Source organism: Leucoraja erinacea, chromosome 21, assembly GCF_028641065.1.
Source record: "Leucoraja erinacea ecotype New England chromosome 21, Leri_hhj_1, whole genome shotgun sequence".
In the NCBI taxonomy this organism is placed as follows: domain Eukaryota; kingdom Metazoa; phylum Chordata; class Chondrichthyes; order Rajiformes; family Rajidae; genus Leucoraja; species Leucoraja erinaceus.
The window spans coordinates 31,366,756-31,438,844 of NC_073397.1; the positions used below are offsets into that span (position 1 = coordinate 31,366,756).

Below are 72,089 nucleotides of genomic sequence, written 5' to 3' on the forward strand. Positions count from 1 at the left end.
ATTGGGGTGACATGTATGAAGCATAGAAAATAGGTGCAGGTGTAGGCCATTCGGCCCTTCCAGCCAGCGCCGCCATTCAATGGCTGATCATCCAAAATCAGTACCCAGTTCCTGCTTTCTCCCCATATCCCTTGATTCCTTTTGCCCTAAGAGCTAAATCTAAAATTCTCTTGAAAACATCCAGTGAATTGGCCTCCACTGCCTTCTGTGGCAGAGAATCCCACACATTCACACAACTTTCTGGGTGAAAAAGTTTTTCTTCATCTCAGCCCTAAATGGCCCACCCCTTATCCTCAAACGGCGACCCCCTGGTTCTGGACTCCCCCAACATCGGGGACATTTTTCCTGCATCTACCTCCCTGTCGAATCCTCCAAGAATGTTATGTGTCCGTGGGGCTTGGGGTTTCAGAGCAGCGCTGCCTGTGGAGAATGGGCGAGGGTGTTTGACATTGACACCAGCCCTTTCAGTCCCTGATGATGCAACAGTGGGAACGGATTGCAGAGTGCAGAGACGGTTCACCAGACTTATTCCTGGGATGTCAGGACTGTCTTATGAAGAAAGACTGGATAGACTTGGTTTATACTCTCTAGAATTTAGGAGATTCAGAGGAGATTATAGAAACTTACAAAATTCTTAAGGGGTTGGACAGGCTAGATGCAGGAAGATTGTTCCCGATATTAGGGAAGTCCACGACAAGGGGTCACAGCTTAAGGATAAGGGGGAAATCCTTTAAAACCGAGATGAGAAGAACTTTTTTCACACAGAGAGTGGTAAATCTCTGGAACTCTCTGCCACAGAAGGTAGTTGAGGCCAGTTCATTGGCTATATTTAAGAGGGAGTTGGATGTGGCCCTTGTGGCTAAGGGGATCAGAGGGTATGGAGAGAAGGCAGGTACGGGATACTGAGTTGGATGATCAGCCATGATCATATTGAATGGCGGTGCAGGCTCGAAGGGCCGAATGGCCTACTCCTGCACCTAATTTCTGTGTTTCTATGTTTCTAACCAGGGCGACATTTCCTGCATCGTCCTTCAATCTCCAAGAGCTTTAACTCCCGGCTCCTTGTCGCTGGGGAGCGGCGTGTAAACCAATTCATTTGTCAATGTATTACTGGCTCGGCGTGAGTGAGTGAAGCTGTCGGGCTGAGTTCCAGCGTTGAGTGGGTAGGCGGGACTAAGGCGGGTCTACCGCTTATAAAATGGCCCTAGGTGCCCGAGTCCCGGCTCCACAACAATTGCGAGGACGTAGCTGGACCTTTGCGCCACTGAAGCTGTCAAACTCACTGGCGAAAACGCGCTAGCCTCAGCAATGGAACAGAGATCTACAAAAAACGTACAGAACTTCAACAAGCCCAAGGTAAAGCGGGAGGCTTTATTGATCTCGTTGCTTTGCACAACGAGGTGCTCGCGTTGCTTGTTTATTATTGTCACTAACTATTTCAGCTCAATTCCACATGTTGCGATTGCTCGGGTCCGTTTGAAACAAAAGATAATAGTTTTGAGAGGCCGCCCGTTTAGTTAAATACAAACAATACAGATTATTACTGCTGTAATCCTAACGGGGATTAATGTTCAAAATAGAAACAATTGCAATTCTAGGGATTATAGTCATTATGAAGTGTATGTTACAGAGTGCTGGAATAACACCAGCTGAAATAGTGCCATTGATTTTTGAAAACCCATTTGCAATTAACATAGAATTTGGACCAGTGCCCCTCTGCTGTAAATCCTATAAGAAATTAAAATTGTGTTCAGAATTGGGCAACTAAGACGGGGCATCCGAGATAGTTTAAAAAAAAAATTGCACCGTGCTGGAGTAACTCGGCTGGAGTTAAAAACACAAACTCAAAGTGCTGGATGGATAGTTGACACATCTGGTTCACACCCTTGAGACTGTTTGTGGTGAGAGGGAGATGGGAAACCACAGACTGTCAAGCCACCCTTTGTTGCAACATTAAATAAGTCTTAATGCAATTGTATTTGGGTCTTGGTGAGTCTGAACCAGGAGCACTGTGTACAGTTTTGTGTTTCTTCCAGAGGAAAAAACACACTTGTTGTAGATGAAGTATGGTGAAGATCTGCTAGATTGGTTGGAGGGATGGTGGGGCTGCAGTTTGATGAGAAATTGAGGGGACGGGAACATAAGTTCATAAATGATAGGAGCAGAATTAGGCCATTCGGCCCATCACGTCTACTCTGGCATTCACTCATGGTTGATCTATGTTTCCCATTCTCCTGCCATCTACGCATAAACCCTGACATCTCCACCATGAAAATATCCATTGATCTGACCTCCACAATCTTGTGTGGCAATGAATTCCACTGATTTGCCACACTCTGACTAAAGAAATTCCCCCTCATCTCCTTTATAAAAGTCCATCCTTTTATTCTGAGGCGATGGCCTCAGGTCCTGGACTGTCCCACTAAACCCTGTGGAAACATCCTCTCCACATTCACTGTATCCAGGCCATTCACTACTTGGTAAGTTTCATGGAGGTGCGGCCTCACCCTTCTAACATCCAGCGACTGCTCCAAAGCCGTCAAAAGCTCATCTCCTGAACATCAGCCAATTCCACTTACATGACCTAATTTCTGACTCAACCCTCAACATTTTGTGTTCTACACAATATACATGGGATTATCAAAAACGAGGAGTGAGTTGGCAATGATAGATTGGAGAGTCTTAATGATAACTAATGGTTATCATATTAGGAACAAATGCAGCAACATTTCACTTTGGCCCAATGGTGACTAACACAAATAGTCAAGAATAGTTTCTACATCAATTTCCCTCCAGGTATGAATCAAGTTTTATTGTATCGTGTCACGTAAAGTTGCTCAGAAAATTATATATTAAGACTGAAGATTGGGACTAGGTTTAAAATTTGGCAAACATTGGTAGACAGATTGATTAATAGTGTGAAACAGTGTGAGAATAAGCTTGCAAGAAAACCACAAAAGGTGCTATAAAGGCTTCCACAAATGCGTACAAAGAAAAAGTTGGTAGCAAAAAAAAAATTCAGAATGGAGAATAAATGGAGAATCAGTCGTGAAAAAAATAATATATAATGGAGAATAAAGATTTTTTAAAAAAAAATATTTTATTTATTAGAAGTAATGTACATTACAGTGATATAAGCCAAAAATAACATAATACATTTCCTGTACCACTTCTTGTTTTAAACTTTCAAAAGAAGGAAAGTAGAGAGAGTTAGATAGGATAATAAGTGCATGAAAGAGTGATCAAGAGAGACCCGTAGAAATTTAAAACACGAAAAAGAGTTACGAAGAAAGCCAAAGAAAAAGAAAGAGAAAAATAGAGAACAGAATATATAAGAGAGTAAAATAAGATAAAAGGGATATACCTACTTGTAACTTTACGCACCCCTCACTAGGTCCTGAAACCATTTATTTTCAAAGTTATGTTGCACCGGAGAATAAAGAATCTGCATAGCAATTGAATACTTCGGTTTGTTCTTCATGGGTGAGGACACGGATGAGTCAAGCTGAGTTTATTCAAATCTGCACAAGTACAATGAGGTGCAGGTACAATTGATAATCTTGCTTGCTGCAGCATCGCTGGCTCGACTTGCACACGAGAGGAAAGAAAAAGATTGTGCAAAACACATTTAGAAAAGGAGCCTTTGGTATTGCAATAGGTGGCTGGTAGAGTTCTGTGGGCGAAGTAGAATTACAGTTGAACAATGTAGGAAGGAACTGCAGATGCTAGGTTAAACCGAAGATATGCTGGAGTAACTCAGCAGGACGGGCAGCATCTCTGGAGAGAAGGAATGGGTGCCATTTCGGGTCGAGACCCTTCTTCATTGCTATTTCATGCACATTACTATTTCTACTATAATTTCTATAAATTTCTATGCATGCATAGTCTCCCAATGTCATACAGTGTAGATTAAATGGAGTTAGTGAGTTAACAATCTGAAAGTCTTGAGTTTGGATGTGCAGCTTGACTGTTGGCACACAAAGGCATGTTAGAATTATTTAGTTGGCCCGGACTTCCCAAGTATGTGTCCAGTACTCATGGAAATGTTCATAAATAATTAGACTTAAACTGCTGAAAGTCTACAGGTGTATCAATGGCTTCAAGGTCTGGAATAACCTGCCTGAAAATGTCCAATCCTTTTTATCAGATATTCATTAAAAATCTGCCTCTGATTAAATCTATGTCCGTCTTCGCTAATATATCCTTGCATGACTCAAGTTGGCAGTGAAACTCATGCTCAGAGGGAAGCGTGCAAGATCTCAGTCCAAGAAAGTATTTGGGTATTAACAACAAGCTGCAATGCCTTCTTTAATGCACCTCAAAGACACATAGAAACAGAGAAAGAAAAATAGGCGCAGGAGTGGACCATTCAGCCCTTCGAGCCAGCACCGCCATTCAATATGATCATGGCTGATCATCCAAAATCAGTCCCCCCGTTCCTGCTGTTCCCCCATGTCCGTAGATTCCTTTAGCCCGAAGAGATAAATCTAACTCTCTCTTGAAAACATCCAGTGAATTGGCCACCACTGCCTTCTGTGGCAGAGAATTCCACAGATTCACAACTCTCTGGGTGAAAAAATGTTCTCATCGCAGTCCTAAATGGGCTACCCCTTATTATTAAATTGTGACCCCTGGTTTTGGACTCCCCCAACATCGGGAACATTTTTTCTGCATCTAGCCTGTCCAATCCTTTAAGAATTTTATATGTTTCTATAAGATCCCCTCTAATTTGTCTAATTTTCAGTGAATATAAGCCCAGTTGATCCATTCTTTCATCATATGTCAGTCCCGCCATCCTGGGAATTAATCTGGTGAATCTACGCTGCACTCCCTCAATAGCAATAATGTCCTTCTCCAAATTAGGAGATCAAAACTGCACACAATACTCCAGGTGATGGATTATGTTGGTTTTTAGTTAAAAATTATGTTTTTCCTGACTAGCCCAGAGCTCATTGTTTAAGTCTAACAATGATCTTGTTTATTTTGCCAGGCTTAGTCCTTAGAGTAGTACAAACTCCCCATGCTGTATTTCTAATGGAGATCAGTTAATTCAAGGTTAATTTAAGAAGGCGTTGCACGGTTTGCTGTAAACACCCAAATAATTTCTTGGAATTAAGATCTTTCGGGCTTTCCGTGTGAGCTTGACTGTCAATTTGAATTATACTGCAGCATCAACATATTCTAACATGTATTTTCATACAAACGAGTATATCTTGCGCCATGCATTCAACAATGCCAAACTTTCTTTCAGAGGCTCTATAATTTTGTTTTTAGTTTAGGGATACAATGCCGAAACAGGCCCTTCAGCCCACTGAGTCCGTGCCAATCAACTATCCACGCACGCAGACGCCATTCTACATACACTGGGGACAATTTACAATTTTACCAAGCCAATTAGCCTACAAACCTGTACATCTTTGGAGTGTGGGAGGAAACTGGAGATCCCGGAGAAAACCCACGCAGATTAGGGGGAGAATGTACAAACTCCGTATAGACAGCACCCATAGTCTGTATTGAACCCGGGTCTCTGGCGCTGTCAGGCCGCAAATCTACCGCTGCGCCACCCTGCTGTTGGTAGCACCAAAGTTTGCTTCAGTTGGAGGGGGGGGGGAGGGGCAAAGCCTAAAATGATTTTTAACTGTTTGAGCCTTATTTACATGCAATACATTAATTGCTGATGCTATTAGTGACTTAGCTGCTTGTTCAAAGAGAAAAAGCCTCCTTGACACAATTTAAATGCAACCTGTGTTTGATGGGTGAAGTGCTATAAGATGGCTTGCCAAATGTGGTTGGACATGTTCCTGGGGGTTTACTTGTGTGACCTCCAGCCTCCAGCCACCCAGTCCAGTAGCATGACTTTTTATTCTGTCTCCAATACCTCCCTACCTAGTGTTAATGGGCATGGAAGCAAACCTTTTAAGTCTATCATTTGCACTGATCGCCAAACAAAGTGGGCGGCACAGTGTTGGCAGCAGTAGAGCTGCTGCCTCACGGAACCAGAGACCTGGGTTCGATCTTGACTACGGGTGGTCTCTGTGTGGAGTTTATGACAGCATGGGTTTTCTTCGGGTGCTCCGGTTTACCCCCATATTTCAAAAACGTGCCGGTGTTAATTGTAGGTTAATTGGATTCTGTAAATTGTCCCAAGTGTGTAGGATGCAAAAGGAGGATAAGGTAGAACTGGTTGGTGTGGGCCTAAGGGCCTGTATCCATGCTGTGTCTCTAAACTAAGCTAAGCACTGATGTACACAATTCCCCCATTTTCTTCCTTTCTCATTCACCTCCCACACCTGGGCCTCCATTCTCCTGCCAACCACTTGGGCCAATTTACTGAGGCTGATGAACTAATTATCCTGCAGGTCTCTGGGGTGTGGGAGGCAACTGGAGAACCCAGAGGAGGCCCGTGCAGGCACAGGGTGAACGTGGACATACCACATGGAGAACCCAAACATGGGTCGCTGTAATCCTATGGCAGCAGCACTAACTAGGGGTGGCACGGTGGCGCAGCGCTAGAGTTTCTGTCTTACAGTCCCAGAGACCTTGGTTCGGCCCTGACCATGGCTACTGCTTGTACGTTCTCCCCGTGACCGCGTGGCTTTTCTCCTGTTTCCTCCCGTTTCCTCCCAAAATCCAAAGACGTACAGGTTTGTGGGTTAACTGGCTTTGGTAAGAATTGTAAATTGTCCCTAGTGTGTGTAGGATAGTATTAGTGTATGGGCTGGTCGCTGGTCGGTGCTGGCATGGGGCCGAAGGGCCTGTTTCGGTGTTGTATCTAACCTACTGTTACTAAACTACTCCAATTCTGTTGTTTTTTTACTAACTGATATTAATGTCTTTCAATTTCCTAAATCTTCTGTGGTTTGCCCTTGAATTACATTTTGATATTTCCTTTGCCTGACAGTAAGGGACTCGAATTAATGCCTCAAACTGTTTCTTCATTGCAAGGCTGTGGAGTGGCCAATTTCCTTCAGCCGCATGAAGATGCCTTAATCCTGGTACATAATTTTCAAGATCCACACTTGCATTTGTGGACAACAGCACCCGTTCCTCTTACTCTAATCCTCCCTCCAACGACAACACTACTTTTCACTCTCACTAACTTGAATGGTCCCCTTCTGCCAATAACTTTTGGATGCACAACCATTACCCAGTTTCATGCTTAATAGAATTGTACGGGAATTGCATAACAAACAAATAATGTTCTCGTCTCTTCATTACAGATAGAACTCCATCTTCACCTTGACGGGGCTATAAAACCTGAAACCATTTTGTACTTTGCCAAGTAAGTTGATATGTTATTTGCCTTTGTATTTTACCTCTAATTCCCATTGTTTCTGTACACCATCTGGTTAGTAAATATTAAGTGAATGTTCGGAGTTAATGGCTTTACATCTGTTTTTTTGTTGGTGTTCAGACTCATCCACGGTTCATTTATCTTTCTTGCTTCCTTCTCTCAACTGCACATCAACAGTGTTACGGAGCAAGGGCTGTGCAGTTTACAATTTTTGACATTCATCACTGCAGTCTAGTTTCGAGATACAGCACGGAAACACGCCCTTTGGCCCCCAGAGTCCGCACCGAACATCATTCCCTGTACACTAGCACCATCGTACACACACTAGGGACAATTTACAATAGATGACGTTTTGGGTAGAGACTCTTCATCAGTCTGAAGAAAGGTCTCTACACAAAACATCACCTATTCCTTTTCTCCAGAGATGTTGCCTGACCCACTGAGTTACTCCAGCATTTTATGCCTATCTTTGGAGTAAACCAGCGTCTGTAGTTCCTTGGCGAGACCAAGCGCAGGCTCGGTGCTCGTTTCGCTGAACACCTCGTCTTAACTTACCTGATCTCCCAGTGGCTCAACACTTCAAATCCCCCTCCCATTCCCAATCTGACCTTTCTGTCCTGGGCCTCCTCCATTGTCAGAGTGAGGCCCACCGCAAATTGGAGGAACAGCACCTCGTGTCTCGCTTGGGTAACTTACACCCCAGCGGTATGAACATTGACTTATCTAACTTCAGATAGCCCGTGCTCTCTCTCTATCTCCTCCCCCTTCCCAGTTCTCCCATTAATCTTCTATCTTTGTCCCACCCTTGTGGCACTCTCCACATTGGGTTTATTATTGTTTGTCCGATTCATCTCTACCCCATTGTGGGATGGGACGTTATGGAACTGATGCACTACAACATTGAGAAATATATTCTGCTCTCTGTAGCTTCCTCTTTGCTCCATCTATTGTACTTGAGTTTGACCTGATTGCATTTACATATGGCAGATTTGATCTGTTTGGATCGCATGCAAAACAAAACTTTTCGCTGTACCTCGGTAATTATTCTGGTTTATTGTCATTGGCAACGAGGTACAGTGAAAAGCTTTTTTGTTTACTATTCAACCAAACTGTATTATACTCAAATACAATCGAGCCATTACAAATTAAATCAAATCAAATACAAAAAAAAGTCAAATAATATTATGCACAAATACAATCGTCAAACTCAATTTCAATAGATGGAGTGAGGGGAAGTTGCAGGGTGTGGAATATATAGTTCTCAGCATTGTTGCGCAACAGTTCCAGAGACAAATGCAAATGTTTGCAATGAAGTAGAGAAATCAGACAATACCGTTCTGATGTAGGGTCTCATCCTGAAATGTCCACCATTCCTCCCCTGGTCACTACAGACATTGGTCAACCCATTGAGTTCTTCAAGTGTTATTTCTCCGCTGCAAACCATCTGTTCATTTGAATTGAATATCATTTAAAATGTGTTTTTATATAAAATATAAAATGCATTAATTTTGAATTCCTGGGACAATGACTGAATTTAACACGATGGGGAAATAATCTAACGAATAGTCAATGACATTGAAAGAGCATGGCTGTGCACACATGCAGTTTAAAAATAGAATACCTGCACTGATTGTTACTGCAGGTGTGGTTAGAAATAACTCTGATGTTTTAAGCCCCTGTCCCACTTGGGCGACCTCTAGCGAGTTTGCCCGTGACGCATAGTTGCGGTAAGGTCGCCACGAGGTCGTAGGAGGTCTTCGTCACTCTCCTTCATGGTCGAGAGTGCTCTCCGTGTAGTCGAGGCTTCAGCCAGGTCACCGGCTATTTTTTTAAATGTTAAAAATTGACAGAATTAGGCCATTCAGCCCATCAAGCTGAATTCAATCATGGCTGATCTATCTTTCCCCCTCAACTCCATTCTTCTGCCTTCTCCCCATAACTCCCGACATCTGTACTATAACCTATACAACATATCAACCCCAAAGATACCAGCAAAAGGCATGAATCATTTTCACAGTTGGGTGTGGTTGAATATTTCACATTTTGCTGCCTGTGATATTTATGCGTTGATAAGCAGGTCACAGATCGTGTGCTGAGATTGGGGAAAAAAAACATTTTTGTAGAACAGATGGCTCCTGTACATCTTCTGATTAAAAATATTAGGGGCAGCAACCAATGAAATGGTTTGATGAATTTTGTCTGTTAGGCAACGCTGCATTGCCAATCTGTTCAAGCCTAACGCAACTAATTCCATCGTTCCCATTGACCTCACTTGTTTTGGGTCCACTTTTGCCCATCAAGCCATTACCAGTATGTCTACAGAGTGGAGATAGACATGAAGTGTAGATCAGTGCATGTTCCTTTAACCCTAGTGACCTCCCCATTACTAACCACTCCCCATTGTCTCCAGTATAATTGTAGTGTCCCCACCTCTAGCTCGCGCTCTAGCTCCAGTGATGACCACGGACAGCTACAGCATAGTGCAAAAGACTTAGTTTAATAAACAGTTACAGTAAAAGACTTGTGTGTGTGCAGTAAGTCATTTTACATGGTGTCAGAAGTGGGATTCGAACCCACGCCTCCAGCAGGCCGGACAGCATCTCGAGAGAAAAGGGGTTAGGTGACCTTCCGGGTCCGAGACTTCTTCAGGCTGAAAACTTTTTCACATTTCAACAAAAGCTTTACACTGTACCACTGTATGTGTGACAATAAACTAAACTCAAAATCACCTATCTGCTCTTGGTCCATAACCCTCTAAACCTTTCCTATCTATGTCCAAATGTCTTTTTGGTGTTGTTACATTTTTTTTCAAACATTGTTAACTCTCTGTAACATGTTTTGCATTATCATTATTAGACTTGTGTAATGTATAATAAAGAATATTATGGCACTCTCGCAACCATTTGGGGGTAATTGTCCCTATTGGCTCTTTAGAAAACGTGAGATTAAACTGCCAGCAGACACTGCAGAAGGACTTTCGAACTACATTGGATATGAAGAACCCCTTGATCTCACTCAGTTCCTTGCAAGATTCGACTATTACATGCCAACAATTGCGTAAGTGAAGCTTTAAATAATACGAGACCAAGTGGGACCCGTTGGGCCTTGTTCTCCCAATGCAATATTCCACCACTCACCCGTTCCCCAACTCAACCCATTTCCACCACTCACCCTATCCCTGTGTGCCCCCTCCCTCTGTGCCCCCTCCCTCACTTCCCCCTTGATCATCGTCTGCTATGATCTGTCATTTTCACACCTTACCCTTTCACATATCTCTAGTCTCCCTCTGACTCTCAGTCAGAAGAAGCTTGCAATGCTGAACGAATGTGATTTTTAAAATGTTAGACTTTGAACTACGGATGTTTGAATTGTTCTATTTGACTCTCTATCTTTGAGCCACCTGTTAAGTGAAGTTTATGGTTGAAATCCATATCCATGTTGACCAGGTTATTTCATGTTATCTGGACTCCTGATTCCACTTTAGAAATCAGAGGCACCACTTCTAATCAATCATCACTGAGTACACAAAGTTCATTCATATTCCCACATAATGAGTAAACTGGATCCTGCATAGAGGAGTGTATTTGCCTTGAAGTGCAATCTGTTCCATTATCACAACTTTAATTCTTCGCTCCACGGTGCACTCATGTCAATTCCCGTTGGTGCATTTTAGCTTGTTATCATGGTGTATTTAGTCAGAAGATAGTTAATCTGTAGAATTTGTTGCTGGATTTGTTGAGGGTTGTGGAGACCAAGTCAGTGGATATTTTGAAGGCAGTGACAGACAAAATTCAGGATTAGAACGGGTGTCAAGGGTTTGATCCCAACTACGTGTGCTATCTGTTTGGAGTTTATATTTTCTCCCCGTGACCGTGTGGGTTTTCGCCGAGATCTTCGCTTTCCTCCCACACTCCAAAGACGTACAGATTTGTAGCTTAATTTGCTAGGGTTTGTATACTTGGTATGTGTAAAATTGTCCCCAGTGTGTGTAGGATAGTGTTAATGTGCGGGGATCACTGGTCGGCACAGACTCGGTGGGCCGAAGGGTCTGTTTCCGCGTTGCATCTCTAAACTAAACTTGCACGAAATCCAGGTGCAGTTCTGGACAGAGAGTCCGAAGAAGGGTCTCATTTATCCATGTTCTCCAGAGATGCTGCCTGACCCGTTGTGCATTGACCAGCAACTGCAGTTTGTTTGTTTCTGCCACTTACACAATGATAATCCCTTACTCTGTTATAGGGACAATAGGCAGTAACAGACTCCCCCCCCCCCAATAGTTCATTGCAACAAGGGTTCACTGTATTGATGACTTGATATATGAATGATTACTGTATCATTCATAAGATAATAACACATAAGATGCTCATGCCCTGCATACGGCTCCAAGGTTTTGGATTCCGTCCACTCTCATTCTAACTGTAGTTTGCCATTAGAGGGCAAGAATCATCTTCAAGTTTTGCTGCCAAGTATTTTCTGTTGCTGCTCATGTTGCAAAATGTCACCTATTTTTATTGCCGAGTAATGGCACCAAGTTAAGGTCTCAAGGTGAAATGTTCCATCACAATTTTTGGCACTTTGATTAGGCATCTTCTTGGATTCTCCCCCCCCCCCCCCCCCCCCCCCCCCCCCCCCCCTTCGATCCACATGGCAATAACAATAAACCAAAACTGAAACTTCTCCCCTGGGAGTGACTGCTCTCAGTTCCTAACTACTGTACTACAATGGTGCCTTCACTGGAAGGACTGTAGCAACTTCAAAAGACAGATTACAACCATCTTTTCCAGTAAATTAGGGATGAACAATGACAGTGAGCCTTGCCAATAATATTCTCATCCAATTTGTCCTCAAAGTTTTTTATTTTTTAAGTTGCTCATCATATACTGAGAGTGCAGGAGATACTTTTGTCAGTTTAGAATTACAGCATGGAAGCAGGCCCTTCGGCCCACCGAGACCATGCCGACCATGGATCACTATCACTAATTCCCACGTTCACACCTACACGCTAGCACTACCCTACACACTAGGGACGATTTACATTTTTTACCGAGGCCAATTAACTGAAAAAACCCGTGCGTCTATGGGAAGTGGGAGAAAACCGGAGCACCTCGTGGAAAACCATGCAGTCATGGGGAAAACGTGCAAACTCGATGCAGATAGCACCCGAGGTCGGGATTGAACTTGGGTCTCTGGTGCTGTGAGGCAGCAGTTGTGCTGCTTTTGTTCAACTTTTTATCATAGTTTCCTGCAACAACAGATGTACATTACTATTTGTTGTCTATTGACCATTATTATTTTCAAAAATTACTTGAACAGCACCTCAACTATGTAAGTACTATTTGATTTACACGTCAGTCTTCAAGTGTGCAAGACTCTAGTAAGTAAGTAAGTTTTATTTATATAGCACGTTTTAAGTCAACTCGCATTGACACCAAAGTGCTTTACATAAGATAAATAATAAGTATCCATACAAACCATAGAAAAAGGTTAAAAAAATAAAAATATTGACACAACACATTATAGAGTTCAACACAAACGTCCCCCCACAGCAGAATCAAACATTTCCACGGTGGGGAAAGGCCATGAAAGTTAAGTCCTCTTCCTCTGTGAAACACCCGAGGTCGGGGCCCATTTGTGGCCGTGCAGCCAGTCCAATAATTTTCAGGGCCCTCTTGCCGTGAAGATGGAACTCCGGAGTCGGGTGAAACATTCCTCAGCGGCTTGGAAAGTCTGGTTGTTTTAACACTGAGAGTAACTGTTACTTTCCCCCCCTGTGTTCAGTGGAGACCGGGAAGCTGTGAAAAGAATAGCTTACGAGCTTGTGGAAATGAAAGCAAATGAAGGCATTATATATTTTGAAGCGAGATACTGTCCACATTACATGGCCAACTGCGATGTTGATCCTATTCCTTGGAACCAAAAACCGTAAGTAATCCGAGCAAAGTCTTTGAGAAAAAGCAGATTTTTTTTTTTTAAGGGATTATTTTTTTTGTAAGAATTATTACAGAAATACTGTATAGTTGGCAGGAAACGTAACTACTGTTATTATCTTTAAGCGATGCTTTCTCTGGTTCCCCACTGATGGCTAAATTGCACAGGAATTTTGTATAACAATAAATCACTGTCAAAAGTATAAAATATGTACCTTTGGGGATTTTACTTATCTCCCACAAACCATGTGGCTCTGCATCAAGATGGGACTAGAGTAACAACATCATTCCCATTACGGGGGAGGCAAAACCAAAAAGAAAGCAGCGATGAAAGGACATTGAATGAGAGCAGGATTGAAATGCATATTGAAGTGTTTACATTTTGAAATGCATTTGAAGATAGTTACACGTGTGTGATTTCTTTAATGTAGGAATCATATAAAGAATGTTGCACCATGGAATAGTTTTTTAAAAAGTTACACAAACAAATTAACAATTGCATAAGTTTCAGACAGTATTATTCCAGTATCCTCTTGCCTGACTTCATTTCTCATTACCAGTTGGAGTCATAGTATTGCAGCATAGAAGTTGGCTCAGTTTCTCTATGCCGACCAAGATGCCTCAACTACACTCGTCCAAACAGCCCATGTTTGGCCCATATCCCACTAAACCTTTAATATCCAAGTACCTTGTCCAAATGTCTTCAAAACCTTGTTATCATTCCTGCCTCAACTACTTTCTCCAGCAGCTCATTCCATATACCCACCATGTTAAAATGTGCCCCTCAGATTCCCATTAAATCTTCTCCTCTCACCTTAAACCTATGTCCTCTGGTCATTGATTCCCCTACTGTGGGTAATAGACTCTGTGCATCTACCCTCTCTATTCCCCTCGTGATCATGTACACGGAATAGCTCATTCATAATTCTGATGCAAGCATCAGAGAGGGGAGAAGGCAGGAGAATGGGGTTAGTGGGGAGAGACAGATCAGCCATGATTGAATGGCGGAGTAGACATGATGGGCTAAATGGCCTAATTCTGCTCCTATCGCTTATGATCTTATGAATCGCACTCTTTTCTCTTCTGACCTATACTCCCCCTTTTAAAAGTCTATTGTCTATTGATAGTTTTCCTCTGCCCTTTAGCCCAGATTTGATTATCATTCATCACTATGGAAGGACTGTTAATGTAACTGTTTCCATTGATGCTTCCCAACCTGCTGAGTATTTCTAGCATTTTCTATTTTTATTACTGATTTGCAGCATCTGCATTTTTTTTTTTTTAACTTTCCACTGACTACCCTCTTTTTCACACCAGGTTGAAACGGGGCGTGAATCAAATGTCAAATTAGATGCAGAAATAGAAATGACAAGTGTGGGGAAAAAAAGTTGGGAAGAAATGATTTGATCTTTCATTTTCTTTTAGATGTGGCCCTTGTGGCTAAAGGGATCATATGGAGAAAAGGCAGGTACAGGATATTGAGTGGATGATCAGCCATGATCATATTGAATGGCAGTGCAGAATGGCCTACTCCTGCACCTATTTTCTATGTTTCTATGTTTTGTTTTGTATGTTAGACTTTAGCGATACAGCGTTGACACGGGCCCTTCAGCCCACTGAGTCCATGCCGACCAACGATCACCCCGTACAGTAGCACTATCCGACACACTAGGGACAATTTTACAACTTGTCAAAGCCGATTAATCTACAAAGTTGCATTTCTTTGGACTGTGGGAGGAAACCAGAGCACCTAGAAAACCCCCACGCCGTCACAGGGAAAACGTACAAACTCTGTACAGACAGCACCCGTGGTCGGGATTGAATCTGAGTTTTGATTCTATTTATCGAGTGTGTTTGCATGCTATCCAGTCAGAGATATGATTTCATGTGAATATATTCATCCCATCCGCAGTGCATGGATATAGGGTACAGCATTCAATGCAAGATATAGCATTGAAGTCCAATCAATCTGCCTCTGGCTGCCTTCACATCCAGTAAACTTGTGTTTCCTTCTGTATGCAGAGGAGACTTAAGTCCTGATGAAGTGGTCCACCTTGTCAATATGGGCTTCAAGGAAGGAGAAAAGGATTTTAAAGTTAAAGTGAGATCCATTCTTTGCTGCATGCGTCACATGCCAGGTAATATGTTATAACTGAAACAAATAGAGTTTTGTACTTTTATCCACATTTTAAAAAAAACGTACATTTTACCTACTTTGGACATGTCTGAAATGTGTCAGTATTGATAACTGAAGTGTTTAAGAAGGAACTGCAGATGCTGGAAAATCGAAGGTACACAAAAATGCTGGAGAAACTCAGCGGGTGCAGCAGCATCTATGGAGCGAAGGAAATAGGCAACATTTTGGCCCGATACGTTGCCTATTTCCTTCGCTCCATAGACGCTGCTGCACCCGCTGAGTTTCTCCAGCATTTTTGTGTACCTTTGATAACTGAAGTATTTGAGGAAGTAGTAATTAATTTATTGTCACATACAATACAATACAATACAATTTATTTGTTGTCATTTGAACCCAGAGGTTCAAACAAAATTTGGTTTCTGCAGTCATACAAACAAGAAGAAGAACCAAGACACAACACAATTTACACAAACATCCATCACAGTGAATCTCCTCCTCGCTGTGATGGAAGGCAAAGTCTTATCTCTCCCCTGCACTCCTCGTTCTCCTCCCGATGTCAGAGTCAAAGCCCCCGGCGGGCGATGGTAAATAAGTCCCGCGGCAATTATAAAGCCGCGCCGGGTGATGCAAGGCCGCGCTCCGGGTCTTGGTGTTGGAGCCCCCGGCGTGCGCTAACAAGTCCCGTGGCCATTTAAAGCCGTGCCGAGCGATGTAAGGCCCCGCTCCAGGTCATCCTCAACCCCGCAACTCGGGCGGGAGAAGTCGCCGTTGCGGAAGCCCCGAAAAGCGGTCTCCCAGCAGGGACCCGCGGGCTCCCGGTGTCACCGTCCACCGGGCCAGCGGCTGGAGCCCCCGAATCTCCTGGGTCGGGTCGCAGCAGCGCGCCACCACAGCTCCTCCCGCTCCGCTCGGCCAGCTCCACGATGGTGGGTAAGTCCGCAGCTCCGCGACTGGAGCCCCAGGTCGTTCCGGTTGGAGGCCGCTCCACGGTGCTTGGCCCCAACGACAACGGAGACCCGACAGAGAAAAGGTCGGGTTCTCCGTGCAGGGGAAAGATTTTAAAAAGTTTCCCCACCCCCGCCCCCCACACACATACCCAGTTAAACAAAAAAACTACATACAAACAAGACAAAAAATAACAAAACGACAGACGGGCTGCAGAGGCCGCTGCGACGTGCGACATGTAACTAGATACATTATAATGCTTTGTTCCGCATCCAATCCAGTAAAATCATAAGTACAATCAAATGAATGCAACAATTGAGTAGCTTTCTTCTGTGTCACCAGAAACGTGGTGTACACAGAATCGCCACGTTTCCCGTGCCAACGTACCTTTCAGGTTTAGTTACGTTTTATTTTCTTAGTTTGGATATACAGCGCAGAAACAGGCCCTTCGGCCCACGAGTCCGCACCGACCGGCGATCCTCGCACACTAACACTGTCCGACATACACTAGGGACAATGCTTTACATTTATTCTAAGCCAATGAACCTACAAACCTGTACATCTGTGGAGTGTGGGAGGAAACCGACGATCTTGGAGAAAACCCACGCGGTCACGGGGAGAATGTACAAACTCCATACAGACAGCACCCGTAGTCAGGATCGAACCCGGGTCTCTGACGCTGTGAGGCAGCAACTCTACCGCTGCGCCACCGTGCCGCTCTCATCAAGTTCAAACTTGTTTGCCACTTCCTTGTTCCCCATAATAAATTCACCTATTCCTGTCTTCAAGGGACCCACATTTGTCTTAACTATTTTTTTCCTTCTCGCATTCCCAAAGAAGCATTTACTATCCTCCTTTATATGCTTGGCTAGTTTACCTTCGTAATTCATCTTTTCTCCCTGTATTGCCTTTTTAGTTCCCCTCTATTGTTCTTTAAGAGTTACCCAATCCTCTGGCTTCCTGTTCATCTTTGCTATGTAATACGTCTTCTCGTTTATTTTTATATACTGTCCTTGACTTCCTTTGTCAGCCACGGTCGCCTCTAACTCCCCTTAGAATCTTTCTTCCTCAAGACACGGTCTTGTCCTCTCCAAATCTGTCACATTGTGTTTTTACCACAGCATTCCCTTGTCAGTGTTGCCACTGTTGTTTCCAGATCCAGTTGCAGGGCCTTTGGGACTTTGTGCCACTTTAAATCTATTTTGGTGTTTATATTGGAGACCCCAAAATGACTGCAGATGCTGGGTTCGTGAGCAAAACCCAAAGTACTGTCTGAAGAAAGGTCTCGACCCGAAACGTCACCTACTCCTTCCCTCCATAGATGCTGCCTCACCCGCTAAGTTTCTCCAGCAGTTTTGTCTACCTACAAAGTACTGGAGTAACTTTGAAGAAGGATCCTGACCCGAAGCATCGTGTGCCCATTCCCTCCAGAGATGAGTTTGAAACTTTGTGTTCTGGTGTTTTCATTGTTTTATATATATATATATTAGACTTTAGAGAGCGAGTGTGGAAACAGGCCCCTCGTGACATTGATCCACGCCAACCAGCGATGCCCGTACACCAGCACTATCCTGCACACTAGGATCAATTTACAATTTACAATTTACAAAAGCCAAGTAACTTACAAACCTGTACGCCTTAGAGTGACAAACGTGTGTTTTTGTTTGCTTTTCAGAATGGTCTGCTGAAATTCTACGCTTGTGCAAGAAATACCGCAATGAAGGTGTTGTGGGCATCGATTTGGCAGGCGATGAGTTAATCGGCGCTGATGTCCACTCGGGCCACGGTGAAGCTTATACGGTGGGTGCTCCCGTTCACATGATGAGTTATCTTGAAGCTCTGCACTGGTTTGGAGTTAAAATTTCAATATTCTTTTGTAAAAGTCGGGGATGGTAACACAAATGTAATTCTTGAACTTCTCGAATCGGGTCACTCTCACCTCATTCACCAGCACTCAGTGAATGAGTCACTTTGTTTTAGTTTATTGTCATGTGTACAGTGAAAAGCTTTTGTTGCGTGCTAACCTGTCAGCGGAAAGACTATACAGTACGTGATTACAATCGAGGTGAGAAGGAATTCCTTTAGTCAGAGGGTGGTGAATCTGTGGAATTCATTGCCACAGAATGCTGTGGAGGCCAAGTCAATGAATATTTTTAAGGCAGAGATAGATTCTCGATTAGTACTGGTGTCGGGGGTTATGGGTAGAAGGCAGGAGAATGGGGGTTAGGAGGGAGAGATAGATCAGCCATGATTGAATGGCGGAGTAGACTTGATGGGCCGAATGGCCTAATTCTGCTCCCATCACTTATGACTGTGGGGGAGGAGGAAGAGGCGGCGGCAGTGGAGTAGCGGACAAAATGACGGGGAGAGGGCAGGGAACCCCACGGTGACCAACGTGCCCTGTCTGCAGGGGCGGCTTGAAGAACACATGAGGGCCGAGGGGATGAGAACAATCTGACTGTCTACCCTATTGACATGTAATTTTCTGTACTTCTATGAAATATCTCCTCGGCTTCCGACACTCAAGAGAAAGCAATCCAAATGTACCCAACCTCCTTACAGCTAATGCCCTCTAATCCAGGCAGCCTTCTGGTAAACCTCTTATGCACCCTCTTCCAAAGTCTCAACGTCTCGCCTGTGACGGGATGACCAGAACCACTCACAATCCAGAAAGAGAGAACATGCAAAATAGCACTGCATCTTCACGCCATGTCATTAAAACGGTGGCAACTCCCTTGACGAAAGATCTGAGATATTTGGCTAGTATTGGAATAAACCTTTGATATTGTTGATCTATAATGTCATTTCTAATCTCCCTTTTCAGTCAACACTAATCACTGTGTGGGGATACTCCTTTGTTGTGTAATCGTGTATCCATTGACCTGTTGTACACGGAAGGTTTGATTAAGGTCAAATGTTGATTAGCTATGTTCTACTCGGCAAAGTTTGCTGCAATAATGAATTGTGGATAAATAATTACAGAATCATTATAGGGTTACGGGGGTAGCTATGCCGTTGGCATATATTACTTGGCACTATAACTTTGATTGTACTATAAATGACCCACTGGACCTTTAAACCCAATACATGTAGTCATTGTTAGATTGGAAGCAAGTCTTGCTATTTTCCTGCCCATCCAAATTCTATCTCATTGGTAGATGTGGCCTTGGGGCGACTATTAATGACCTTGACAACACATTCCGTACTGCTCCTTTATACGTTGACTCGCCCAGTAGCGCAGAAAATATCCACCGTGTTTAAGCATACCCATTTGGTCAGATCAATGAAGTCTGAATTGTCTTCCTACCGTTTGCCTGTGTGAAGGCTGGGAGACATGGATATCAGCTTGCCTCAGCCATCCAACCTCCCATGGTAATGAAAGCCACATATGTTTATTTCTGGATCAGTGTCTATGTATACTTGCTGTGACCTTGCACTGGCCAAAAAGGAAACCATAGTATTTAAAATACATTCTGGCAGTACTCCCTGATGGAAATCTTTGTGATCCCACTCCAAATACGAATGTGTCTCGAGATAGAACAAGGGTCATGGATGGATATTCCTGATGGTGCAGGGCCTGACTTACTTACGATGTACTATTACTTCACATGGAGACCGTTTGACCTATTGGTTCTATGCCAGTTCCCAACAGAGCAATTTATAGAGTCATAGAGTGATACAGTGTGGAAACGAGCCCTTCAGCCCAACTTGCCCACACCGGCCAACAATGTCCCATCTAAACTAGTCCCACTTGCCTGCGCTTGGTCCATATCCCTCCAAACCTGTCCTATCCGTGTACCTGTCTAATGGTCTCTTAAACGATGGGATAGTCCCAGCCTCAACTATCTCCTCTGGCAGCTTGTTTCATACACCCACCACCCTTTGTGTGAAAAAGTTACCCCTCGGTTTCCTATTAAATCTTTTCCCCTTCACCTTGAACCTATGTCCTCTGGTCCTCGATTCCCCTACTCTGAGCAAGAGACTCTGTGCATCCACCCGATCTATTCCTCTCATGATTTAGTACACCTCTATATAATCCACCCTCATCCTTCTGCGTTCCATGGAATAGAGACCCAGCCTATTCAACCTCTCCCTGTAGCTTACACCCTCTTGTCCTGGTAACATCCTTGTAAATATTTTCTGAACCCTTTCAAGCTTGAAAATATCTTTCCTGTGACAAGGTGCCCAGAATTGAACACAATATTCTAAATGCGGTTTCACCAACGTCATATACAGATGCAACATGACCTCCCAACTTCGATACTCAATACTCTGATGAAGATTGATGAAGGCCATATCTTGCCAGATTGAAAAGTATACCCCATCTTTATTCTCTGTCCAATAACAAATTATTTACTAATGCCTGAACAGTACCCCAATCCCCTGTGCTCTATCCTTACTAATCAACTAATAGACATGGTGAAACCAGCAGATATATATTTGAATCTCCAAATGACCCATCATAAACCCCTGGAGGTTCATCCAATAATTCCTCCATCTCCTTTAGGAATTGCATCTTCAAAGTACTCAAATGCAGTTTTCTTTTCATTTAATCCATCTAAACTCTGCACAAACCTTTACATTGTGTCAGATGGCGGGAATGGATGGATAGGGACTACTTCAGACCCGAAATATCACCTATCCATGTTCTCCATAGATGCTGCTTGGCCTGCTGAGTTACTCCAGTGCTTTGTCTTGTTTGTGAATCGGCATCTGCAGTTCCTTGTGTCTACATTCTTTTCAAGGTGTGCAGTTATTACATACTTCATTATAGATTCCAACATCTACCCTGCCATGCAGTCACAGGGCGAAGGTACAAACTCCGTACAGACAGCATGCGCAGTCAGGTTCAAACCAGGGTCTCTGGTGCTGTAAGGCAGCAACTCTACCACTGCACCACTGTGCTGCCCTAAAGTCCTTGTGATTAATCGGCTTTCAAGCTCGCCTTCTTTATTCTCACCAGGTCCTTGATATTGTAATATATTCAACTGGTTTTGTGCTTTTTCTTTCATGTGGACAAATACTAATTGATTAATTTCCCTACAACTTCTTAATTTCCAGTTATAAATGTTTCTGTTTACATGAGTATTGTGTTTGGCACAGGCATTGTGGGCTGAAGGGCCTGTTCTATAACTAAATATATGTACTATAACTCTTTTGATTGAAAACAATATCTTTATGTTCTCCAGTAAAACACCAAGTGCTGGAGTAACCCTCAGCAGTTCAGGCAGCATCCATGGAGGGAATGGATAGATTCAGATTCAGATTCAATCTTTATTGCCATTGTGCAGTGTACAGTACAGAGACAATGAAATGCAGTTAGCATCTCACCCAGAAGAGCAAACATAGAATAATGAGCAATAAATATATATACGTACATACAGTAGTAGTAGTGTAATTTTTCTGGGGGAAGATGGGCAACATTTCAGCTTGGGACACTTCCTAAAAAGTGGTCAGACAAAGATGAATCACTTTTTTAGTTTGGGATTTTTGTTCTGTTTAGAATTCAAAAAAACTTGTGCATGATTTATTTAAATGCTAAACATTACTTGTGTGGCATCGTACCTTTTTAAATGTGTTCTTTCTGTGAATCAAAATCTACTCTTCTTGCATGTCCTGATTATTTCCATCGTCAGATTTTCACTTTTAACGCATCACTTTTAAACTAAATGTAAATTTCAACACACTATAGTCATACAGTGTGAAAACAGGCCCTTCGGCCCAACTTGCCCACTGACCAACATTTCCCAAACCACACTAAGTCCCACCGGACTGCCTTTGGCCCATATCCCTCTAAACCTGTCCTATTCATGTACCTGTCCAAATGTTTCTTGAATGTAGCGATAGCACCTGCCTCAACGACCTCCTTTGGCAGCTCGTTCCATACACCCGCCACCCTCTGTATGGGGAAAAAGTTACCCCTCCGGTTCCTATAAAATCTGGTTCTTGATTCACCTATTCAAGCCAAGAGACTCTGTGTGATGACACAATCTATTCCTCTCATGATTTTGTCCACCTTTATAAGATCACCCCTCATCTTCTGGCACTCCAAGGAATAGAATCCGAGCCTGCTGAACCTCTCCCTGTAGCTCGGGCCCTTGAATCTTGGCAATATCCTCGTAATCTTCCAGTTTGACACTTATTGCCCAGTCTTACTTTAACCTTGTTGTCAAACGGCTTTTATCAATCACATTTTTCTCAATGCTCAAAATGAGATCCATATGCTTGTATTACTCCTAGCTGGTTCTGCCTTTGAGAGAAATAAAGCATATGGAATACATTCTCTGAATTCATCATCCATCTTACTGCAGCAAGCTTGGATGGTCCAGTTGTCATGGGGGTTAAAGTCTCCAATGCCACTATTACACGCACCACTAATTTCTTGATTATGTCACACCCAATTTTATAGCTGCCATTTAGTACATTATAAATAAGTCAATATCTCCTATCCTTTGCTGGTTCTCTGCTCCACCTGTTGATTCACATTCTACATCATAATCTCTCATGCCTGAACACATCTCAGCAGTTCACTAATCTCCTGCATTATTAAGTGTTGCCACACCCCTTTATCTATTTGCTTGTCCTTTCATGAGGTAAAGTATCCTGGAATATTTAGTTCTCCGTCATGCTTCTGTTACAGACATTAAATAATATCCGCTGCTTGCATTATGCCATTAATTAATTTCTGATAGAGAATGATCAACTTGAAAGGTTATTCATTCTCCACGGATGCTGGTGAATATTTCCAGGATTTACCATTTTTTGAAATTTTAGACGCTAAATATTTGCAGTTTTTAGGTTTTGATCTCGATAACTCTGATCGGGAGCGGCACGGTGGCGCAGTGGTAGAGTTGCTGCCTTACAGCGTCAGAGACCCAGGTTCGATCCCGACTACAGGTGCTGTCTGTACGAAGTTTGTACGTTCTCCCTGTGACCTGCCGAAGTTTTCTACGGTATCTCCAGTTTCCTCCCACACTCCGAAGACGTACTGGTTTGTAGGGTAATTGGCTTGGTAAAATTGTCCCTGGTGGGTGTGCGGGGATTATCGGTCGGTGTGGACTGGGTGAGCCGACGGGCCTATTTCAGTGGCACATCTCTTTTTAAACAAACAATGTTTTTCACCATAACAAAATAATCCAGTTATGAACAGTCTATTAGTTATCAACTGAGCAGCACTCTGTGTGCAATTGCAACCTCCAAAATTCCCCTTTTTACTGGGTATCTAGCATCAGAAAAGATGGTGGGTTTTGCAAATACATCTTCTGCAAAACATACAATAAATCTCTGCAGATTTATTCTTGGAATGTGTATGTTAAATAGAAAATTGTTCTTGCCCATTTGAGCAATAAAATGATTAGTTTATAAGGCACCAACTAAATTAAAGGATGAAAGTCCATCATTGATACGTCATGAGGAATTAAATGTTAGTTTAGGAATAGTTCAGTTTAGAGATACAGTGTGGAGACATTCCCTTCGGCCCACCGAGTCCACCTCAACCAGCGATCCCCGCACATTAACACCATCCTACACACGCTAGGGACAGTTTACACATACACCAAGCCAATTAACCTACATACCTGGACGTCTTTGGAGTGTGGGAGGAAAACAAAGATCTCAGAGAAAACCCACGCGGTCACGGGGAGAATGTACAAACTGCGCCCATAGTCGGGATCGAACTCGTGTCTCCAGCGCTGTAAGGCAGCAATTCTACCGCTGCGCCACCTTGGCCGCCCCAAGCAGATCCTATGCTTAAGGTAATCTGAAAACATACAATGAAAAAAAAAGTCTGCTGATTTTCAATAGGGATTTTGGCCAAATAAAATCGTTAACATTTTGAACGCTACTCTATTAACAAATAGATTAGAGAAGATAGTACAGATTGGAGAAATAAAACAGTTTCTCAGAGCATCACAACTGGCATAAATAAAATGATTGGTATAAGAAAAATTAGTTGAATGAAAGATACAGCATGGAGACAGGCCCTTCGGCCCACCGAGTCCATGCTGACCATCAATCACCCATACAACATATCTAGTTCGATGTTACCCCACTTTTGTATCCACTCCCTACACAATGGGAGAAATTAATCTACTTACACAAACACCCGAAGGAAACCCATGAGGATACAGGGAGAACGTATAAAATCCACACAGACAGCACCCAAGGTCTCTGGTGCTGAGAGGCAGCAACTCTGCCAGTGAATGAATTATTCCATGAATTGCATTATGAGCCGGATGTTTACAGATTTGCATAATTCATTTCGGCCGATGCAAAATAGGTTTCCAAGTTGCTTCACAAAACACGAGACAACAAAAAGACAAAATAGTACTTGATTTGATGAATCCCCTCCCCCCCCCCCCCCCCCCCCCCCCCCCCCCCCCTTTCCCCTTTTGTCTATATCCCTTCCTCTGGCTTTATATTTTGCAATTCTCCCCCCTTACCACATTGCATTAGCTCTTTTTCCCATCTCTGACCTTTGTCCACCTATCTGCCCATCAACTCCCCCATGCCTGTATCCACCTATCATTTGCCAGGCTTTGTCCCTTTCAGCTTTCTCTTCCCTACTACAATTGATCTGAACAGGGGTCCCGACCTGAAACGTCACCTATCCATGTTCTCCAGGGATGCAGAGATGCTGCCTGAACCGTCGCGTCAGTCCAACACTTTGTGCCTTTTTTTCCCATTGTAAACCAGCACCTGCATTTCCTTTTGTCCACAGAAAATTGGTTATTCATGTTCTGATTGGAATACCAGTGACTACATCTAAAAGCAATTCAATGTAAAGTACACTGTATAGTTATAAGGTCTGACATCATGCAAGGCCATGATGCAGCTTTTTATTACTCGGGAGGGGACACTGCTATTGAGCTAATCATCCATTTTGCTGCTCACTAGTTTAGTATAGTTTATTTTAAGTTTAGTTTATCACCATTGTGTAACGCCCATAATAGCCGCCTCGCCAGCAGTCAGTCTTGTCCCTTCTCTGTTTTTATTATTTTATGTATGTCTTGAATGTCTGTTTTAATGTCTTTTGGTATGTTTTATGTGGGGGGGGGGGGGGGGGGTCGGGAAAAACCTTTTTCAGTCACTTACCTCGACAGAGATGCGATTTTGCTTCCCCTCCCCCTACCCTCCCGCGGCCGACAATGCGGAGTGGTGCGGCCTTTCCTGGAGACCAGCCTGGTGCTTCAAGCCATGAACTTACCATCCCGGAGCCTGGGGTCTTTTGCCGAGGATCGCCAGTGTTGGGGCTCCAACCACGGGGCCTGTGGACTTTAACACCATGAAGTAGCGGTTTCTGGTAAGAGGCGGGAGCTCCATGCCTCGGAGTGTTCTAATCCGTCTCGATGCCGGGGTTTTGATCATCCCGACGAGAGGGCTTGAACAGCAGACCGTCGGCAGCGGCCCCCGTTCAAAGGCCCCGACCACGGGTGAACAAAGGAGGAAGATGTCTGAAATGTATTGCCTTCCATCACAGTGAGGAATGTTGGTTCCACTGTGGTGGATGTTTATGTTAAACTTAATTTTATATGCAGTGTGTATTTTTGCTTTTTACTTAATATGGCTGCTTGGTAACTCAAATTTCACTGTGCCTTAATTGGTGCATGTACCCACTAAATTGAATCTTGAATCTTGTCCTGTACAGTGAAAAGCTTTTGTTGCGTGCTAACCAGTCAGCAGAAAGACAATATATGATTACAAACGATCCATTTACAGTGTGTAGATACACGATAAGGGAATAATATTTGGCTATTTTAGTGGCTGGCATAACTGGCACACAACTGGAGGACTTTGGCAATCTTTGGATAGTTGTGGTGAACAATGCATTTAGTGCCACTGTAGTTATTGAAGCATGTCACCTTTCTCTTCTTGGGCACCAATATTATTGATTAATAGCTGCCATCTATCTACTGCTCTGTTCTGGTTATTCGCATATGTCAATAACATTTCTTTGTTTCTTTTGTCAGGAAGCCTTTAACTGTGGCATCCATCGAACCGTACATGTTGGCGAAGTTGGACCAGCGTTGCTAGTGAAAGAGGTGAAGCCATATTTATGGTTCTTTGTAGGTACACAAAAATGCTGGAGAAACTCAGCGGGTGCAGCAGCATCTATGGAGCAAAGGAAATAGGCAACGTTTCGGGCCGAAACCCTTCTTCAGACTTCTTTGTCTTGGGTTTAAAGTTTTACAGCGGAGCCAAACTCTAATCCCAGTGCCTCCTGACAAACCAAATCGGCCTCTATCTTTTCTCTCCGTCATAAAGACAGTACATACCCTGGTGGAAAATGTATCACCTTCTGGGTGTGGTGAAGTGAGTAACACAGGATAATTGTAAAATCACCATCAAGTGACATTGAGATTGATAAAAGCCCGCTGATTAAATAATCTGATAAGAGACTGCTGAGAATGAGAATGGACTGAATGGAGTTCAAGTTCAAGTGAGTTTATTGTCATGTGTCATCTGATAGGACAATGAAATTCTTGCTTTGCTTCAGCACACAGAGCATAGTAGGCATTTACTACAAAACAGATCAGTGTGTCCATACACCGTAATATAAATATATACACACATGAATAAATAAACTGAAACCACTTGGTTTTAGAGTGGTATTAAAAATACATACAAAAAAAGAAGAATGTGAACTTCAAACAAATGTAAAATTACAACAGAACTGTACAGCGCAGGAACAGACCGTTGGGGCCACAATGCCCAGGTCGAACACGATGACAAGCTACACTAATCTCTCTGTCTGCACGTGTCCACTCAGTTTCAGTGTAGTCTCACCGAGGTACAGTGAAAAGCTTTTGTTACATGCTAACCAGTCAGCGGAAAGACAATACGTGACTACAATCGACACATTTATAGTGTACGGATACATGATAAGGAAATAACATTTAGGGTAAAGTAATCGGATCAAATCTAGTCCGAGGGTCGCGCAAAACAACAGCCTAATTAAAGTTAGTTGCTGAACCTTGATACACCCGACTATAATAAACTAATTTAAACGCGTCCCTCCATTTAACTCTCTAACTCCATTTAACATCTAACTCCCTCTTAAATCTAGCCAATGAACTGGCCTCAACAACAGAAGGTAGTTGAGGCCAGTTCATTGGCTATATTTAAGAGGGAGTTAGATGTGGCCCTTGTGGCTAAAGGGATCAGGGGGTATGGAGAGAAGGCAGGTATGGGATATTGATTTGGATGATCAGCCATGATCATATTGAATTGCGGTGCAGACTCGAAGGGCCGAATGGCCTACTCCTGCACCTATTTTCTATGTTTCTATTTCCAAAGCAGAATGTAATGCTGGGATAACATTTTTTTTCTTATAGTTTTGACGGAATTAACTGTAAATCATAACTTTGGTTTCCACCAACTTTATTGATCTTAACGGATAATTGGTTGACATTTATTCATTGACAGGCTGTGGATGATTTAAAGGCTGAGAGAATTGGACATGGGTATCACACGATTGATGACCCCACTATCTACAACGATTTGTTAAAGCAAAATATACATTTTGAGGTAAGCAATTCCTGAAGGTGTGCTTTAACAAAGAATGAATCAGTTATTTAGGCTTTGTTACTCTAAGATTGTTTTTCCCAATGGACCACAAGGTTCTTTAATTGTTAAAGGCTTCGAGTGAGATTTTGTTTCTCTTCCCACAGACCTGTCCGATGTCTAGCTACCTTACTGGAGCATGTGACCCAGATTTTACAAAGCATCCAATTATCAGGTAACTCCAGTGTGATATCTTTCAAGAAAAAGTGCTTCAAGTAGTACTTGCTCAGCAAACCACCACTGTGACGAGCTTTGCAGAGCAGAGATAGATAGATTTCTGATTAGGTCGGGTGTCAAGGGGTTATAGAAACATAAAAAATAGGTGCAGGAGTAGGCCATCTAGCCCTTCGAGCCTGCTGATCATGGCTGATCATCCAAAATCAGTATCCCGTTCCTGCTTTCTCCCCATATCCCTTGATTCCGTTAGCCCCAAGAGCTATATCTAACTGTTTAAGAAGGAACTGCAGTTGCTGGAAAATCGAAGGTAGACAAAACTGCTGGAGAAACTAAGTGGGTGCAGCAGCATCTATGGAGCGAAGGAAATAGGCAACGTTTCGGGCAGAAGGGTTTCGGCCTATTTCCTTTGCTCCATAGATGCTGCTGCACCCACTGAGTTTCTCCAGCACTTTTGTCTACCAGCTATATCTAACTCTCTTGAATACAAGAGAGAAGGTGATGGGGGGGGGGCAAGAGAATTAGGTTGGGAGGGAGAGATTGAGCAGCCATGATTGAATGGCAGAGTACACTCGATGGGCCGAATGGCCTAATTCCACTCAGACGCTTGCGACCTTAGGTTGGCGGAAGAAAGTCCATACAGTGCAGCACACATTACCCAAACTGTAACAACGTATTCTGCCCTTTTATCAAATATGTGCAGCCAGTAATATAGCAACATGGAAAATTGGTGCAGGAGTAGGCCATTTGGCCCTTCGAACCAGCGCCACCATTCAATATGACCATTGCTGATCATGTAATCCAAAATCAGTACCCCCTTCTGGCTTTTTCCCCCATATCACTTGATTCCCTTAGCCCTAAGAGCTAAATCTAACTCTCTCTTGAAAACATCCAGTGAATTGGCCTCCACTGCAGAGAATTCCACAGATTCACAACTCTCTGGCTGAAAAAGCTTTTCCTCATCTCAGTCCTAAATTGCTTACACCATATTATTAAACTGTGACCCCTGGTTCTGGACCCCCCCCCCCCCCCCCCCCCCCCCCCCCCCCCCCCCCCCGCCCTGCATCTACCCTGTCCAATCCTGTGATCATTTTATAAGTTTCTATAAGACGAGAGAAATTGGCGATGATGTAGAGAGATAAAGAACAATGAATGAAAGATATGCAAAAAAAGTAATGATGATAAAGGAAACGGGCCATTGTTAGCCGTTTGTTGGATGACAACGAGAAGCTGGTGCGACGAGTGGGGGAGGGATGAGTGAGGGACTAACAGGCACTGGCCAATTCAATTTAAAATACATGCGACTAATTTGGAGACTTTCTGTGGTAGATGGGCAAACTAGAAATAAGATTGTAACATCCCACCCCCACCTCTTTCTCCCCCTCCCTTTCTGTTCCCCACTGGGGTGCAAATCTATTTCACCCACTATCTTGATGCCTCTTTCCCCTTCCACTTGTATCCCTTCCACTGGCTTCATATTTCTCTCCTTATCTTATGCCCTTTTGTCTCCTTTTTATCTCTAGTCTTTGTCCACTCATCTGCAATCTGAAATCTCCCTCCTATATCCACCTATCACTCATCAGACTTTGTCCCAGCTCCTACCTCCTCCTACAATCAGTCTGAAGAAAGGTTCTAACCCTAAACGTCACCTATCCATGCCCTCCAGAGATGCTTCTTCACCTGCTGAGTTAATCCAGCACTTTGTTTTTTAAGATAAAAGGTACATATGGCTTAAAAGAGTTAAATTATCTTTCAGTGCTATAAAAGTGGCACTTATGGATTCCCATGTGTTAATACCTTGATTCTTCCTAACATTTTATATTCAAAGGTTTATGAAAGATCGAGCAAACTATTCCCTGAATACCGATGATCCTTTGATTTTCAAATCTACGATCAATACAGATTATGCCATTGCATCAAAATACTTTGGTTTCACAGAAGAAGAATTCAAAAGAGTGGTGAGCTGATCTGAGCATTAGAAAAAATATTAAACAAATTGTGTGTCTTTAAGGTCATAGATATATAGATAGATAGATAGATACTTTATTAATCTCCTCGAGGAAATTCAGAGACTTGCCATTTGCAGCACACCAATTAAAAATAAGATACGACATTAAATAATTTAACAATAAACATATTTCCACTGTGAGGGAAGGCAGCAAAGTTCAGTCCTATCCCCTGTTCACCCATGGTCAGGTCTATTGAGGCCTCCGCAGTCACCGCTGCAGCAGTAGTGGAGCCGAATTGGGCCATTCGGCCCATCAAGTCTACTTTGCCATTCAATCATGGCTGATCTATCTCTCCCTCCTAACCCCATTCTCTTGCCTTCTCCCCATAACCACTGACAACTGTAATAATCAAGAATCTATCCATCTTTGCCTTAATATTCTTAGACTTGGCCTCCGCAGCCTTCTATGGCAAAGAATTCCACAGATTCATAACCCTCTGACTAAAGAAATTCCACCTCATCTCCTTCCTAAAAGAACGTCCTTTAAATGTGAGGCTATGACCTCTAGTCTTAGACTCTCCCACTAGTGGAAACGTCTTCTCCACATCCACTCTATCCTTTCTGGTTATTTGTAGAAACTTGACAAAATAAAGTTGTTTCATATTCAGTGAATCTGGTCATTTAAACAGGGCTGCAGTTTACTGGAAAATTATATTTGTAAATAGACAAAATATTACAGCGGTTTTATGTAGCTATTGTTTAATGCCGATGAAACTTCAAAAGGGGATATTGGATAAAGCAAAAGCTTGGCAAATGCAGTGTACAAAAACGCGAGCAAAATTAGTTTTGTTTACAGCGCGGGAACAGGCCCATCGGGTCCGCGCCGACCAGCGATCCCCGCAGATTAACACTATCCTAACACACTGGGGACAATTTACATTTGTACCAAGCCAATTAGCCTACAAAACTGTACATCCTTGGAGTGTGGGAGGAAACCGAAGATCTCGGAAAACACGCACTTGGTCATGGGAAGAACGTACAAACGCCGTACAGACAGCACCCGTAGTCAGGATTAAACCCAGGCCTCAAGGCAGCAACTCTCCTGTTGCGCCACTGTGCCGCCCTTAATTACATAATCACAGTATCTTGTTTTGACCAGGATATTGAATTCGGTTTAGAATGTTGAATCCACTCTATGGGTCACGTTCAGCAGAGGGTTATAAATGTGCCTGGTCGAAGGCAGCTTTAAAACCCTCTGGTTGAGGATAATGTCTATAGGATAATTAACTCTAATAATTGAATGGCTGTGTAGGCCTAAGGCCTGACTGACCTACTTCAGATTCAGATTCAACTTTAATTGTCATTGTCAGTGTACAGTATAGAGACAACGAAATGCAGTTAGCATCTCCCTGGAAGAGCGACATAGAATATGATTTCGATAAATAAATCTATTTACATGCATACAGTCATAGTGTTTTTCCTGTGGGAGGAATGTCCGGGGGGGGGGGGGGGGGGGTGATTGGCAGTCACCGAGGTACAGTGTTGAGTAGTGTGACAGCCGCAGGGAATAAGCTGTTCCTGGACCTGCTGGTCCGGTAATGGAGAGACCTGTTGCGCCTCCCGGATGGTAGGAGGGTAAACAGTCCATGGTTGGGGTGAGAGCAGTCCTAGGCGATGCTGAGCGCCCTTCGCAGACAACGTTTGCTTTGGACAGACTCAATGGAGGGGAGCGAGGAACCGGTGATGCATTGGCCATTTTTCACCACCCTCTGCAGAGCTTTCCGGTCGGAGACAGAGCAGTTGCCATACCATACTGTGATACAGTTGGTAAGGATGCTCTCGATGGTGCAGCGGTAGAAGTTCACCAGAATCTGAGGAGACAGATGGACCTTCTTCAGTCTCCTGTTTATGGTCTATGTAACCCGAGCCCTAATTACAAGATAGGGACGGAGGGAAGTAGCACGGAAACATACCCTTTGGCCCACAGAGACCATGCTGACCATCAACCACCCTTTTAGAAACATAGGAAAACAAAAATAGGTGCAGGAGAAGACTATTCGGCCCTTCGAGCCAGCACCGCCATTCAATATGATCATGGGTGATCATCCAAAACCAGTACCACGTTCCTGCTCTCGCCCCATACCCCTACACTAATAATCCCTTTTACTCTAATCTAATCCAACTTTATTCCCCATATTGTTATCAACTTGCCCCAGATTCTGCCGCATAGCTACATGACGGGGGTCATTTTACGGAGGCCAATCAACCCATCGACCTGCACGTCTTTAGGATGTGGTAGGAGACTCTAGCGGTCACAGGGAGAACGTGCAAACTCCATACAGACAGCATCCAAGATCAGGATTGAACCCGGATCTCTGCTTTTGTGAGGATGTGGCTCTACAAGCTGTGCGACGGTGCTGCCCAGGGGTTAGCGGTTGCACTTTGATCTATTTTCACCAATCTGATTCTACCTTGGTCTACATTGTATCCTCGTTTGTCCAGCCAGTATTCCTACAATTCCAAATTTCAGCTCCATTTACTTTGCCAGCCACATCTTCTCCTTTTCCCCCTAACGCCCTTAGTCTAAATTGCCTTCCATGTCTTCCTGCACAGTCTGGTTCCATTTGAACATTCCTTGAGTAGTCCAGTCATATCCAAGGAGTTCTGTGTTACGACATTTGGCACATTGCCTAGAAAATGTATGACCAGTAAATGTCCCAATTGGTAGTAAAGAAAGCAAACTCAATGCTGGCATTTATTTCAAGATGACTCGTATACATAAACAGGGATGTAGTGCTGAGGCACTGGTAAGGCCGCATTTGGAATATTGTGAGCAATTTTGGGCACCATATCTGAGGAAGGATGTGCTGGCTCTGGAGAGGGTCCAGAGGAGGTTGACAAGAATGATCCCAGGAATGAGTGGGTTAACCTATGATGAGCGTTTGATGGCACTGGGCCTGTACTCACTGGAGTTTAGAAGAATGGGGGGGGGTGGAGCCTCATTGAAACATACAGAATAGTGAAAGGCTTGGATAGAGTGAATGTGGAGAGGATTTTTCCACTAGTGGGAGAGTCTAGATCATAGCCTCAGAATTAAAGGACGTTCTTTTAGGAAGGAGATGAGGAGAAATCTCTTTAGTCAGAGGTTGGTGAATCTGTGGAATTCTTTGCCACAGAAGGCTGTAGAGGGCAAAGTCAGTGGATATTTTTAAAGCGGAGCTAGATAGATTTTTGATTAGTACTGGTGTCAGAGGTTATGGGGAGAAGGCAGGAGAATGGGGTTAGGAGGGAGAGATAGATCAGCCATGATTGGCGAAGTAGACTTGATAGGCCAAATGGCCTCATTCTACTGATATCATTTATGGCCTTATGATCTTATTCCACAATTTGCAGCAGTTGCTCTCTGCCAACAATTAGACATTATAGACAATGGGTGCAGTTGACTCTTAAATGCTCTCTTGACATGGCCGAGTAAGGCACTAAAAGATTGTTCCCGATATAGGAGGGCTATAAATGCTGGGCATAACTGTGAAGCCCAGACCCCAAAATGCAAGCAAACCACTGGGTCCCACATAGTACCTTAAACATACCAGGCCTGAGTGCCTTAGGCAGTCAGATGTTAATAGGATTCTAAAATAAATTATTTTTCCAGAGGCTTACTGATGAGTCCTATTCTGTGACAATATTCATTGTTTGTCCTACCTGTCATGTTCCTAAATAAACCAAAATCAAAGAAAAGTTTGTCCCTTGGACAATTGAAGACCATTATTTTATTTGCCAAACAAAAGAATCTTCAATAGTAATTTGACAATCGCTGGTGAAGTTGTACAAGATGGGCTTGTCATATTTTCTTGCACATTTTCTTGCCCCTAGACAATAGGTGCCAGGAGTAAGCCATTCGGCCCTTCGAGCCAGTACCGCCATTCAATGTGATCATGGCTGATTCTCTTCTTCGTATGGCGTGCACAGCCTAAAGTTGTAAGTCAACTTGTTCTGTTTGATCTTCTGTTTGTGCACGCCAGGTTGATTGATTCGTCGAAACAGGGTGGACCACGTGAAGGTTGCAATCTCCCACTCCAAAATCGCGTGAAGGTTGCAATCTCCCAACCCTGATTGTGGCTGATCATCCACAATCAGTACCCCGTTCCTGCCTTCTCCCCAAATCCCCTGACTCTGCTATCTTTAAGAGCTCTATCTAACTCTTGAAAGCATCCAGATAAGCATCCTCCACTGTCTTCTTTGCCAACTAGCATGTTGACTATCTGTAGACTTCATTACAATGGTGAAGGAGCACGAAATGGAGGAAGTTTGCAATTCTTCTTGCTTTACGTTTTAGTATTTTGTCCAGACTTTAGGGAGATATCAGACTCTGAATTACTTCAAAAATGTGCTATGTTTACTATGAAAATATCTATACAAGCAATTGGTTGTAATATTTAAAATATTAATCCGCAGAATATTAATGCTGCCAAGTCCAGCTTTCTCCCTGCTAAAGAAAAAGAAGAACTTTTATGCACATTGTACGATGCGTATGGAATGGTGGAGAGCACTGAGTTTTAAGCGGACACTGCACAACATCATCAATGTGACAAAACGTTTCTCTCGAGTGACTACCTAATTGATGGAATCGAATATTTTTTATTTTCAGATTTTCCATGATTGTCTGTTGACTTTGTGTAAAATATGTGACACTGCCTTTCTTTCAGATATATGCAAACCGACCTAAATTGCCTTTTGATTTTCAGTATGGTATAAACAAAAATAGACAATAGGTGCAGGAGTAGGTCATTCGGCCCTTCGAGCCGACACTGCCATTCACTGTGATCATGGCTGATCATCCACAATCAGTACCCCATTCCTGCCTTCTCCCCATATCCCTTGATTCCGCTTAACACCAAAGGTGATTCAAATAGTGTTTTTAAGGCCCTATGTTATTTAGGCAATGGCTTTACACAATCATTTAATGCACAATCATTGCGTTTTACATGAAAACATTGCAAACTGTGGCACCTTCTCCACAAATGTCCCAAAGGATCACTAAATCATAGAGAATAAAGGATGTTTAATGTGGCTGGTTCAATCCTTGATTAACTTAAGCTAGACACAAAATGCTGGAGTAACTCAGCATGTCGGGCAGCATCTCTGGAGAAAAGAAACAGGTGACGTTTCGGGTCAGAACCCTTCTTCAGATTCCAACTTCTTCAGAGATAAGTCCTTCAGAGTCTGAAGAAGTGTCGCCTGTTCCTGTTCTCCAGAGATGCTGCCTGACCCGCTGAGTTATTCCAGCATTTTGTGTCTATCTTTGGTATAAACAAGCATCTGCAGTTCCTTCCTGCACACTGATTAACTTGTGTACTCAAAAAGGAATGATAATTTGGTGAACCACAGAACTCACACCGATCAGTGCCTAATCCAGCTTGTGTTAATGATTGCCTAATGCATGTTCGAATGAGGTGGGAAGAGGGAGAACTGATTTTTATGGGATATTTCTTCAGTAAAATGAGACCACTCCTTTTTTCAAGGAGTGAGCTGTATTAAGTTCAGAGCCAAGCTGAAACCGTTTGAAATAATATTGCTGCAAATGGCTTAGAAACATAAAGTAGGTGCAGGAGTAGGCCATTCGGCCCTTCGAGCCAACACTGCCATTCAATATGATCATGACTGATCATCCAGAATCAGCGCCCTGTTCCTGCTTTTTCCCCACATCTCTTAATTCCGTTAGCCCTAATAATTTTTCTCTAACGCTCTTGAATACATCCATTGAATTGGCCTCCAGTGCTTTCTGTGGCAGAGAATTCCACAGATTCACAACTCTCTGACCGAAATCATTTTTCCTCATCTCAGTCCCAATGGCCTGTGGCTTCATGCACAGTCCAATGTCTCCAAAACATCTGGCATCACTCTTTGGAAAATAGCCATTCAGTTCTTCCCATCTTTTAATTTGAGCAGATTCACCACATTCGCAAGTGTTTCAGTCTTTTTCAAATATGTTCATAATGTTTAATCTACTGCGTTGAAATATTGTTCATGGATAATCTACAAAGATTAAGTATTTTCTTACTCTTGGAAAATTTTCATATGACAAAGCTAGTTCATTATATACTAACTGCTGGAGTAACTCGGTAGGTCAGGCAGCATCTGTGGAAGATATCCACATTTTGTTTTGTAAACCAGCATCTGCCGTTCCACGTGTCCAATTAATGATACAAGTAATCTAAACTATTTAGAATATTATTGTAGATAGACACAAAAAGCTGGAATAACTCAGCAGGTCAGACAGCATCTGAACAATTGAGTTACTCCAGCTTTTTGACTCTATCTTTGGTTTAAACCATCATCTGTAGTTCCTTCCTGCACACCTAGAATATTACTGTATACCTCAAATAGATCATCCAAGTCCATTGTGCTGAATTTTAGCCAGCGCCTACACTATTAGCAACTGCTCACACCAGTCTGAAGAAGGGTCCTGACCCAAAATGTCATCAATCACCATATACTGTAAGCACCGGAGATGCTGCTTATCCCACTGAGTTACTCCAATACTTTGTGAATACCCTGGTTAAACAGAGCAGTTGTTTGTTCAAGATAAGCCACTTCAAATATAGCTTGGGTTATGTACTGTTATACATTTTTGTATAAATGATATTTTTGTAAACCAGCATCTGCAGTTCCTCGTCTCTAGATTTTATCTACTTACATTCCCTATTTCTGAAAATTATTGCATGTAATATTTTGATTGCAGTTTTTTCAACTGTAAACATTAAAACTCTAGTAATAAGGGTCATTCTGACTAACACTCCAATTATTATACTTGCCAAAAATACTGAAATAACCTTTTACACTTGTTTACTTTTGATCCACACAGTACCACTGATTATTTGTATCACTGATATAGCATGCCATCAAAAGTTGTACATTGGTGCTGCCATTTGATTAAGCAAATTGCTTGAATATCTTGCCCAAAGTTTACAATGATACAGTTTTGATATTCTATAACTATATTGGTACGAGTTGTTGACAACTTTTAATTCGCTCCAGCATAGAGCTTTGTATTCAGGTGTACAGGTAAATCTTTGAGATAATTTGTACTTGGCAGATTTGTAAACTGTATGCATTAAAAAAATAAAATAAAAGGGGCTTTTCCAGAACGGTTTGCAATTGTATTTTTTGAATGTTATGCATTTTCAAATCTTCATTTTTATACTATGCTAGTGATGTGGTTTAACATTGGACTAACCCAATTGATGTATTGGGGAACTCTATCTGTGTTCTGTGGATCAAATTGGTTATATTATGAATTTGATCGGGAACTGGACAACTAGGTAAGTTACTTGGGAAATTATCAAGCGGGAAAAAAAGCTGTCTTGGGGGAGAAACATTTCTAGGGGGGAAAAAACTTTCCCTGCAGTAATCGGATTCCACTGTCTTGTAATAACACATGCTGCTAGTTCTGCATAGGTGGCCGTTGAAATTGACAAGCGATTGATTTAATTGACAATTGTGCAATGATACTCTATTAAACAGTTTAACATAGGTCTTATATTTTTAGCCTTGTGATAGCTTTAAAAATACATCCTATTTCTTAAAACAAAAGGTCTGAATAAGAGTTCCAACCTGAAACGTCACCCATCCCTTTTCTCCAGAGATGCTGCCTTACCCACTGTTACTCCAGCACTTTGTCTATCTTCAGTATAAACTAGCATCTGCACTCCTTCCCCCACATCTATTTTTGAAAATCCTGAGTCGGGCGGGGGAAAAAGTAACTTTATTCTGAGTCTAAACCACTCCAGCCCTGAACCCCTCTTTTCCCTCTAACCATGATTATTTTTACATGGTGATTAACATGTGTTAGTTGTGAATATTGGGTCGATGCTAGTGCAAAAGGAACCCAAGAAGAAAACTAATGAACAGCAGGAGTGGCTGCAACTTTATGAAAAGGTATAAAATATTTAACAGCCCATTAGATCAACGCTTCATTCTTAAGAACCTGCTGCACATCGCAGTGCAAGTTTAATACTGTTTTTTCGTGCAGCACCAAGCAAGACGTTGCTTAATAAGTGGGAAATGTTACTGGCCTAATATTTCTTTAATTATTTTAAGCACTTTCCAAAACCTGAACTTACAAACAGTTCAATAAATTGTACTTCAAAATAAATTGCATAAATAACTTTATTACATTATAACTTTATTGCATTTACACAAATTGCTTTCAGCAGAAAGATCTAGCTGCCCTCAAGATTAAAAATGTAATAAACATGTTAATTTGTCAATACTTTAATAATTTTTCAATGCTCGTTACATAATGTTGGAAAATAAATAATGCAGGTAGCAATAATGGGATTCTAAAGCTCTAAAGTTGATCATCTATATTACTAAAAGTCTGATCTTGACCACTTCCTGGTGTTCTGTGTATTGATTTTAGAAAAAATGCTGCCACTTACGGCTGTGACTTTTGGCCATCTTACTTGAAGTCCCCCTCCGCTGTGCAGGATAAGAGGATTTTTCCCATCGATGAAAAATAAAAAAGTTATTAGTGTTTAAAAAATGTTGAGATTCTCTCTCCTGATGGCCACGCCCCTTCCGGAGGGACTATAAAACCCGGAAGCGTTGAGTGCCTCAGCCAGTCTCTGCAAGATGGGGGAGCAAGAGGATCACGTCTCTCAGTCTGAGCTGTGAATAACACTGAACACATGTGTACTAAACTGAGTGGTTTTACTGACCTGTCAATGCCCTTAATGTGGTTTGAAAATATAGTTTGGAAATGCTAAAGCTGTGTTGCCATTGGTTTGGAAATGCTAAAGCTGTGTTGCCGAATTAAAGTTGCCTTGCCTAATTAAAGTTGCCTTCCCTAATTGAAAAGTTGGTTTGAGAATGCCTTGTCTAATTGAAAAGTTGGTTTGAGAATGCTAAAGTTGCCTTGCTGTCTATATAATAAAAATTCTAATCTTGACCACTTCCTGTTTATGTTGTATATTGATTTTAGGATAAACGCTACCATGAACGGCTGTGATTTTTGGCCATCTTACTTGAAGTCCCCCTCCGCTCATCAGGTGCCGAGGATTTTTCCCATCGATGAATAATAAGAGTTATTATTGTTTAAAAAATGTTGGGATTCTCGCTCCTGTCAATCATGCCATGAAGGCCACGCCTCTTCTGCTGGGAGGGGGAGGGACTATAAAACCCAGAAGTGTGGGCGTGGCTCTGTCTCTGCAAGATGGAGGAGGGAGAGGTCACGACTCGCTCTCTTTAGTGGTCTTGAAACCTGCTTGAAACGGTATGAAACTGCATGTGAATTTGGTGTCCTTGCACCCTGCTTAAAATGGAATTTTCAGGAATAGCCAGGAGTCAACTGCCAGCCCACCAGTTGTGAGTGATTGGACTTGGTCATTAGTTTAACGCCTCTAATACTGCATATTCATAGACTACCAATCTAAAGCCTACTTAAACTGCTTTTAAATATGATACGTTGAGAATATGAACCTTGAATATACAAAATATATAATCCTGATTCTCAAATGGTGGATAAAAATAGGACCTCTGTTTCTGTTATAGGTTCGAACAAAATAACCTACGCATACTTGACAGGGTTGGCATGTACACGAGTTGGCAATGCTTCAACTTAATCAGAATCAAAAGACAATTAATTATCATCATGGCAGCAAAGGAACAGTGATGTAGTGTGCATATAAATGTAATCCTCTATACATCTACAAAACACTAGTTAATATCAATGAGCTCTGAATTGTGAAGCACATACAACTAGGTCATTGTTTACCTTGTATAGAAACTTTAGCGCAGCTGAGATACTTAGGGTAAACTCAAAAAGCTGAAAAGCATAATAGTTCCGCTCTTGTGTAGAATTCCTTTGGAAGAATGATCGCAGCAGATTCCGTTATGTTCCACACAGAACTTACATTTTAATTGCAGGAGTTTTCACGAGCATTGGCCAAGCACCAAGAGACAGAGAGACCCATTTTGGGTCGCGATCCTATTCCTTTTCTCCAGAGATGCTGCCTGTTAGATTACCACCTCTTTATCCCTACTCTCTGACCATTTTGGGTTGAGATCCTTCTTCAGACTCAGAGTCAGGGGAGAGGGGAAACTAGAGGTATGAAAAGGTACAGAACAGATCGGAGCCGACACTGATGATCAAAGAGCCCACAATGGTCAACGTGGGGGAATCACAGAGGGGGAACAAAGAGAGAGGTTATTGCACCTATTCCTTTTCTCCAGAGTTTCCTCCTTACTGCTGAGTTACTGCAGAATTTTGTGTCTATCTTTGGTGTAAACCAGCATCTGCAGTTCCTTCCTATACAACATTGTTAGCTGTGCAGGATAATCATTGAGCACTCAAGGCCATGCAATGGGAGCACACAAAGATAATGATGTGTAAATGATGCTGGAGGAGGGTAGAGGCAGGGACTAACACAATATTTAAGAAACAATTAGACGTGTACATGGATAGGACAGGTTTAGAGGGATATGGGCCAAACGCAGGCAGGTGCGACTAGTGTAGATGGGACATGTTGGTCGGTATGGGCAAGTTGAGCTGAAGGGCCTGTTTCCATGCTGTATTACTCATTGTATTGTCATTATTACTCATTACTTATTGTCATTATTCATCCATTCATTCTACATGTTAACAAAGGTCTAACATTTCATCAGAACACCCTTAACATTGGTGGAAATATAGAGGGAACTCACCTTGAATAAATGCTAATTGAGCTTCTGTTACAATGCTTAAGAATCGTCTTCAATGCAGCCGGAAATTCATGGCCACAATCAATACCATTTATGCTGGAAATTAAGCTTAAAGCCTCATGCCTTTGAGCATGAGGACTTCTCTCTCTTTGCTCCATAGCCTTGCCTCACTGGCCACCCATTCTAAGATTCTTCACTGTAAACTGATAAAAACCTGAAACATACTTCTTTATTTTAAATTATTTCATTATATCACCCACTGTGCCAATGGGGAAAAAAAGCCCAAATGGTCATGGAAATATGTTGCTAGTTGCTATGTAAAACTGCACAGGTTCAGGGTGGTGCTTTGTATTCCCATCCATCAAGCATCAGCACTCTGTTGATCTTGTATTGGAGTTCATGGTTTTATTTTTAAAAGGGAGAAGTAGATAGATTCTTGATTGGTCCAGGTGTCAGGGGTTACGGGGAGTATGCAGGAGAATGGGGTTGAGAGGGGAAGATAGATCAGCCATGATTGAATGACAATAGACAATAGGTGCAGGAGTAGGCCATTCGGCCCTTCGAGCCAGCACCATCATTCAATGTGATCATGGCTGATCATCCCCAATCTTAAAAGCCCTATCTAGCTCTCTCTCTTGAAAGTATCCAGAGAACCTGCCTCCACTGCCCTCTGAGGCAGAGAATTCCACAGATTCACCACTCCCTGTGAGAAAAAGTGTTTCCTCGTCTCCGTTCTAAATGGCTTATTCCTTATTCTTAATGGCGGAATAGACTCAAAAGATTATTGGAAATCCTGTTGCATTATTGAAGTTTCTATTGGAATTATATATGGTTCAAGACTGAGGGGAAAAAAATCATATGAAAAGGATAGAAAGGAAAAGGTCAAATGGCCTTATTCTGCTTTTAGCACATGAACATGATTTTTTTTCCTCTGGCTTGTACTATAATTTCAATAGAAACTTCAATAATGCAGCATGAACAGGATTTCCACTAATCTTTTGATAAATGATGTTGTTGTCCCCTCCCCTATTAAATTGGCAGCTGCTGCCTTACATTGTCTGAAAAGCAGACATTTCTTCCAAATGCACATGGACTCTGACCATGTGACTATGATGTAGCATTAGAAAGAGAGATGGAAGAGCTTGCAATCCCCACCAGAAGCCACTTTCCTCAGCTGTACAATCTCTTCATGATATCCATCTAAAAAACAAAACCTATTGCCCACAAACCCATCATCGCATTTGAGCCTCCGATTTGAACATCATGCCCATGTTATGACTTGGAACACCCATTGCAGCCTCCAATGCATCACCTATCACTGCCTGTGTGCCAAATAGTTTGTCTCATCCACGAGAGGAATAGATCGGGTAGATGAACAGAGTCTCTTGCCCAGAGTTGTGGAATCGAGAACCCAAGGACACAGAGGACAGGGGTTTAAGGTGAGTGGGGAAAGATTTAATAGGAACCCGAGGGGTAATGTTTTCCACACAAAAGGTGGCAGGTGTATGGAGGAGGTAGTTGAGGCAGGTACTATTGCAACGTTTAAGAAACATCTAGATAGGTACAGGGATAAGAGGGATACGGGCCAAACGTAGGCAGGTGAGACTATTGTGGATGGGACATGATGGCCAGTGTGGGCAAGCTAGGCTAAAGGGTCAGTTTCCACACTGTATGACTATGATTCTATCTTGTTACCTTTAGACTCAACTAAACCACTTCTCCCCAGCCTGGCATTCCCATTTTACTTCCCTCCTTCTTCAAGTCTTTCAAATCCCTGTTACATGTATCCACATTCAAAGCAAGTCCCATTTCTCCTATACTTGATGACCTATGCTGGCTCCTAAATTATGCCTCACTTTGATTTTAAAATTCTCATCCTGATGTACGAACTCTCTCTCAAGAAAAAAAAAATCTATTTCTTTGATGGAGAGAGAAAACAGAATATTTTGCAAGATAACCAAGTGATCAGTAACTAATTTTGGAATAGGTTGGATAATCCATCTCACATTGAACACGAGTAGTCTCCAATTGGATAAGCACGGGGGGCACAGTGGTAGAGTTGCTACCTTACAGCACCAGAGACCCAGGTTTGATCCTGACTTTGGGTGCTGTCGGTACGGAGTTTGCTTGTTCACTCTGTGAGTTTTCTCTGGGTGCTCCGGTTTTCTCCCACACTCCAAAAACGTACAGGTTTGTGGATTAATTGACTTCGGTAAAATGGGAAATTGTCCCTCGAGTGTTGGACAGTGTTAGTGTTAGTGTGCGGGGATCGCTGGTCGGCGTGGACTCGGTGGGCCAAAGGGCCCGTTTCCGCGCTGTATCTCTAAATTAGATGTGCAAGACGTGTAGAATCATTTGGAATAGCAACTTTGAATCATCAGAAGTGGATTAAAACTTTTGATTCCAGATATTTATTGATTTTCAATGCAACTATACCAATTCAACTTTGAGGTGTCCAGAGTACAAATCACCAAACACTGTGATGCACATACAGGAACTAATTTATATTATACGTTTGCAAGTCAGTTGAGACTTAGTAGGCTGGGGTTTGCTGTAGAAATAAGTGAAACTATTAGAACACATGACTATCAAAGTTTAAATTAGACTGGAGTGTCCAGTTACCTCACATGTGGCAAGTAGACAGGAGCCAATTGAGCTGCCTTACTCTTCCAGAAGAGAAAGAACATTTGTGACACTGCCACCTAGACAGCAGTTTTAAAAACGTGAGCAAGTGGTTGCTGAGCACATGCTCTCACTTTCACCCCTCTCTTAATGCTATCTTTCTTTCCCTCTACTTCATGTTCTGTGCAGGATATCAATGAATAAACCACTCTTATATACCTAGCCTGGTTTAGACTCTGGGCTGCACCAGAACCATTTCTTCAGTCTGCTTGGCCAGCAATAAATTCAGTTGCTTTCCAAGTTCAGGTAGCTTGTGGTCCCTCTACAGAAGTCGCTGTTCCGAAACGGTTTCCTATTCATAAGTCCACCACAAACACCCAGAAATGGGCAAATATAATAGCTGATGATGTACAAAATTCTGTCTAACAAGAAAAGATGAATCCCATCACCTTGTGGGACATCTAGTGGAGTTGTGGCGTTTAATTGATATTATTTAGCCTCCTTGATTACCTTTTTGTAACAAACTGATAAGGATCAGTAATTAATGGTCCATGCAATCCAAAAGACAGCAAACAAACTGTGGATATTAAATAATATTCAACTGAATGCAAATATTTATATTTTATTTTTACTCTCCAAATACCAGTTATCATGTACTGTAGCTGATATATCAGAGCTTAGAACAAAAAACTCAACAATGCTAATTGGTGTAGATAAATTAAATCTAGTATATATATCAATTTCTTTGAATTACATAGTTCTTTGAATTATCCTTTTTGTATGGGAAAGGATGACACTTCTTCAGAGATTATTACATAGGGCATGGTCAAAACTAGATTCATGCCCACCACCCACATTCTCAGTCATCCTTTCACTTAGAGGGGGTCTTCTCTTGGCTTGCTGTTTTGCCAGGGGGAGGCTGTGCTCCTTTAACAGTGCTTGTTGATTGATTCCAATCTGCAGAGAAAAGGGCAAGTGTTAGAAAACAACATATTTGCCACACACACCAATTTCAGTCAGATGACACAAACCAACTAGTCCATACGGCAAAAATGAACAGAATTTCAAAATAGTTTGTGTATAAAACCATGAGAGGAATAGATCGGGTAGATGTACAGAGTCTCTTGCCCTGAGTAGGTGAATCGAGGACCGGGGTACATGGGCTTAAGGTGAAGGGGAAAAAATTTAGTTGGAATCTGAGGGATAACTTTTTCCGCAAAGAGTGGTAGGTGTATGGAACAATCTGCCAGGGGAGGTAGTTGAGGCAGGGACTATCCCAATGTTTAAGAAGTAGTTAGACAGGCACATGGGATAGGACAGGTTTGGAGGGATATGGACTAAGCGCAGGCAGGTGGGACTAGTGTAGCTGGTCATTTGTGGGGGCTGGTGTGGGCAAGTTGGGCCGAAGGGCCCATTTCCATGCTGTATCACTCTATGACAATGACTAAGAAAAATAAAACTATAAGGGGGTGCCCAACACACGTTTTTAAAATATATATGGGCATATCATCAAACCTTGCGTGTGTTTATATTAGTTAACAATTATCTTAGAAGATTCTGCAAACTGTTGTTCTTTTTAAACTTTAAAGGACTCAAAATAAAATACAGAAATGCCCGAAATACAAAGAAAGGTTGGGCAAACTAATAAATAATTTAAAATGTACTTCAATAATAAATAATGTATTTGATCAACTAAATTTAAGATTCTGTCATATACGTTTAGCAGGCATGGCTAGTTGATGCCAAAATGCATTAAGATAGAATAACTAATTTCCTCATCTAAAATATTTGTTTTATTGCCAGCTAGAAAAGTTCTCTTCTGCCTCCCTACTGGGTACAGAGACCCGGGTTCGATCCTGACTACGGATGCTGTCTGTACGGAGTTTGTAAGTTTCTCCCCGTGACCTGCGTGGGTTTTCTCCGGCAACTCCGGTTTCCTCCCACATTCCAAAGACGCACAGGTTTGTAGGTTAATTGGTTTTGGCAAAAATTGTAAATTGCCCCAGTGCTTGTAGTGCGGGGATCGCTGTTCGGCGCGGACTCAGTGGGCCAAAGGTATCTCCAAACTAAACTAATTTGTTGAGGGAACTCTGATGATCTTATGTCTCTCGGATGTATCAGACCTTTGCGCTTAGAGGGATGGATGGGTGGTTTGTATGTGTGTACGTGAAATGTGGGCAAGAATAAGAGAAAGATTCCTTCCCTCCTCTCAGCCATTCCTTTCAGAGTTTAAATCCTGAAACAAATCTAATCTTTCACCAACCTCTTAGTTTTTGAGTAAACTGTGTGTATTCACATCAGAAGCATATATTGGATTTGGTTGGCATGCTTACAAGAGATAGCTTTGCATATACCATTCATAAAGGTTAGAAATTTGTAATAACCCAAGCTGCAAAAATGATCTCCATCAGTGCTCAATCCTAGTGGTTAGTTTGTTAAAACGTATTAAAATCTGGGCGTAAATGCAAACCTTCGGGTTTGATCGAACTTTTTGACACGTCTACAGTGCTTTTGGCCACGTCTGTTCTTGAAGCTGGCCCTGAATCGGTTATGTCAGGTAGAGCATCCCTTCGACCAGTCCGTGTAGAAGAAATGAATTCTGCTAATGATTCATCAACTTTCGTCATTTGAGGCCCATTTGTAGGCATCGGTACCTAATATCAAAACAAGGATAACACAACCCACAACAAACGATTAAAATCAGATGGAATCAGAATTATAGTCAACATACATGAACAGAAATCTGGCAATGCATTACACAAAACTAGAAACACCTTCTTGACAGTTTATTTGCAGGAAGGACAGCTTCTTCCACCTCCTCCTCCCGCCTCCGCGTCCCCATGCTGACTAGAGTCAGAGAATCGTAAAGTCACAACATGCCCTTCGGCCCAACTTGCCCATGCTGACAGACATGCCAACCATCTAGGGGCAGCACTGTAGCGCAGCGGTAGAGTTGCTGCCTTACAGCGCCCGAGACCAGGGTTCGATCTTGACTATACAGAATATGTCTCTATATAGTCTATACAGGCTATAAGGAGTTTGTATGTTCTCCTAGTGATCTGCGTGGATTTTCTACCAGGATCTTTGGTTTCCTCCCACACTCCAAAGACGTACGGGTTTTGTAAGTTAATTGGCTTGGTATATTATTAATTGACCCTAGTGTATGCAGGACTCAGAGGACTGCTGGTCGACGTGGACTCGGTGGGCATAAGTGAAAGGAATTTTAACGGTTACGTTTTTTTCCAAGCAAATAGAAGGGCCCCGTTCTACGTTGTATCTCTAAACCAAACTAAACATTAAGGGCCTGACCCACTTACGCCACCTTTACGGCGACTGCCAGCATCCGTCAAAGGGCGCCGAAAACGTTGAAAATTCAGCAGCGACCAGAAAGACTCTACGACACTTTGGGCGACTAGGGGACCTCTCACGACCATACAGGCGACACCCTGGCAACATGTCGTGGGCGTCACCAGGGGGCATGTCACAGGGGGTCGCCTGTATGATCATGAGAGGTCGCCTGTATGATCATGAGAGGTCGCCTAGTCACCCAAAGAGTCATAGCGTCTTTCTGGCCGCCGCTGAATTTTCAACATGTTGAAAATTTTCGGCGACCTATAACGGGTGCCGGCAGTCGCCGAAAAGGTTGCGTAAGTGGGACAGGCCCTTTAGTCCCATCTGGCCGGGGTTGCGTCATATCCCTCGAAACCTTTCCTCCCCGTGTTCTTGTCCAAATGTCTTTTAAATGTTGTTTTTCCGATTAAATCTATCGCTTCTCATCTTAAATCTATGCCCTCTGGCTCACGATGCCCCTAATCTGGGTAAAAGACCTTGCATCCACCCTCATGATTTAATGTATGGTTTCATATATTTTATCATAAGAGTACTACAACTCCTCCTCCACGACAATTTCCCTTATCCCTCAATTTCCCATTCTTTCAAAATATTTTTCTCCACTATAAATATATCACAGATTAACAGCCCATCTCCTCAGTGGCAGATAATTCCAGAGATTCATTACGCTTAGAAAAATAATTCTACACACCTCACTATTAAATGACCGGCTGCATATTTTGTAGCTACATTCCCCGTTTGTGTCTCCCCCATCATTGAAAACATCTACCCTGAATGACACAAAGTGCTGAGTAACTCAGCGGGCCAGGCAGAATCATTGGAGAACATGGATAGGTGACGTTTCGAGTTGGGACCCTTATTGTGAAGTCACAGAGTCATACAGCGTGGAAACAGGCCGAACTTGCCCACAGCGACCAACATGGCCCATCTACACTAGTCTTACCTACACTATTTAATTACATAATTGGTGCGTTCCTAACCTGGGAAAGATCCATATTTTCCAGCTCTATAGTTGAATGAAATTGCAGAGACAGAGTCATTGAGACTACTTGGGTCAGGCAGCATCTCTGGAGAACATGGATAGGTGACATTTCGGGTCGGGACCCTTCTTCAAACTGATTGTAAGGAGGAGTGGAGGGGCTACTGGGCAGTCACGGTGGCCCAGCGGTAGAGTTGCTGCCTTACAGCAAAAATGCAGCGCCAGAGACCCGGGTTCAATCCTGGCTATGGGTGCTGTCTGTACGGAGTTTGTACGTTCTCCCCGTGATCTGCGTGGGTTTTCTCCGAGATCTTCGGTTTCCTCCCACACTCCAAAGACGTACAGGTTTGTAGGTTAATTGGCTTGGTATAAATGTTAAATTGTCCATGTTGGCGATATGCAGAGTATTGCCCTGCCGACTACAAAATTCAGAAGGTTCAGAAGACCAGGACAAATTAGGCCCAACAACAGATGACCTGAGGCAGGGAGGTTCCCTGATAGGCCAATTGTTGACTAGGGACAGAGTGTATCCCAAGGGGGGGGGAATACATTGTTGTGAACTGTGTAACTAGTTAACCGACTTTTGGCGGCGAGATGCTGCCTGGCCCGCTGAGTTACTTCAGCGTTGTGTGTCTATCTTTGGTATAAACCAGCATCTGTAGTTCCGTTTTATCACATCGAGACAACGCATTACCCACAGCTGCTGCCAATGTTATGCCAAGGTCAGCTGGTGTAAGACACAAGTTAAATGAAACTTTCATTACTTGTAGCAGCTTGTCAGCAATACAAAAGGCCGAAGAACAAATGGTCTGAGACTCAAATATATATATATATATCGACTTCCAGCAGAGACAAGCTGAGCAGCAACTACATACTTTCTCGGCAACCTTTCTAGTTTGGAGTACATTTAATAAGATTCATTCCAATATCGCATTGATCTGAAATGCAGACAAAACTCGTACTGAGAAAAGGCAGGATATCTTTTCCCATTGGAAAAGCCAGTTGTGATGGTGTTAAAAAAAAAAGTCTAATACTCCTGGCTGCTTCTCAATTGTTTGCTGACGGGATCGTAAGCTTCCAGGTCAGACTTTCTAACGACAGATTGAAAGGATAAATTATACTGCTGTTTCCAAGCTCGGCCAGTGGAATGCAGTATACATGCAAGAAGGTCGACACAAAATAGAGTAACTCAGCGGGCAGCATCTCTGAAGAAAAGGAATAGGTGGTTACGAGTCGGAACCATTCTTCAGACTGATAGAGATGGGGGTCGGGGGCTTTTCCTCTCTCTCCATCACTCCCCCACCCTGGTTCTCCAACTAGTTTCACCGTCCTCCTGATTAATTTTACTGTTTGTATGCCTCGTTGTCACCTTCCCCTCAACCAACAAAGAACCATCGTACATTTCCGTGATCATCTTCCATTTTGATCTTTCCTTTTCTCACCTTACAGCCTTCCATATCGTGCGGGAGTCCCCGCTGTCTCTCAGAGTCTGAAGGAGATTGTCTCGACACTAAACGTCACCCATTCCTTTGCTCCAGAGATGCTTCCTGTCCCGCTGAGTTATTCCAGCATTTTGTGTCTATCTTCGGTGTAAACCAGCATCTGCAGTTCCATCTTACACATTTCGTCTGCTGTGTACATGTAGTTTATTTTACAGTAAGCAAAACTTTGTTAAAAAAAAACAAAATAAAATGTACGAAACTGGATCTGGGTACAAAATCCTCACGAAGGGCTCTGTGTGCGTGCGTGTGTATCCAGGAAAACATTTCCCATCACAGATCAGCCTTGGAACTGTGTCCAACTATTTGCAGTCCAACAATAAAAATTCAATTCCCAAGGCAATGCAAGGTCCATGTGCTAAAATACTTAAACTGAGCATCTCAAATTAACATCAAGACCTAATCCTTATATAGCACAGAGTGGTGCAGCTGGAAGAGTTGCTGTCTTACAGCGCCCGAGACCCGGGTTCGATCCTGACGACAGTTCCAGTTACGTTTATTGTCATGTGTACAGTGTAAAGTCTTTGTTGCATGCTATCCAGTCGGCAGAAAGACAATACATGATTGCAATCGAGCTGTTTACAGTGTATAGACACAGAGGGGAATAACATTTAGTGCAAGGTTAAGCCAGCAAAGTCCAATCAAAGATGGTCCGAGGGTCACCAAAGAGGTAGATAGTAGTTCAGCACTGCTCTCTGGTTGTGGTAGGATGATTCAGTTGCCTGATAACAGCTGGGAAGAAACTGTCCCTCAATCTGGAGGTGTGCATTTTCACACTTCTATACCTTTTGCCTGATGGGAGAGGGGAGGGAGGAGTGGCCAGGGTGGTCTGGTCCTTGTTTATGCTGCTGGTCTTGCCGAGGCAGCGAGAGGTGTGGTGTGTGATGGTCTGGGCTACGTCCACAATTCTCTGCAATTTCTTGCGGTCTTGGGTGGAGCTGTTCCCAAACCAAGCTGTGATGCATCCTGATAAAATGCTTTCTATGGTGCAACTGTAGAAGTTAGTGAAGGCTGTAGGGGACATGTCAAACTTCCTAAGCCTTCTAAGGGAGTAGAGGCGTTGGTGTGTTCACATGGTCGTTGCGTCAATATGGGTGGTCCAGGAGAATTTGTTGGTGATATTGACTCCTTGGAATTTGAAGTTTTCAACCATCTCCACTTCGGCAAACTGGGGTATGTGTCGCTCAGTATCTCCTTTGTCTTGCTGACGCTGAGAGAAAGGTTGTTGCTACGACATCTGGACACAAGATTCTCAATCTCCTTCCTATACTCTGTCTCATCATTATTTGACATCCGGCCCACAATGGCGGTGACGACTGTGAATTTGAATTAGATTTGTACACGGGTACACAGTCGTGGGTGTACTAGGAGTAAAGAAGGGGGCTGAGAACGCAGCCTTGCGGTGCACCAGCGTTGAGGATTATCGCAGAGGGTGATTTGTTCCCATTCTTTCACACAGCCATCCCCATGGGGCCAGTCCCACATTTCTCCTTTGCTGAGAGTGTATGGTTCCACCACCATTGTGGGCTGGATGGCAATTTTGCTAGCCCTTGCTGTCTCCTCCCCTTCCTTAACCCTCTAGCTGTCTCCTCCCACCCTCCCATCCGCCCGCCCTCGGGCTCCTCCTCCTCCCCTTTTCCTTCCTTCTCCCCCCCCCCCACCCCCCATCAGTCTGAAGAAGGGTTTCGGCCCGAAACGTCGTCTATTTCCTTCGCTCCATAGATGCTGCTGCACCCGCTGAGTTTCTCCAGCAATTTTGTGTACCTTGGTTCCATTCTCGAGTCATTACTAACAAAGGGACGTCACGGTGGCGCAGCGGTAGAGTTGATGCCTTTCAGCACTTGCAGCGCCGGAGACCTGGGTTCGATCCCGACTACTGGTGCCGTCTGTACGGAGTTTGTACGTTCTCCCCCCATAACCGCGTGAGTTTTCTCCGAGATCTTCTGTTTCTTCCCACACTCCAAAGACGTGCAGGTTTGTAGGTCAATTGGCTTGGTATAAATGTAAATTGTCCCTCATGTCTGTAGGATTGTGTTAATATGCTGCTATCGCAGGTCGGTGCCGACTCGGTGGGACGAAGGGGCTGTTTCCACGTTGTATCTCTAAACTAAACTAAAGGCTTTTCACGGTACCTCGATTCACGGCGACTGTCAAGTTGGAACATGTGCGCACACACACACACAAACACATCACAGGCGGAGGACAGAGCAAGCGGAGGGAGCGCTGTCTGAAATTCACACGGTGCAAAGCCAAGGTGATACAGACCCACACTGCGATGAACAAGAAGGTTGGCGCTGTAATTAAAACAGCTAAAGCACAGTGTACGGTAAGTCCTTTAAAAGAGGGGAGGAGAAGAACTTTTAAGAAACCAGAGTTACAAGGCCGTGAAGTTCGGCGGACATTTAACATTACTGGTCGGTTATCCTTGTTTACTGCTTACGATTTTTTCCCCCCCAAGCACCGGCTACAATCTACAAGAACCTATGAGAACCTTCGACCTCCTGGCAACCCATCTACGGCACGAGAATTCTCACTACTCTCAACATGTTGGAAAATTTGCAGCGACCATAATGAGGCCGCGACTAGTTCCCAGAATGCGGGAACTCCTCACGACCATGAAGGCGACTCCCCGGCAACCACCCGCGACCATGTGGCGACTGCATAGTCTCCTAAAAAGTCACCTAAGTGGGACAGGCCCATTACTTTTCCAGCCATTTTTCCTCTTGCAATCCAATGCTTTCCTCTTTATACTTTTTTATTTGCATCAATTTGGATTCTGTTCATTCACTCGGATTTGCCTTCATTGCCCATTGTTCCTCAGTTTCTGTTTCATCTTTCAACCCTTATTAAGGAGATTTACAAATAGACCCATTTCCTTATTTGGCAGCCATCATACAAATTCTACTTTAACTGAAGGAAACAGGAAGAAGTGAACCATGAGGTGCCTTTCTCAGAGTAAGAATGTATGGAATGTACGGGTTTGAAACAGATCAAATTACTCTGAAAGTTCTGGCTTAATAAAACATTGGGATCTAACCCTGATTCATCAACACACCACAATAGTGCTATAATTCCACAGGAAACTAGACAGACTAAACCATATGCCAAATAAATAGTATGCCTGCAGATTGCCATTGTAACATTTTTAAAGTAAGTTATTTGTTATGACAAGTCTGACCACGGATGGTGACCAATCACTTTCACAATCGGTCACAGCCAACTTAAGACCTTTCATCGAGTTCAGATTCATTCAAAAGCTGAATGCTTTAACTGCAACATCATTTCTGCCATCTGGGAGCTCGGGGGCCTGCCCCTAGCTAGAAAGTGATCGGAGGTCATGTTATCAGACGCAGTTAAGCCTTTGGCTAAGCAATTTCCTTGGGTAATCTTCATCCAAAACAATGCTCCAATTCTACAGCATGGCGAACAGTTTGTAAACCTCAAATCCAATTCACGTACATGCAATACTGTTTAATCCTACAATGATACAGCCAAGAGCGTTTAATTGCAATGTAATGAGTTGGATGATCAACCATGATCATATTGAATGGCGGTGCAGGCTCGAAGGGCCGAATGGCCTACTCCTGCACCTAATTTCTATGTTTCTATGTACCGATAGTGGAACTATCAAATTCTTACTAGCAGCAGCATAACAGCCCAGTAAACACTCGACGCATAGATAATATTATAAAAGAAAAGATCAGCTTTAGATACTGCAAATGGATCAATCAGTGCTAATTCCAGCAATACTGGACTATTGCTCAATTTCTGAGGAGTAATGAAATAGAATAGAATAGAATCTTTATTTGCCACGCCACCAGGGTTGGTGGTACTTAAGTTCGGTACATGATGGTACACTGCTTTAGTCACATTAACACTAATAACTACACAGATCACAGTAATAAAGTGCATCCATACCACATCACAAATCACAAATCTCACCAACAATACATAGTGCAAAAGAACAGACAAAGACCATAGACAAGACTCTGAATACATCAAAAGTCCTTAGTATTGTCTGTTATTGGAGGGAATTGAGTGTTCTTATTGCTGAGGGGAAGAAACTGTTTTTAAAGCGGGTGGATTTTGTAGCAAGTGACCTGAGGCGCCTCCCTGAAGGGAGAGACTGGAAGAGGTGGTTGGCTGGGTGGGAGAGGTCCGAGATGATCTTTATTGCCCGTTTTGAGGTACGTTGGAGGTAAGTGGAATGGATTGAGGGGAGGGGGGAGTTGATGATCCGGGAGGCCTTGGAGACAATGCACTGTATTCTGTGTAGTGAGTGACTGTCAGTGTTTCCGTACCAGACTGTGATTGAGGAGGTGATGATGCTTTCGATGATGGATTGATAGAAATGGACCAGGAGGTGTTTGTAGACTCTGAACTTTTTGAGCTGTCTGAGGAAGTATAGGCATTGTTGTCCTTTCTTGATGATGTGGTCTGCGTTGATGTGCCATTTTAGATTATTGTAGATATAGGTGGTGTTTTTATTAATTTTTTTAAACCAGATTCTCTGCATTGCTAATCAGGTCAGGCAAGAGAAAGTCTGGTGAATGGTCCAAGATAAACAGTGTTGTCAATTGTAAGCCGGTTAATGCAAAGAAAACGGGTGCACTCAAATCTACAGATGCTGCTAATGACACTGTGGCCACATGAACTGCCTTTGACTGAGATGCGGCTACTGGCCAAACAAGTCTCAGCTTCACAGTTCCAGCTTTTGAAGGAGCAACGAATTAGGAATTACAGTTAATGACCGAGTCATGGTAAGCCATGATGTAATTCTTGGAGGCTTCATTTCTTCACTTTTATTGACTTCTCTCTACAACATGGACATCATCGATAACCAAGCCATCGCTGAATTCCCCTTCCAGAGTTAACAGTGAAGATAACTCAGAGATACAAGATTACAGATGCTGGAATCTTGAGTAAGAACACAAGTGCTGGAGGAGCTCGGCTGGTTAGGCAGCGTAGAAACATAGAAATATAGGGTAGGCCATTTGGCCCTTCGAGCCAGCACCGCCATTCAATATGATCATGGGTGATCATCCAAAATCAGTCCCTTGTTCCTGCTTTCTCCCCAATATTCCCTTGATTCCAAAGAGCTACATCTAACTCTCTCTTGAAAACATCCAGTAAATTGGCCTCTTTGGAGAACATGGGAAGGTGACATTTTAGATTGGCACCCGAAACGTCACCTATTCGCGGTCTCTAGAGATGCTGCCTGACCTGCTGAGTTACTCCGGTAAATTTTGTGTCTTGTCTCACAAAACTGATGGTAATAGACGCAACCTGCAGATCCCACGCCATCTCGACGTTGATATTAGTGGCTGATCCTTATTGTCACTTTATCCAAATCATGGAAGCACCAGGATCCTTTCCAATGTATATTGAGGCATCTTCACCAGAAGACTTCAAGGTGGTGACGAGAAGGCAGTTAGAGACGCACAATTATTGCTGGCCTTACCGCCAATACGCAGATTCTGAAAACAAATGATGAATATATCTGTTGGGCTCTTTACCCAAGGCCTGTTTGAAACATCCATCTTTGGTAACCCTGGTCTGCATGCATCGACAGGAACCAAATGCACAGGGTCATTTGTTACTCAGATTCCACCACACTCTGGAGAGGAACTGAAACCATCCACTCAGCAACCTCTCTGAAAGTGCGGTATAACAAATCCAGAAATCAAGTTCAAGTTCACATTTATTGTCACATGCACCAATTGGTTCAATGATATTTGAGTTACCCTACAGCCATACGAATAAAAACACGATACACAATAGAATTTATCATAAACATCCACCACAGTGGAATCAACAATTCTCACTGTGATGGAAGGCAATAAAGTTCAGTCAATCTTCCTCTTTCTTCAACCGTGGTCGGGGCCTTGAACCCTCCGCAGTCGCCGCTGCGGACGGCCCGATGTACAGACCCTCTCGCCGGGATGATCAAAACTCCGACGTCGGGACGGATCGGAACACACTCTGGGCTTGGATTTCCCGAATCGGCCGCTTCTAACCGAAGAGGGGACGGAGCTCCGACACTGGTCATCCTCAACAAGGATCCCAGGCTCCACAATGGTAATTCCACGCTGCGCCTGTCGCTGAATGTCTGGGCCGGTCTCCGGCCAGAAAGGCCGCGCCAATCCAGTTGGTAGGCCGCGAGGGGGGGGGGCGAAGACCACGGTGGCGTCACCCGGCGGAAATGCGATGCATTAAACGTGATTTGCTAGATTATCTTTGTCTGTGTTGGTCTTCTCTCTGGAAATAAACACTAAAGACATCCTAAAATAGACACAAAATGCTGGAGTAACTCAGCGGGTCAGGCAGCATCTCGGGAGAGAAGGAATAGGTGACCCAACTGCATACTTCGGTCCCGACCCAAAACGTTGCCTATTCCTTTTCTCAAGAGATGCTGTCTGACCCGCTTAGTTACTCCAGGTTTTTGTGTCTCTCTTCGGTTTAAACCAGCATCTACAGACCAAAGACATTCTCACCCACTGACAGTGCCCAACCATTCACACAGAACCCTCGTCACCAATACTTAAAGGTACATTGCAATATTTTTATAGTGCAGAGTATTAGACTTTAGACTTTATAGATACAGCACGGAAACAGGCCCTTCGGCCCACCGGGTTCACGCCAACCAGTGAACTCCCTGTACACTAGCACGATCCTGCACGCTAGGAACAATTGACAATTTTACCAAAGCCAATTAACCTGCAAATCTTTGGAGCGTGGGAGGAAACCGGAGCACCCAGAGAAAACTCACGCAGTCACAGGAAGAACGTACAAACTGTGTACAGACAGCACCCGTAGTCAGGATCAAATTCAGGTCTCTGGCGCTGTAAGGCAGCAATTCTAGTGCTGCACCACTGTGCCGTCCCATTACCCAACTTATCCATCATTGGATTTTATAGCATTCAGCCATCCCTACATCAGAGCAACAACACTGAACTCCACATCAGGACCCATCTTGAAACATCGCCTGTCCTTTTTTCCCCCCCAGGTGAGTTTCCCCATCACTGTGTGTTTTGCTCAAGATTCCAGCTTCTGCATCTCTCGGTGCTTCAGTAAATCATCTATGCCAGACTGGTCTCTTTGTTTTGCTAAGTTGCAGTACTGTGGCACAGCGATAGAGTTGCTGCCTTACAGCGCTTACAACGCCAGAGGCCCGGTTTCAATCCCGACTACGGGTGCTGTCTGTACGGAGTTTGTACGTTCTTCCCGTGACTGCGTGGGTTTTCTCCGAGATCTCCGGTTTCCTCCCGCACTCCAAAGACGTACAGGTATGTAGGTAAATTGGCTTGGTAAATGTAAACCAAAATTGTGTGTGTAGGATAGGGTTAATATGCGGGGGTCGCTGGTCGGCGCGGACCCGGTGGGCCGAAGAGCCTGTTTCCGCGCTGTAACTCTAAATTAAACTAAAGGGAATTGAACAAAAAAAAAAGAGGCTTCAAGAGAAGGAGAAAGAGAAATAAAACCAAATCAAAACTGCCACAAACTCACAGGTTACTGTTTAATCCTTGGCAATAGAACACCGTTTAATCACACGTGCCGAGTGCAGAGTCAGAGCAAAAGGACAAGCAGCAAACATTGTATTTACCAACAAAAGCAACAAATGGACCATTACTGTATCTGCACAAACAGCACCCAACTGCAAACTGCAGAGATTCAATAAAAAAAAAGGCTGGCCACAAAATGCTGGAGTAACTCAGCAGGACCGGCAGCATTTATGGAGAGAAGGAATGGGTCAATAATAATAAAAGGATCTGTTCGGAAGGCGGCATGCATAAGAGAATATCGAATCCTGAAACAAAGACTCCTAAATGTTAGGCTCCATCAAAAATGCAGCAAACTAATCATAATTATGCAATAAAGAGTTGTTTAAGAAGGAACTGCAGATGCTGGAACAATCGAACAAAAATGCTGGAGAAACTCAGCGGGTGAGGCAGCATTCATGGATAAAAATGCAATAAAGAGTGATTCCTTTTACAAAGAAATGCAAGGGAGGGCAGTTATAAATGAATTAAGTATAAAAGTGTTTCATTGAAGTTTCATAATGTAAATAAATGTTTCTGAAATGTCAGAAATAGTCTGTGTTTTAACCACTCGTCCACTGTCAGAGTGAGGCCAAACGCAAAGTGGAGGAACAGCACTTCATATTTTGCTTGGGCAGCTTACAACCCAGCGGTATGAATATTGATTTCTCTAACTTTTACTAACCCTTGCTTTCCCTCCCCCACCCTAGTTCTCCCACTCGTTTCACTGCCCCTCCTGGTTAATTTTACTGTTTGCCTCGATGTCAACTTCCCCTCATCCAGCAATGAACCATGAGATATTTCCTTGAGCATTGTCCGCTTTGATCTTTTCTTTTCACACCTTACATGTTCTGTGTACCCCTTCCATATCTTGTTTCCCACTCCCCCGACTCTCAGTCTGAAGAAGGGCTCGGCCCGAAACGTCATCCATTCCTTTTCTCCAGAGATGTTGCCTGTCCTGCTGTTACTGCAGCATTTTGTGTCTATCTTCTGTGTTTTAACATTTTGACAGCGGGCCAAGTCAGAGGCAGGGCTCAGCAAGCTGTTACCATTTTCTTCCAGCGTTTTTGTGGCCAGTGCTTGTTCTGCCTGTTCCCCCCCCCCCCCCCCCCCCCCGTTGTAACATCAGTCACTGCACATGGGGCTTCACCACAAAGCCACAAATCTCAGTGGGAATTGCAAAAAAAGAATGGGGACTTTTTGTGGGCTGTCTGCAAAATCTGGCCCAATATATTTGCTCAGACAAGATAATAACTACTTGGTGCATGAAGCAAACAGACTGATATTAAAACATTGTTAAGCTGTTCTCAATCACTTCGTAAACAACATTTTATGTCTACAGGGGCTCAATCTTGTTTCAGGGGCTGTCGGAAGGAACTGTAGAATGTAGATGATGGTTTAAACCGAAGATAGACACGAAAAGCTGGAGTAACAGCGCATCAGGCAGCATCTCTGGAGAAGGCGACGTTTCAGGTCGAGACCCTTCTTCAGACGCAGAGTCAGGAGAAAGGGAAGTGAGAGAAATAGGCAATGATATAGAGAGATACAGAACAAATGAATGAAAGATATGAGAGTCTAGATTAAAACGTGGCCTTAGAGCCGGCCAGCAGGAGGAATCACAGGGGGGGGGGGAGCAGCAAGTGAAGATGTTGTAGAATGTCCTCGTCGGAGAACTTCTTCAAAGTAGGCACACCTTGGGATTTTGTTTCTAGGCAAGATAGAAAGGATAAAAAAAGACACTGCTGTTGGTAGAGCTGCTGCCTCATAGGGCTAGAGATCGGGCTTGATCCTGTCCGTGTGGAGATGCATGTAACCCCCTGAGTTGCCTTTGGGATGTGGGAATTCTCCTCCCACATCCCAAAGACGTGCAGGCTCGTCCGTTCATTGGCCTCTGTAAAATTGCTCCGAATGTGTCAGGAGTGGATGAGAATGTGGGGTAACATAGAGCCAGTGTGAATGGGTAACCGATGGTCAGCATGGACTTGGTGGGTAGAAGGACCTGGTTCCATGCTGTATCTCCAAACTAAGACTTACATGAACAGCACCAGAAATGCAAAACGGCATACGCTCAGCATAAGGTGAGCAGACTGTAGATGGCCTAGTGTTGACCTAATGGACATCTTTAAAATAATTAAGGGTTTTGATGGAGAGAATATTTCCATGTGTGGGGATGAGCATAATTAGAGATTATTATCCTAATAGGATGGTCACCTGAAGATCTGTAAGAGAACTCAGAAGAAACTTCTTCGCCCAGTGAGTGACGAGAATATGGAACGTACAGAAGTATAGAGTATTTGAAGCAAATAATATGACAACATGTAAATGGAGATTGGACAAGCTTGTCATGTAGAAAGTTGGCTTGAGAGATTTAGACAAGATAGGACCAGGCTTGATAGGTCCATGTATGTTGCTGGAGCCTGTTGCTGGATTCAACGTCCTGCTTCTGTGCCGTCTACAATAGGTGCTGCAGCACCTCACCAGGAATTCTTCAAAAGCACCTTCCGAACCAGCCAGTTCTCCCTCCATGAAGGATAAGGGCAGCAGGCAAGTGGGAATATCAATATCTCCCAGCCCACTCCAAGCAGTCCAAATAACGTCAGTACTTCCTGTTCCTTTGTTGCCCAATCCAAGTCTTGGATTCCACCACTTGTATGAACCATACACATATCTTCACTACACAACCTCAGAAACCAGCACACACCGCTGGTTCTTAAAGTCAATGAGGAAATTGCATTAACTATTGAGCAATGAGATCCACATTTGGAGAATGAATACGAAAACTAACTGTCGACAGAATACAAGCCTGATCTGCAAAGCAAACAGTATTTCCAACAATAATATTTCTAATATATTTTGCGTGTTCATTAAGTTACCTTGCTAATTTAGTAAGAAAACATTCAAATCCCACTAAAGATACCCAGAGCACTCATTGGATCTGTATTTACTCCCAAACACAAATGCACTACATGCCCTGTTATACACATGCCCTTTAACTGTTTGTCAGTAATGTCTATGGACGTATTCAAGAAATTCCCCAATCCCGATGACATAAACCAGGTCAACCTACCTCTAAATACCAGACTTGAGCCATTTACAAATGCAGATCTTCTGTACATACCGTCGCACGTTTTGAGCCATCACTTGATTCCATAAAAGGCCTGAAAGTCTCTCTTTTAAGGGAGTTAATTCATACTGCCTATATATTCTTGAATGATGGTGTAACTGTGATGTAATAATTGCCCTATGTGACACAAACTAGATATACAGGTCTTCCACATAGGCATTTTAACCTATCAGAAGACACTTGGAAAGATAGATCTTACAGAAATCATTTTGCTTGTTCTACCTCATAGTGAAGTACAATCACTTGCCATATTATTACAATTGCCAGTGTTCCTTGCACTTCCAAATGCTTCTGAGACCTAGAATACAAAGAGGGACAATATGAAAAATACCGCCGTTATCTCCACAAAAGCATCCAAATTCACTGGGAGGAGGACAAGCAAATCAATGGGGTCATCTCCAAGGCAAACATGCCCAGCGCTGAAGCCTTTGTTACACTTAATCAGCTGCACAGGGCAGCCACATTGATCATGTGGCTGATACGAGGAACTTCAATCAACAGCTCTGCAATTGGAAGGACTTAAGGCAAAGGGAGGATATCGATTCATGGATGTGTTCTGAGCCGCCTTGAAAAATGCCACATCCACACTGATGGCGATAAATCCCTGGCCCACGACTACACAAAGGGCAGGAGGAGCATTCCGGGAATCATCGAGCACCTCAAGGCCATAATGATGTGTAAATGATGCCGGAGGAGGTAGTTGAGGCAGAGACTATTGCAAAGTTGAAGAAGCATTTAGGCAGGTACTTGGATAGGACACGTTTAGTGGGGTATGGGCCAAACGTAGGCAGATGGGACTCGTGTTCTTGGGCAAGTTGGTCGGTGTGGGCAAGTCGGGCTGAAGGGACTGTTTCCACACTGCAAAGACTCTGTGATTCTAAACGTCGGAAGGAACACCCCACCTATTAAATTACTCCCCCACCCCAGAATCAGCTACTGACTTACCTGGGTAATTTAATGAATTACAATCAACTTGTGGAGTAATGTGTGGTTCCCACAAAGCCCTCATTAGTCAGGTCAGAGCCCACAAAATTGAGTGGAAGTCACGCCTGATCCCTAAATTTAAGGCAGCAAGGCCCCAATCCGTTTAACCTCTCTTCAGTAAACAAACGGCAGGAAATGTGTTGAACCTTCATAGCATTCCACTGTCAAATCTACAAACTTCCTTTGGTAGGAAGACTGGAACTGTGCATAGGATTCCAGTCTGAAGAAGGGTCTCGACCTGAAACATCACCCGTTCCTTCGCTCCAGAGATGCTGCCAGTCCCACTGAGTTACTCCAGCATTTTGTGTCTACCATAAGATTCCAGTGTTGGTCTCACTAGGGCCCGTATAACTTCACAAGACATCTCCATTTTTCTATTCATCAAAGGCCAACATGTGGACAATGGCACTGTGCCTCCACCCTCATTAACCAAAAGGTGTACGATGGGATTAGCTGGATCCTTGGTTCCTCCAGGTTGATGAGATCCCCTCCACGGATCTAGGAGGCCCTGCACCTGCCCCTGGGTGACCTATGTAACACGGGAGGAGTAGAGGATTCAGCGTTTATACAATTCCCACTAAGTCAGGCAAGGGTACACAAAAATGCTGGAGAAACTCAGCGGGTGCAGCAGCATCTATGGAGCGAAGGAAATAGGTGACGTTTCGGGCCGAAACCCTTCTTCAGACAAGGGGTTTGTTGAAAGGCGGTCCCTTCTTCTTTTGGCACGATTTAGCTTTAGAATAGGGACAGCTTTAGAGTTGCTGCCTTACAGGACCAGAGACCCAGGTTCGAACCTGACTACTGTCTGACCGAAACTTGTATGTTCTTCCTGTGACCGCTTGGCTTTTCTCCGGTTTCCTCCCACATTCCAAAGACGTACAGGTACGTAGGTTAACTGGCTTCGGCAAGTTGTAAAAACAATGTCCTTAGTGTGTGTAGATTAGTAAACGGGGTGATCTAATTCTATGATTCTGCAGTGGGAGAAGTGCTTTTGCAGAGTGCTGAATGCCGCCTTCCAGGTTTTAATGATTCCAAATCCTTCCCATTGCAACATGGTCATGGTGGCGCAGCGGTAGAGTTGCTGCCTTACAGCGAATGCAGCGCCGGAGACCCGGGTTCGATCCCGACTACGGGTGCTGTCTGTACGGAGTTTGTACGTCCTCCCCGTGACCTGCGTGGGTGGTCTCCGAGATCTTCGGTTTCCTCCCACACTCCAAAGACGTACATAGACAAAAATGCTGGAGAAACTCAGCGGGTGAGGCAGCATCTATGGAGCGAAGGAATAGGTGACGTTTTGGGTCAAGACCCTTTGATATTCTCTTTACCTCTGACCATGACTAATGTTTTTAGAATGTGCTAAGGTGACAAAAGAACAGTATAATACCAGGAGAAACTCAGCGGGTGCAGCAGCATCTATGGAGCGAAGGAAATAGGCAACGTTTCGGGCCGAAACCCTTCTTCAGACTGCTGATAGATAGATGCTGCTGCACCCGCTGAGTTTCTCCAGCTTTTTTGTGTAACCTTCGATTCTCCAGCATCTGCAGTTCCCTCTTAAACACAGTATATAATACCATGTCATTCTGTGTTCAGGGAAGTTGACCGAGGACTGCCAAGTGTCCGTGTTGCTCACTTAGCTGGGGTTTTCCTTGCCACTTCCATCAGCCGATAATTAGTAAGGTTTTGAACTGGTCGACCAACCTTATTGTGAGTTGTCTGATTATTAAGAAGTGAACCTGTTTGTTTAGTTATCAGTTAACCTTATTCACCTTTTTCCAAAGACGTACAGGTTTGTAGGTTAATTGGCTTAGTAAACGTAAAAATTGGCTCTAGTGGGTGTAGGATGGTGTTAATATGCGGGGATGGCACTTTGGCACGGACCCGGTGGGCCGAAGGGCCCGTTACTGCAACTGTATCTCAAAACTAAACTAAATTTATTACTAGATTGCAACACATTCCGATTCATCACTTCATCCTTGTTCCCGTCACAGCAAACACAAATGGCAACTTGCTCTAATTTGGGTGGTTCCTCCGACTCCTGATCTTGTTTCACCAAAATACACACAGATTCTTTCCACCAAATATTTCCCCACACTGTATGCCTCATCCCTCTTGTAAAAAATTGCAGAGGGAAATCCCCAGATTTTACCCTCTATGGACATTAACAAGTCTAAGTTTTTCCTAGTGAATTCTCGGCCATCTGGGTTTGTGGATACAAACTTGAACTATTCAGTCAAGTATTGAAAGTAAATGTACAGGTAATCTCAGGTCCTGCAGATTCCAGTGTGAAAAGATCTTGATGTCTGTTCCCTAAAAAAGCCCCCAGATAGGTTTAATGTGAGAGGGAAAAGATTTAAAATGAACTCAAAGAGCCACTTTCGAGGGTGGTGTGTATGGAACGAGCTGACAGAAGAGGTAGTTGAGGCAGGTACTATAACAACATTTAAAATAAATTTGGACAGGTACATGGGTAGGAAAGGTTTAGAGGGATATGGGCTAAACCTGGGCTGATGAGAACAGTGTGGATGGGGCATCTTTGTCGACATGGGCACTGAGTTTGTATGTTCCCTCCGTGACCTGCTTGGGTTTTCTCCGGGTGCTCCAGTTTCATCCCACACTCCAAAGACGTACAGGTTTGCAGGCTAATTGCCATTGGTAAAATTGAACAAAGCTATTGAAGAGTTTACAAGGTTAATTCCTGGGATGGCGGGACTGTCATATGCTGAGAGAATGGAGCGGCTGGGCTTGTACACTCTGGAGTTTAGAAGGATGTGAGGGGATCTTATTGAAACATATAAGATAGTTAAGGGTTTGGACACGCTAGAGGCAGGAAACATGTTCTTGTTCTTGTTCTTGGTTCTTGGTTCTTCCAAAATATTCCAACTGGAATTTAAACTGGAGGTGGTGAAGGGAGGGATTAAGCCAGAAAGGGTATAAAGAACACACACTATAGAATTTGACATCAAATATCCCCACACAGCAGAATCAAAGTTTCCCACTGTGTGGGAAGGCACCAAAGTCAGTCTCTTCCTCCACTGTTCCTCGTGGTCAGGACCTCATGTTCCCGGTGTTGGGGGAGTCCAGAACCAGGGGCCACAGTTTAAGAATAAGGGGCAAGCCATTTAGAACGGAGATGAGGAAACACTTTTTCTCACAGAGAGTTGTGAGTCTGTGGAATTCTCTGTCTCAGAGGTTAGTGGAGGCCAGTTCTCTGGATACTTTCAAGAGAGAGCTAGATAGGGCTCTTAAATATAGCGGAGTCAGGGGATATGGGGAGAAGGCAGGAACAGGGTACTGATTGGGGCTGATCAGCCATGATCACATTGAATGGCGGTGCTGGCTCGAAGGGCCGAATGGCCTACACCTGCACCTATTGTCTATCGCCTATTGTCCCTAGTGCATGTAGGATAGTGTTAATGTGCGGGATCACTGGTCGGCATGGATTTGGTGGGGCGAAGGGCCCGTTTCCGTGCTGTATCTCTACACTAAACATTATTATCCTCGTCCCCTATTTATTTTCCCCACATTCCCATCGACTTCCTCTAGACACTGTCACTCACTCACACACTGAGAGCATTTGCAATGGCCCGTTCATCTGTCAACCTGTACATTCTTGGGGCTTAGGAGGAAACTGGAGCACCTGAACGAAAACCAATGTCGCAGAGACAATTTGCAAACGGCACGCAGGAAATAATGGGGTCAGGATCGAACCTGGGCCATTGGAACGGTGAGGCAGCAGCTGTACCAGCTGTACCCATGAAGGATATAATAACCCAAGCATCATAATCTAATTAGATCAGTTAGTACTCCCACAACAAGGCAAACCACAAATCTTCGTTACTAACGGCAGTGACAGGGTACGGGAGCTGGCTGTGGAGAACAGGAGAACACATTTCGTGGAGAAACAAGAAACCACAGATAGAAACACAAAAAGTAGGTACAGAGGTAGGCCATTCAGCCCTTCGAGCCAGCACCGCCATTCAATATGATCATGGCTGATCATCCTAAATCAGTTCCCCCTTTCATGCTTGCTCCCAATATTGCTTGATTCCCTTAGCCCTAAGAGCTAAATCTAACTCTCTCTTGAAAACATCCAGTGAATTGGCCTCCACTGACTTCATTGGCAGAGAATTCCACAGATTCACAACTTTCTGGGTGAAAATGTCTTTCCTCATCTCAGTCATAAATGGCCTACCCCTTATTCTTAAACTGTGACCCCTGGTTCTGGACTCCTCAACATGAGGAACATTTTTGCATAAATGTATCAAAGCTTGTCTTCATTGCGAATGGTAATGTCCTCTGCCCTCATATGGCCCATATCCCTCCTACAACTGCACATGCACATGCCTATTTAAAAACCTCTTAATAGCCACTATCTTATCTGGAGCCAAGTTCATCCCTGCTTTTGTTCACATTTTTTTGCATCCAGCTGCTAATGTAACAATGCAAATAAAATTGTAATGTTAGCACTTTCTGGAAAGAATGAGCGCTCATAACAAATGTGAGGAGGACGAGGGAGTTGAAACTGTGTGTGGATTTGAAAGAACAATGGATGCAACTATGCTTTGATGTTAATAGATGTTAAGGCTTTGCACAATATTAGTGGGGAAATCGTTTTAAGTATAGGTCAGCTTGAAATATAAATGAATGAATGTAAGGCTGTTATGGAAAATGATAATGATGTTATGGAAAATAAACAAATCTAATCTAATGATGAAAGCCAAAAGTGGAATGTTCCTGTTCTGTGATTTGTAATTGTCACTAACTTTCACAGGGGGTGAAACTACTCTGCAGATTGCACAATAAGGGGTAGGCCATTTAGGACTGAGTTGAGGACAAACTTTCTTCACCCAGAGAGTTGTGAATCTGTGGAATTCTCTGCCCCAGAAGGCAGTGGAGGCCAGTTCGCTGGATGTTTTCAAGAGAGACTTACATTTAGCTCTTGTGGCTAGTGAAATCAAGGGATACGGGGGAAAAACAGGAAAGGGGTACTGATTTTAGATGAACAACCATGATCATATTGAATGGCAGTGCTGGCTCAGAGAGCCAAATGGCCTATTCCTGCACCTATGTTCTATGTTTCTATGCTTGAGTATATGGCAATAAAACTCGACCACTTGATTTTGAAGCATTCATGTAGTCACAGAGTGCTAAAGTGTGGAAACAGGCCCTTCGGACCAACTTGCCCACACCCGTCAACACTGCCAGCTTTTGGTCCATATCCCTCCAAACCTGTCCTATCCACGTATCAGTCTAACTGTTTCTTATATGTTGGGATAGTCCCTGCCTCAACGACCTCCTCCGGCAGCTTGTTCCTTACACCCACCACCCTTTGTATGGAAAAAGTTACCTCTCAGATTCCTATGAAATAATTTCCCCTTCAGCTCAAATCTCTCCTCTGGTCCTCGATTCACCTACTTTGGGCAACGGACAGTGCATTGAAATGTATACTTCTAATGCATTTTAGATGTCTCGAAAGTCTTACTTTTTTAAAATAAGTAACGTTTCCACAAACATATACCCCCTTCATTAATGTTGTGGTTTGATGATTCTAAATTCAAATCAAAATGAAATATGCGTCAAAAGAAGAACGCATACTTTCAAAATACTCAGATTTTTTTCCCTGAGCAAAACATAATTTGTATAACTTTGCAAAATCGGGAAGTGTTATGAATATTTCTTGTCTTTTTTTCCAACTAAAAACATCAAAAATAGCATTTCGAATTATAACACATTTTAAAGTTTTTTGGTCAAATTATCTGTACCGTGGAAGACACTGGCCTTTATCCGGGGGGGGGGGGGGGGGGGGGGGGCAGGAGATGGGGGATATATCCCCCCACTTATTGAGGTGGGGGATTTTTTTTTTTTTTTTTTTTTTTTTTGTTTTTTTTTTTTTTGTTTATTTTATTAGAAGTTAATACAGCACAAAACAGTACAGTGGCGCCTAATTTTAGGTGCCAACTATGTAATACCGTAATCCATTCTATGTACAACCTCTAGTTTTATGTTATAAGAAAAAAGTAAGCAGATCAAGAAAAAGAAAGCAATAGAAAGGGGAAAAAGTGGAAAAATAGATGGCAGAGAGTAGAAAAACGTGAAGTGTGTATATAAAAAATAAAAAAAGGAAGAGAGAAAGAGGAGAGTAGAAATAGAAGAGAAGGCCCCTTAAAAGAGAATTTTTCAAATCTGTATTCGGAGATGTAGATCTATCCGCGTCATGAACTGAAATCGGCAATCCTTACGGCACCGCTGCATCACATGATTCCAAAAAGTCGATGAAAGGAGACCAACTCTTTAAGAATTGGTCATATTTATCTATTAGTCGGAGTCTCATTTCTTCAAGGCGTGCTATGTCCATCATATTCCTAATCCACATTTTAACAGTTGGTGTGGTTGTACTTTTCCAAAATTTAAGTATCAATTTCTTTCCAATTATTAACCCATAATTAAAAAAAACATTTTGATCTTTATTTAAATTGGTATCTTCTCCTATTATTCCAAATATAATCCATTCCGTTTTGGGTTCTATTCTTGACTTGGGCACGGAGTTTGTATGTTCCCTCCGTGACCTGCTTGGGTTTTCTCCGGGTGCTCCAGTTTCATCCCACACTCCAAAGACGTACAGGTTTGCAGGCTAATTGCCATTGGTAAAATTGAAAAAAGCTATTGAGGAGTTTACAAGGTTAATTCCTGGGATGGCGGGACTGTCATATGCTGAGAGAATGGAGCGGCTGGGCTTGTACACTCTGGAGTTTAGAAGGATGTGAGGGGATCTTATTGAAACATATAAGATTGTTAAGGGTTTGGACCTACTAGAGGCAGGAAACATGTTCTTGTTCTTGGTTCTTGGTTCTTCCAAAATATTCCAACTGGAATTTAAACTGGAGGTGGTGAAGGGAGGGATTAAGCCAGAAAGGGTATAAAGAACACACACTATAGAATTTGACATCAAATATCCCCACACAGCAGAATCAAAGTTTCCCACTGTGTGGGAAGGCACCAAAGTCAGTGCACTAAATTATAATGCACTAAAACAAGGATTTTAATAGATTAATTTCAAAAAGCCCCTCCCCTCACTTGTTCACTCCACTCCCTCGCCGGCTACCCCCAAGGCCAGTGAGGGGCATTTACAATGGTCAAGGTTCATCCAAACTCGATTGAGAAAGTGAAGTAGGGGATGCTCTCTGGTAGCATGGATACTTTCAGTGTCGTTATGACATGTTTGTGGGACGGGGTGGAATCATGGATGACGGATAACATTGGGGCGGCCAAGGGGCTGCACAAATCCAGATGTTCACATGTAATAAAGTGTAAATGATGATGGCAGCCGGGCGATAACAGCGGTCGGGCAATGGTTCAACCCAGAGTGTGGCAAATTGCAGAATTGAAAGCTGCGATAAGTGATTGGACAGGATAGATGCAGGAATTGTTTTCCCGATGGTGGGGAGTCCAGAACCAGGGAGGGGGTCACAGTTTAGGACCCAGAGAGTTGTGAATCTGGAATTTTATGCCACAAAGGCAGTGGAGGCCAATTCACTGGATGTATCCAAGAGATAGTTAGATTATAGCTCTTAAGGCTAACGGAATCAAGGGATATGGGGAGAAAGATGTAGCGGGGTTCTGATTCTGGATGATCAGCCATGATCATATTGAATGACGGTGCTGGCTTGAAGGGTCGAATGGTCTACACCCGCACCTATTTTCTATGTTTCAGTGGACCAGTGTCGCGGGCTGAGAGTCGGGGGCACGGGCGGAGAAATACCAAGGCAATGACAAGATAGACGCAAAATGCTGGAGTAACTCAGCGGGAATGGCAGCATCTCTGGAGAGAAGGAATGGGTGACGTTTTGGGTCGAGACCATTCTTCAGACTGGGAGTCAGGGGAGAGGGAGATTAGAGATATGGAAGTGTAAGGTGTGAAAACGAGACATCAAAAGGGATGAGTTTAAGGAAAATGTAGAATAAATATACATGGCAATAACAAATTGAAGAATGGGTACTGCAGACATACTCTGTGTGTGAGAGTTGAGAATATCAGGAGCAAGTTAACAAAGGCACAATGAAACATGGGCTAAGCAAAGTGATTTTATAGAGTCATGGAATCAGACCATTCGGCCCAGCTTGACCATGCTGACCAGGTGCTGCATCTACACTAGTCTCACCTGCCGTCGTTTGATCCATATCCCAGCAAATCTACCCTATCCATGTACCTGTCTTAATGTCTTTGAAATGTTGTTCTAGAACGTGCCTCAATTACCTCCTCAGGCAGCTCGCTTCATAAAACTAACACTCTCAGTATGAAAACCTTGCACTTTTTGGAGCAAGATGTGGGCGGATATTCAAAGCAGCTTGTTCACAGTTGCTGACATTTGTATTCAGCCGCGAGCTATCAAAAGGCAAGAGATTTGCTTAAAGAATATTTTGGTAATGAGCATAAGATTGGTTTGGTCGTGCTTACATGAGTAAGGCCTTTGCTTGCTCAGTTATCAAGGCAGGGGATATGAAGGCATTGTTTGCATTTTTCCCTGTTTCTTCGAGGTTGTTGCAACGCAATGGAACATCTCAGCCAGCTGGTGCAGTGCGCGTCTGGAACAATGATCCAGGAAGCAATGTGAACCAGTTAATGGCTGATAAAACTGAACAGTACAATCATTACGCAGTTCTTGCTCCGGGCTTGTGTCTGGATTCACCAGACTAATTGCTCACATAACCATCGCTCCTAATTCCTTCGTAGAGATGGAAAATTCACCTTCTTCGTTATATCTGGGACAACTTCGGAAACCTTCTTCCATAATTCTGAAGGTACCTCAGCATATTCTGCTGTTCCCTGTGGTCCAGTTACTAATGCCAACAGGTTTACATCCCACCTAGTTCCTTCACGAGATCGGTAAAAGGATTCCAACTCTCTATTTTTACCACTCCGATCACATGCTAAGGTGATATGAAGCGGGGGTTCATCTTCTATGTCTAGAGACCACCATTGGTGTCACTGACAAGTAACAATGTCTCTTAGAAGCCGATGGGGTTACAGTTATTTCATTGTCTCCACACTCAATTATCCATTTTGGTGGCAAAAACAGGAAAGCACACTAAATGGTGGCCGACTAGGAAAAGGGGAGATGCAGCGAGACCTGGGTGTCATGGTACACCAGTCATTGAAAGTAGGCATGCAGGTGCAGCAGGCAGTGAAGAAAGCTAATGGTATGTTAGCTTTCATAGCAAAAGGATTTGAGGATAGGAGCAGGGAGGTTCTACTGCAGTTGTACAGGGTCTTGGTGAGACCACACCTGGAGTATTGCATACAGTTTTGGTCTCCAAATCTGAGGAAGGACATTATTGCCATAGAGGGAGTGCAGAGAATGTTCACCAGACTGATCCCTGGGATGTCAGGACTGTCTTATAAAGAAAGACTGGATAGACTTGGTTTATACTCTCTAGAATTTAGGAGATTGGGAGGGGATCTTATAGAAACTTACAAAATTCTTAAGGGGTTGGACAGGCTAGATGCAGGAAGATTGCTCCCGATGTTGGGCAAGTCCAGGACAAGGGGTCACAGCTTAAGGATAAGGGGGAAATCCTTTAAAACCGAGATGAGAAGAACTTTTTTCACACAGAGAGTGGTGAATCTCTGGAACTCTCTGCCACAGAGGGTAGTCGAGGCCAGTTCATTGGCTATATTTAAGAGGGAGTTAGATGTGGCCCTTGTGGCTAAGGGGATCAGAGGGTATGGAGAGAAGGCAGGTACGGGATACTGAGTTGGATGATCAGCCATGATCATATTGAATGGCGGTGCAGGCTCAAAGGTCCGAATGGCCTACTCCTGCACCTAATTTCTATGTTTCTATGTTTCAATTGGCAGATGGAATGCGCATAGCAAATCTCGAGCTAGCAGATTACAATCCAGACCCGTGGTAATTACGAATTAATGCAGCACTGTCTAGCCTTGGTATGTTACTTCAACTGGCATAGAGATGGAGATTTGACATGCTTGTCCTTGGAATCCAGACAGGCTCTGGGTCTCGTTAGGTTTAGGAAGATTGTGAATGGACTGAATAGATGACAAGGATGGCCCTGTATCTACCAAAAAGGTGCATCTTCTTCCTTCTACTTGCAAGGATAAAACAGGTTCCTCGTCGGTATTGCACCCATTCATCACCAAATTTGCCAGTCAATTCGGGGGAAACGGATTATTCTGGGAGAAGTTCATTTGCCTCTCCTGTCCTCGATTCCCCTGCCAACCTCCCCTTCATGTTGGGCACTCCCAGCTCCAATGACCACACCTGCCACGGCTATAACAACCATCTGGTCCCAACACTCACCTCACTCTAAAATGTGGCTTTGGGGAAACATAGGGTTGGCTGTAAGCGGGGGCATTTAGTTCATGGGGTAGCCTGGAGTCCTGCATTCCTGCATCTTCACCCATTCTGCTTCAAAGATCCAGGGTCCTGTTTGGTAATTGTTAATATCTTCCCGTATTTCCGTTTCCATAACATATTTCATATTTTACTTTAGTCTGAGGCAGATTATTTTGTTTCTTATTATCTTTCCAATGGTATCTAACTGCACGGGCTATTTGACTTGGACTATTCTCTGACCAGTCCATGTTATTCATTTTTATTGCTTCTGCTGCAGCGGCAGGCAGGCAGTTCATCAAAATTGCACAGTACTGGGGGAGAATTTACACCGTTCCGATAATTAATATCTCCCGATATCTATGGATATTTCCAAAAATCTTTCTAAAAATTAACCTGCCCCCCCCTGATATCCAAAATTTTAGAAATATCGATCGGTTTCTGCAGAGTGGTAGTAAGGGCAGCAAGGATGGCATCCTCTAGTGCCGTGCTCTGAGCTAGCGGGTTAACTAGCGCATCATGAGTTGGAGATCCCAAGTTCACCAAGAATCTTGCAGGTTCTGCTGAGATTATAACTTGTTGCACTAAAGCTCACGACTCTCTCGATTCTGCATGATACACTCTTATTATAGACAACAGACAAGAGGTGCAGGAGTTGGCCATTCGGCCCTTCAAGCCAGCACCGCCATTCAATATGATCATGGCTGATCATCCACAATCAGCACCCCATTCCTGCCTTCTCCCCATATCCCCTGACTCCGCTATCTTCAAGAGCCCAATCTTGAAAGTTTCCAGAGAATCGCCCTCTACCGGCCTCCACCGCCCTCTGAGGCAGAGAATTCCACAAACTCACAACTCTCTGTGTGAAAAGGTGTTTCCTCATCTCTGTTCTAAACTCTTATTGTAGTTCGGAGGTAATCTATGGATGTGGCGGATGACTTTTTCCTATCAGGCA

At 43.3% G+C, this 72,089-nt stretch overlaps 1 protein-coding gene and 1 long non-coding RNA gene across 2 annotated transcripts in view; one reads left to right on the forward strand and one right to left on the reverse strand.

Annotated features, from left to right (window-relative positions):
- Positions 1 to 1,181: 1,181 nt before the first annotated feature.
- ada (adenosine deaminase) lies at positions 1,182 to 37,135 on the forward strand. Its single transcript, XM_055652525.1, has 11 exons — positions 1,182 to 1,356; positions 7,221 to 7,282; positions 10,229 to 10,351; positions 13,073 to 13,216; positions 15,244 to 15,359; positions 17,979 to 18,103; positions 26,272 to 26,343; positions 27,728 to 27,829; positions 27,973 to 28,040; positions 29,868 to 29,997; positions 34,443 to 37,135. Exons 1-11 carry the CDS (start codon positions 1,309 to 1,311, stop codon positions 34,545 to 34,547), a joined length of 1,095 nt encoding a protein of 364 aa, XP_055508500.1. The 5' UTR covers positions 1,182 to 1,308; the 3' UTR covers positions 34,548 to 37,135.
- Positions 37,136 to 38,833: 1,698 nt separating this feature from the next.
- The window catches only part of LOC129707474 (uncharacterized), a 53,402-nt gene continuing 20,146 nt past the window's right edge, over positions 38,834 to 72,089 (reverse strand). The window contains exons 2-3 of the long non-coding RNA XR_008725190.1: positions 45,781 to 45,964; positions 38,834 to 44,267 (exon numbers count right to left, since the gene is read on the reverse strand). This is a non-coding gene — a long non-coding RNA (uncharacterized LOC129707474). The remainder of the gene's footprint in view (positions 44,268 to 45,780; positions 45,965 to 72,089) is intronic.

Coding starts and splice junctions, on each gene's coding strand:
- ada (XM_055652525.1), top strand. CDS start 1,309: ATGGAACAGAGATCTACAAAAAACGTACAGAACTTCAACAAGCCCAAG. Junction 18,104..26,271: donor GCCACGGTGAAGCTTATACG/GTGGGTGCTCCC, acceptor TTCTTTTGTCAG/GAAGCCTTTAACTGTGGCAT. Junction 26,344..27,727: donor CAGCGTTGCTAGTGAAAGAG/GTGAAGCCATAT, acceptor ATTCATTGACAG/GCTGTGGATGATTTAAAGGC.